At 36.8% G+C, this 72,089-nt stretch overlaps 2 protein-coding genes and 1 long non-coding RNA gene across 19 annotated transcripts; 2 read left to right on the top strand and 1 right to left on the bottom strand.

Annotated features, from left to right (window-relative positions):
- The first annotated feature begins 16,724 nt into the window (after positions 1-16,724).
- Positions 16,725-30,790, top strand: LOC139827805 (uncharacterized). 5 transcript variants are annotated; one of them, XR_011738794.1, is made up of 5 exons: positions 16,725-16,849; positions 17,585-17,667; positions 20,551-20,612; positions 21,588-29,674; positions 30,465-30,790. It is a non-coding gene; the product is annotated as an uncharacterized lncRNA (long non-coding RNA). The 5 variants fall into 5 exon arrangements; XR_011738795.1 differs by lacking the exon at positions 16,725-16,849 and adding an exon at positions 17,150-17,212; XR_011738796.1 differs by lacking the exon at positions 16,725-16,849 and having other exon boundaries at positions 17,430-17,667; positions 21,588-21,673; positions 29,498-29,674.
- A 126-nt stretch (positions 30,791-30,916) lies between these two features.
- On the bottom strand, positions 30,917-48,053 carry FBXO8 (F-box protein 8). 9 transcript variants are annotated; one of them, XM_065836483.2, is made up of 7 exons: positions 47,572-47,644; positions 43,732-43,867; positions 42,642-42,981; positions 40,299-40,425; positions 34,110-34,228; positions 32,296-32,492; positions 30,917-31,553 (listed from the first exon to the last, which is right to left on the bottom strand). In XM_065836483.2, exons 3-7 carry the CDS (start codon positions 42,968-42,970, stop codon positions 31,366-31,368), a joined length of 960 nt encoding a protein of 319 aa, XP_065692555.1. In that variant the 5' UTR covers positions 42,971-42,981; positions 43,732-43,867; positions 47,572-47,644; the 3' UTR covers positions 30,917-31,365. The 9 variants fall into 9 exon arrangements, with proteins under 9 accessions (XP_065692555.1, XP_065692557.1, XP_065692560.1 ...); XM_065836485.2 differs by having other exon boundaries at positions 42,642-42,978; XM_065836488.2 differs by lacking the exons at positions 43,732-43,867; positions 47,572-47,644 and adding an exon at positions 47,821-48,053.
- On the top strand, positions 47,799-63,104 carry CEP44 (centrosomal protein 44). Of its 5 annotated transcripts, none has more exons than XM_071807697.1 (11): positions 47,799-47,933; positions 51,469-51,619; positions 52,232-52,379; positions 53,309-53,455; positions 54,377-54,484; positions 55,881-56,012; positions 56,400-56,609; positions 59,624-59,693; positions 61,665-61,792; positions 62,051-62,088; positions 62,897-63,104. In XM_071807697.1, exons 2-11 carry the CDS (start codon positions 51,531-51,533, stop codon positions 62,952-62,954), a joined length of 1,128 nt encoding a protein of 375 aa, XP_071663798.1. In that variant the 5' UTR covers positions 47,799-47,933; positions 51,469-51,530; the 3' UTR covers positions 62,955-63,104. The 5 variants fall into 5 exon arrangements, with proteins under 5 accessions (XP_071663798.1, XP_065692553.2, XP_065692550.2 ...); XM_065836481.2 differs by having other exon boundaries at positions 47,799-48,226; positions 55,884-56,012; XM_065836478.2 differs by lacking the exon at positions 47,799-47,933 and adding an exon at positions 48,029-48,226.
- The last annotated feature ends 8,985 nt before the right edge of the window (positions 63,105-72,089 follow it).

Genomic DNA, 72,089 nt, shown 5'->3' with positions numbered 1-72,089 from the left:
GGTTCTTCAAATTAATCACAGTATCCCCAGACCTACTTTGACCAAGTTCAGAGACCGGGCACTTGGCTTTGTTTCTCTAAAGATAAAAATATGTCTTTTTTTTTTTTTTCTCTTTTTTTTTTAAAGGGGGTAGGGGCTAAGCAGGATATGCTTCTTCCCTTTTCTTTTGATGTACTCTGAAAGAAAAGAAACGGGGAGAGGGAAGGTTGATAAGATCTGAAGCCAGAGAGCTGGTTCTGTGCTGCACGGCAGGCAGCACTACTGTGTGGCTGTGCTCCAGGCTGGACGAGGCTGTTGTAGCTAAGGTGACTGCCTGTAGGAACTGTGCCTGCCTTGTCATAGACAGTGGAAAGAGATGAGCCCTCATGTCTACTACTGAAATTGTTCAGTGCTGATTTTCAGAATCTATGTATTTAAAAATCCAATTTTTCACAGTACTATATATCTTAAGATGGTGTCTCAAAATTCATGACTGCTCCTGATCTGAATTGTTGGTTTTTCTATGAGGGTAAAAATACCAATAATCTCATGGGTCTTAATAGGAAAGTGGCATGAAAAAAAATCTGCAAAGCACCACATTAAACAGAATGTGAGAGAGAAAGGTGGAAAGGGGTATAAAAACATGAAGTTCACAGCTTTGTATTCCAAGCAGGGCTTGGATAACATGCCTCTGTGCAATACTTAAACATACGATGAATGCCCAAGGCATAAAAAAGAAGTATTATGATTTCATCAACTAAGACAGGAGTCTTGTTGAAAGTCTAACACAGAATCATAGAATTAAAGCTGGATAAAAGTGCATTTGCACAGAGGCAACTGATGTGGGTAGGTTGCATGAATGTAGGTGACATTATTCTGCTATTTTCAAATGTAGTCCATCAGCTTTAATATTTGCTAAATATCCTCTGGGGGATACAAGTTATGCCATGTTTTCCCATTTTGTTTAAAGTGTTGTGAAGAGTTAGATTTTCTTTTAACTATAAAAGTTTGTTTAGATTTAAGAAAGTAAGGGGGCTTTCAGCAGAAGCTGGTATACATGATAAAACCCCCACCATTCCTTCACATCCTTTTTGGTTATAATGAAGCATTTTGAAGTTCTGTCACAGGTTCTCTAACACGTAAGTACACAGAATCTTTGTTGAAGTTGAAATGTGTGATACTATTATTAACACTCATAGAACAAATCTATAGACCTTTGAAATATTTAACTATCCCTGTACTTAGTTGGCCAAAAATTTTGAATACTCTGTTTGAATCACTTAAATCCCAGTTTTGCACAGAGTAGGTTCTGAATCGGAGAGGTTTGATTCTAATAAAGAATAAACAGCAAAGTCTAAATCAGGAAAGCTTCTGAGTTTGTCTGTCTGAGTCAATTCCAACCACATCCTAACTCCATTTGAAAGAGGGATCCTTCCAGTTCCTCCTCTGTCAGTGTCCTTTGTTCCTATGGAGAGAAAACTGATGCACAGAATGCAGATGAGAGCTACATCCTCTTCCTTCCAGTCTTCCTTCTAGGATGAACAGGGCACCTTACTGTCCTCACCCATGCACAAGTCTAGACATAACCAATGTATCTATATCTGGTAGAGCTCTTGCGAAGGCAATTAGGCAAATTGTTTGTTTGTTTCCTGTTCACCAGAACAAATGACTAATATTCAGTGTGGACATGGGAGGTGCATTGCTCTTTATTTCTATTCCTGTAGTGCCTTTAAATTCCCAATATCAGCCATGATCTAAAGGTGTTTCTTGATCTATAGACACAGTTTAAAAAGATACTGTGTAAAACTACAGCACTTGAGCAATAAATATACTATGATCTTGAAAATTATGTCTGTTCTTTGAGGTTGCACATTTGAGGGTGTTGCCAAAGTTCTTTATAGAAAACTTGGCAATTTCTTTCATAATTTTCGGAATACTGTATCTGTATAGAGAAAATGTGCATAAAGTGCTTTTCTGGCTGTGGTTTTGGCATGTGATATGGGAAGTCCGTATAACACTACAGTTCTCTTGATCCTGTGTTCCAGTGAAGTCAATATAACTCTTTTATTGATTCCAGTGCCTCAGGATCTGGATCAGAGTTTTCAAAATTTAGCTTCAGAAAATTAAACATATATCCTTACAAATAAATCTTAGAGGGCTGTAGATAGTAGTATCTGTGTAAGTCCAGACTGTGTTTCACCTCTGTCAGTTTCATTTCCATGCACTGTGTACACAGCATACTCCTTGGTATTTACATAACGGCCTTTTAAATTTGCTGGTATCATTTCACTTTCTCATAAACATGAGTTTCCTTGTGAAAGCAATCAATGAAAGTGAGATTACATTGCAGAATCTTAGCTGGTGAAGAGATAAGAGGAACACTGCAAGACAGACATCTTAATATCATTCTCAACACAGAATGAAAATCTCAACTTCAGCAATGTCAACAAAAACATGTTTCTTTTCAGATTTAATTTCTGTGCGAAACCATTAAATTAAAACCTTCCAGTGCAGTATCCTTCCATTCTTTGCATTTTTACTACCTAGAGATCAAACAGTTTGACACAGCAAAAATTTTAGTGAATTAGGAAGAAATGCTGATTGGTTTGTTGGCTGGTGGCCGGGGGAATGTTATGACCGAGTAATTATGTGTTCTGGACAGATGTATTAACCAGGCTTCAAGCTGGAGCCACTGGATATTATTTTAGTCATAAGGCTAGAGGAACTGAATCATTTTCAAAGGGCTGGCTGGCTGACACTGCTTTAGTGATGCCTGTTCCAATGATTCTTTGGCAACAACTTCCAACGCTGCACTTATGACACAGTAAACAAAAACTACATTAAAGGTTTGTTTTTTAATCATAAAGAAGTTGAACATTTCCACTGAGCTTTTTTTTTGCTATTTATCAAGAAGCACTGAAGGCTATTGTAAAGCTTCCATCCTTGCTCCTCTTACCAAAAAAGGGGACCTGTTTAGCAAAACTCTTTTAGATCTGACGGTAATAAGAATACTTCAGAATGCGTTATTTTTATCAATTCTTTGACTTCTTATCACTAAACCTGCTGTGTTGTATGTGTTTATTCACTCACTTTGTGAGGTAAGAATGGGTTGGGATTTTTTTTTTTTTAAATTGTTATTTATTTTTGAACTGAGAAGTAGAATGAGGGAGGTTTTCATTGCCAGCTCCAAGTTATGAGAGGGTGTGATTTCTCCTGCTCTGGTAAGTAATATTATTTTGCAAGATCCTGGAATATTATATTAGTAGATGTAGAAAGAAGTTGGAAGGGAAAATAAATCTGTATTAAATGCATTCTTCACTGAAAAAAAATTAACTTTTACATGTAAAAGGGCATAATGTGTACATGCATGAATATTTAATATGTTCTAAATGTAATGCTTGAGATATTTCAGTGGGCTTTGTCACCTGATAGCCAGGCATTAAAAAGGTCTTTGAGCTTTGAAGCAAAGCTGTTTTATTCATTTTTAAGCCACTTGATTCTTGCAACTAATTCGCTAAAGCACATTGTCAGGGTTGAGGGCTTTTTGTGTGTTTTTTGGTAGTTCTAATTTGACTTCAGCCCTGGTTCTTTCTGAGGACACAACAGAGAACAAGAGCAGCCCTTCAGAACGAAGTGGGAAAAAGTCTGTTGTTTTGGTTTTCCTCTACAGTGATGGATTATGAATGTAAACTGTTGTGTAAGGTCATTTTGAACATTGCCCTGGAGGCAGTATGTCAAATGAAGCTTAGCAAACAAGTCAAAGTTTCTCTTTCTTGGAACTGACATGGATTTAAATGAAGAAGGCTCTTTTCTGCCTTCACATTCTGAGGACACAGTATGTGACTGGGAAAATATAGATATGTACCTAGAGCCTTGGCAGCTGGTTATAGTAGTCTTGAGAAGAAGTTTTACTTTTAGGTCTCCTACTTGCTCATTTGACTGTGGTAAATGGCAGTCTCTCTGTGCTCCATGTTCACCTTTTGTAAAACACAGGTGATAAAGTGTTGGGGCTGACAACAGCTACCATAGTGTTAAATGTCTTGGGCTTGTGCTTTGTTTGTTTTAGGGATGGTATGAATAAATGAATACTAAAAGCCAATGAGAGAAAGAGCATGCTATGGCAAAATGTGAAAGAGTGAGATCCAAACCCTTTCAGAATTGTGCAGTTCTCCCATTCCCTGGTGATCCACGATGCCTTTTGACCCTTTTGTGCATGCTGGAGTGCCTTATAATTTGGAGACCCTGACCAATTACAAAGGAGCAATTTGGCCTTCATGTTTGTCTTCCAACCTACAACCACTGGCAAAAGAGTGGTTTGTCTGCAAACTTCCTCTCCATATACCTCAGCAGCCAAAACTCCAGAGTCAGCTTGCTAAGACAGTGAACAAGGGAAAAGTGAGACACTGAGTTTGTATTTGTTTTATTTTTGTTTGTTTGTTTTAATCAGAGTAGTCCAGTGTTTCAGAAAAGCATAAAGTTTCTCTGATAGAGGAAAAGAAAGGTAAAGATATCATAATTAGGGTTCTGTAGAAATACTTATTTTATCATTACTTTCTTTTCTTATTAATTTTAATAAACTGTAACTTGTCGCCAATGCAACATCACATATTGCAAAGTTCTATGTATTTCCTGGATTGATGGAAACTTAACAAACAACAGACAAACAAATGCTTCTTTGACAGGGAACCACTGAAGGAAGAATCAAGGAATACCTACATGTTTCTGTTTCATTGACTGTTCAGTAATAAACTGGGTCACTGCTCTAGTTCGGGTATTTCAAGAATCTTTCTTGTTCAGAGAAGAGCTGAAAGAAAGTTGTGGTTTGTTATTGTGTTTGGGATATTTGAGGGGTTGTTTTGTTTGTTTTTACCTTTTCGGAAACTTGTAAAGGAATCAGAAAAGCATACATTTTATTTCCTAAATAAGTCTTCATGCTCTGCGTCTTTGTGTTCATCCATGTATGTACATCTGCATGGGTGTGTGCACAAATGATTCAGATTATAATCTGAGACCCATTCAGTGGAAGATGAACAGACAAAAATTAAAGCCCCAAATGTCACTCCTAAATTTGTTCCAAACTCTCGATGTGTCTAGGAATCTGGCCAAGACATGGTCTGAAAATGTCTTCAAGAGCTGATCACTTCAGTGGGCAAAAGCCAAAGCACCCCAAGTCAATAGGAAACTCTCTTTTTGCATTTGTCTGCATTGGAATGGGCCCAATGGATCCAACAGGTTGATGTGATGAGAAGCTAAGTGATCACATGTGCATAAATGAAATCCTGCTGTCGTACATGTCTGAATTATGCTCATTTAAAGCCCCAGAACACATATGAGTGCTCAACAGCCATTAATTCTTTATCCACCCTAATGAGCTTAAATTGTGAACTGAGGTCCCTGAAAGATTTATGCAAGTTTCTTCTTTTCCTTAATTGGAAAAAGTTGATTTTTTTTTTTTTTTTAAGTACTACTAATAAAAATTAGTCCTTCTGGTTTAGTCATGATTTCTTTTCTTGTACATCCAAGATGTTGACACTAAAGTATGCAGCTCAGACACTGAATTCTCATGAGGCAAATATGTTAATGGTTTATAGATTACAATAGATATTATCCCATTTACTCTGGGAACAAGCTATGAGATGTAAACAATGAATGGTGTAATGGGTAAATCTGCTGTAACCTAGACCAAAAGTTGTTTTCCAAAGATGAAAAGTGGAAGATCATGGGACTTCAGGCTGGCACTTTATTAAAAAAGTGTGCTGACAACTGTGTCAAGCAACCATAATCCTTAGACTACAACTGTACGTTACCCTACAAATTGCTACAAACGGAAATAAACAATCATGCTCAGGGAGACTGGCTTAGGTTAGGGCAAAATAAACCACTGAGAACACAAACGAAGACCATGGTATTTTTTCCTTCTTTATACTTTATACTTTATACTATATACTTTATACTTTAGTTTATACTACTAAATCTGTGAAGTCAAATTTAGAAATATTCTGCTTTAGATATATGGGGGCACATACAGAAATTGGATGTATTGATGCCTTCAAGCATTGGAATGAACAATTCATTATTTTGATGTGATTTTGAATGATAAACCGTCCACTGGTATAATCCTAGGAGCTGGGAACAAACAGCATATTTATAGACCTGTCACCAAGAAGTGACATTTTGTTGCTTTTTTGGTGTTTGGAAATCAGTGGAAGGTAGGAACAACAACTGTGAAATAAAAGAGATCTTGCTCATCTGCAGATTGGTGCCATCTTAATCTTGAAACAAACAAACAAACAAAGCCACATTCAATACTGTCCTTAAAAGCCAGAGCATTTTCATCTTGTGCACAACAAGCAGCTGAAGCCAAGTGCCTCCTCTGCTTGCCAGGCTGTGTGTGCTGGCTGTAACACACAAAGTAGTTTGGCCCTTGGCTGGTAGATTGTTTGTGAGTGGTTAGATTAAGCATGATTTAGGGTTGGATTTGCTTTTCCTTGATATTTTTGTATTGGGAGATTTTCATTCTGGATTTCTCTTTCTTCTTTTTTTTTTTTCTTTCTTTTTTTTTTTTTTTTTAATTAAGAATACCTAGGAGGATTATGCTGCTTTTAAACACATCCTCAACAGCTGCAGAGTCTGATTTACAATTTATGGGAGAGTACACTGAGAATAAATCCATTATCAATATGGTGTTACTTGGGTATTATAGTCATAAGGCCACTGCACAAGCACTTCTGTTTTCTTACAAACTAAATCACTTTTATACTGGCAAGTCTACTGATGCAAATATATTATGGATACAAAGCAGACTATGAATGAAGATATTTTGTTTTGTTTTCAAAATGAAGTAAAAAATACAAATCCCAGGGCTAGTGGGTTAGGGATGAGGATGTTTACAGGATAATTTGAGTGGGGACTAAAACAAAAGGAACATTTTCATCCTTTTTGATTAATAGATATTTGTACAGCACCATGAAGATGAGAGGCATGTTAAGTGTTATTAATATTCTTTCAAGATATTTATCAGATATTGATAATATTTATGTATTTATGACAACAAAAATGTTCCAATATAAAAGTGAATTATCCCAGAAAAAATGCCAAGCTTTTGATCTGCTTATACATCACATCACTGCAAACCTTCTCCTTTCAACCTAGAGTTACATTCAAAAGCAGAAAGATATACAGCTGACGTTTCAAACTGAACGACACTACGATAAACTAGGGTTTCTCTAGAAGATAAAATACATCATAAATCGGTGTAACACTTACCTCATTTTAAATATTACTGTCTCCTTTTATCAGGTAACACTATATAACCTCCCCTTACCTCCTTTCTTCCCATATTTTATTTGGTATATTAATTCTGAACATTGATCACAACCAGAATTTTTTTTAATTAAAATCAAATATATGGCTTTAGAGGCTTAGGTTATCTGATAAAAATATTTTAATTAAAAAGATACCAACTCTTTTGATTCCCTGATGACTTGATAATAATTGAAATGTACAGCGTTAATTTTAATCTGCACTCAGTTGTTTAAAGAAATAATTTTTACCCTTCTTCAAAGTCAAAAATAAATAAATAAAAAGAAGATGAAGAGGAATCTCTGGCCCAATGGTAATTTTTTTTTTATTGCAGGTTGTCACAAAAATCACCCTTTATTAGAAATATATTTACTTATAAAGTTATTTTATTTTTCTAAGAATAAGGAAATACTTGTCTGACTACAGTAGCTGAGTTGTTTCTAGTTTCATGGCACTCTACCTCTCCAAGAACATTATACCCCTTACAGAGTACTTGCTTTACAAAATGCTGGCCCCATCATGATCAACTGAGAAACAGATTTCACTGAAATGAGGATTTCCCCCGGGCCTTGCCCTGAGGAGTGTACATGTAACAAGGACAAATTTCAAACCGAGAAAACTGTTGGTATGTTGGGAACACCATTGAGTAGCAGCTCTGCAGTGCCCTGTTAGAGGAAAGCAGTTTAAGGAGAGGATAGGAAACAACATTCTAATACTTCAAAAACAAATCAAGAGCATACAAAACTAGGAAAGAGAAAGTAAATGCTGATTTGTAATTTCTTAAAAAATTATTTATTAATATTGTAACTCACTAGCAGAACAATTTCTTTTTCAGGTATTTTTGAGAACTTTTGGGCCAAACTTCTCTTTGAAAATTGATTTTAGTACAAACCTTTTAAGATGGATCAGATGTTTACTAGTGGTTAATTATTATTTTATATGGCAACTCAGTGTAACATTAATTTGACAACTGGGACTGACACAAAAGTATAGAACTTGACTGGCAGCTACTATAGAACAGTATCTATGTAATTTAATAAAAGTTGGAAATACCAGATACATATGCAGAGATTGCTGGAAAAGTTTTTTTTTTTTCCCTTTTAGGATTGTTGTACTTAATTAGATATTAATTCCAGGTGGGATGTCACCTGGAATTCTTTCATTTAGAATGATTGATTTTTAAGATCTAATCCATTTTTATAAATCACTGTATGAGCATGACTCAGTACAGATCAGTGATTTAATTCTATTGTGACTATTCTGATCTTAAATATTAAGCGAGCATGGGCTACTCAGTAAAAACTTCTGAACAAAAGCACTTAGATTTCATTCTTTACAGAAATTTGAGATGTCTGTTTTTTCCAAATCTGATTATGATTAAGCAAAATCAACTGACTATAATAAAAATCAACTAAATTAAAATAAACTATCATATGTTTTTCTGGTTGTTTGGGTTTGTGTTTGGTTTGGTTTGTCTTGGTTGGTTGGTTGTGGTGTTTTTTTTTTTTTTTTCCGTAACAATTTAGGTGAATCTACACGTGCACCCTCTCTAAGCCGCTGATAAAATAAAAAATTCAGAAACTGAGAGAAGCTGTGCACACCATTAAACACTATGTAGAGGCAAAAACTGTTACTGTGCTACCACGGGAAAAATAGTACCAACTGTGCAGGGTAGCAGCCCAAGTACACTGCAAGCATCTACGCAGATGTCAGGATATGGAGTGTTATTCCTTCCTTTTAATAAGCTTTCTGCCTAACCAAACACCTTATTTAGGCAGTTTGATGAGTATCACAGTTTTCAGAAGTGCAGGACACTTCCCACAAACATTAGTGGGAATTGTTGGCCAAACCTTATTTGGGGGCTACATAAGATCCTCAGAGTCCAACTGTGGGCATATACCTCTAATGCTTTCCTTCAGCAGCCTTAATCTGTAAAATTTCTTAACATACGCATAGTTGACTAACGTCACACTTTCCTGAGCTTGCAGATATTCTGGGACTCAACTTATTTTTGTGAGGTCTGTAAATTTTGCCTAAATATTTTCTTGTTTTCATTTTGCACACATTGTTATGCCTTGATCCTGTAGCAGGAGAAGGTGTAGGCATACTATTTATTATTTTATACGCTATTTCTGCAAAAGTTTCATAATTTCTACTAAGATTTGTCATTTTTAATGTTTCCTGAGTATGTAAGCATGTTTAGGGTATGAGAGAGGATGAAACTTGTTTTGGTAAATCAAAGAAATTAGGAATCAGAATTTTAGAAACGGGTAGGCAATTAGTTCTAATTCTTTGACACTAGATTTAAAAATGTTACTGTCTGAAGTGGTGTCACTATTTTCTCATCATTTATTATCATAACTGGACACTTTTGCCTTCCTAATATCTGTATAATTGCCATTAGGTAGTCACAATAACAGAATTAAAGAGGCATATAGATGTTTTAAATCACTAATTCTTGGTGAGTAGTAATCTCTCTTTAGGGTGAAATGCATTTGTTATTGACTCGCAAAAACATGTTCAGTTGCTGGTTTTTAGTCTCTTATTTCTGTCTTTCTCAGGTCTGTGGCAGGAAAAAATAAAGGAAGATCAGCCTACAAAGCTCTTTTCCACTAGGTCAACAGTGTGATTTAGAAATAGGTTTGTGGCAACCAGACCTCCAGTAGTTTTTACTTGTCTTTCATCTCATGTCTATACTGTTTGTTCCATAAGATGGCAGGAACAGCCAATATGAAGAAATTTTGGCTGCATAAAAGTTATGTCAGCCTGGGCTTTTCTTAAGTATAGCTTAAAGCAACATATTTTTTATCTCTTCTTTTTTTTTTTTTCCTTTTCTTTTTAATGAATCAATCTTTTATGATCTCCTTTCACAGAAGGGCAACATTTGTTTCTTTATTTTGTATATGATGTTACTACAATAGATAACAGGATATTGCAGTCTTTGTGGTGATTTAGAACTGGGGGGGGGCTCTTTCTTTTTCCTATTTTTTTACGTGCTGTTTCTTTACCTCCTTTGCTTTTGGTTTTGCTCATGTTGGATTGACCTGCACGTGTTGTAGACAGTCAGTCTTCTGGCTTGCATGCACACACGCACATGTGGTGCATATACCAACAGCATCCACCGTGAGAGTCTGCATGCATTCCTGCAAATAAAACCTCTGTCTTTTGAAAATGTGGCTTATTGACATGTCTCAGCAAGGGAAAAAAACAAATAATCACAACCTCAAATTCAGCATACCCTGAGAAAGAAATGCTCAAAAGCAATGCTAATATGTTAATATCTGGGAGAGAGGTCTGTGGTCGTGACTGCTTTTATCTTCCCGTGTCTTTACAGGAGAAAGCTCAGTGCTGTGCGGGGTAGTCTTTCAGCTTTGAAAAATACACACACCCTTTGCAGTGGCTGCACCCTGAATACGTGCTTAGTGCATATTTTGATGATTAATCCATATGTATTGCTAAAAGCATTTTTGGTTTTCTGATGATATAGAAGCAGAAATAACCACACGGATAAAAGAAAAGTAATATTTCTAAAACTAATGTATTCATCAGTTAAAATGTCAGTGGAATTGTCTGCTACATGAGTATGCTAAACTTTATTCTTCATTTTTGTAAATAATTTCATTGTTTTGAAAAAAAAATCCACAACATTTCAGAGAAGAATCACATTAATTACTTCGAGACCACATTTATTATTCCGGTTATATGTAGAGCAAAACTGTAAACTCACAAAGTTATGTATGCTTAAATATTTTGTTCAGAAGTTAGTTGTATTAATAAAGTAGGGTTTTTTTAAGCAGAATAAAAGAAATAATTTTTAAGCATCATGAACTTTGCTGCCAAGTTTTGCATTTTATACAACACTTTAGCATTCCTTAAATAAGTTTATTCACTAATCAGAGAAAAAAAGATTCGACTTCTAACGGTGCTTTACTGCTAAAGGTATGAAAATTTGTTAAAAAGGAAGTATAGGATCAATTTACTGTTAAATGTACTACAGAAGTGAAATGTTAAAACGTTGCAATGGTATGTTGGAAGCATTTAATTTTGATAGGCATGATGTATAGCTAGGGAAGTAAGTGTACTCAAATAATTATGCTGTCTTTGAAAGACTAGGCAATTTAAAAGTAGATTATCCAATGAGACCGAAGTAGCAGTTGTCAAATTTTCAGGAAGTAATTAAACAAGCAGAGGGTCTCTCTTTTTTACTGGCCATTTCTGGGTTACATAGGGATTATGAAGAGAGACAAGAAAAATGACAGAGCAGGCTAAACAGCACATCAAACTCCCCTTGAAGAAAGCTTGGGTTTTTTCTTAGTGGTTTTCTGACTTACAAATTAGCTAGGTAATGCTTTGTGATATTTTTGGTGCAGGTATTTGAGAAAATGTGCTCCTTGGAAAAGGAAGACAGCATAGACATCTAGTTTTTTTGTTGTTTTGAAATACCTCTCAATTAAATCTATGTTGCCTGAAAAGACTATTTCCCTGTTTATGATTCGGGCTTTTTTTCTTATTATTATTTCTTTTCTTTTTTTTTTTCAGGGTTTTTGTTTGGACCTCAGCTCTCCTGGTTGTCTGCCATCTGGCGCTCTGCCTTGTCTTTCCAAGAGTAGGGCTGCGATTGTTTCTCCAGCTGCTGTTGGTGCTGCCTGAGCCTTCGCACAGCTCCCCATTGCTCCCAGGGAGCTCCGTCTCTCCTCTGCTGTACACAGCCCAGCTTTGTAATGCTACGATTTTTTTTTCAATTCGCCTGCTACAGCACATAATAGCTGCCTCCTCTGGTTTGCTCAGCAAGATTATGTCTGGTAATGAGCAGCTATTCACCTATATCTTCGTTCGGCTGAGATATTTTGGTGATGCCTCCCCGAGCAGAGAGAAGGGGTGTGTGGCAGGATCCTACGCTCATGGTCCAGAGCGGGGATGGAGCTGCATTATTAAAAAAAACCCGCTGGCCAGTGGAAATTTGGAGGGCAGGGCTCTGTCTTTAACCCCACCTATTTTCACTTGCCTTGCTTAGGGATGGACAAAATTGCTCCATTTTTTATGATTCATAAACCGAAATACTCCACGGAGAGGCTAGGTAACTCCATGACTACTTCTCCAAATCTTAAAGTTATTTTAAATACAGAAATTGCAGTATGTCCTTTAAAAAAAAAAAAAAAAAAAAAAAAAAAAAAAATTTGAGTCCTTACAGTTTAAAAGGCACTGAGTCTCTATTTTCCATTTCCTCGGTGTCTGACTAGGCTGAGCAACAGTAACACAACCATGTGCTGCTCTTTTTATTTAGAGTAAATACAATTACAGTTGATAAAGAACTTGATCTAGCAATTGCCAGAAGATGTCTTTTGGATAAGAAACGTCAGGGAATTTTTGCAGAGAAATTTATACTTTCTCAGTCCTGGGCTTGCTCAGGGTTAAGTTGTGATCAGGGTCAGAATCAAATTCAAGGTATACAGGCAACTTGAGAATCAAAAAATACACAGTTATGGAATTTAAGTGATACAGACACAAACTGAAAGCAGAATGAAATATCTGAGTCTAGAACTGTGACTCATAAATCCTAAAGCTTTTATTGTACTTAATCCATAGCTGTGGCTTTTAGTCACACAAAATTTAGAGGTTTCGTAAATCCTTGTGTAATCATCCTAGGAACCAGCCCTTGAGCATCTAGGTAGTTAGCATTGTATCAAATCAAGAGGTTTTCTGACTTCAGGAAGATGAGAAAAATGCTATTTTATCTACAGTATGTGTTCTGTAGCATCTCTGATAATACAGTGCACTCTGCTATTTCACTGCAGGAAAAGAAAATTTTGGTAGTTCTTTCTTGTTATCACCTCCATGCCAGGGTACCCTGGTACTTGGGGTAAAATGCCATGGTCAAGCTGTCCCAGGAATAAGAATAGCCAACTTCAGGTTAGCTAAAATGTTTGAATACTTTAAACCATGGCTATTTTGGATTCTGTAACAGGATAGAGCCCTGAACAGTAAACCTAGCTCAAGACAAGGTTTTGGCACACAGACACTTATTTGGAATAGTGTATGCATCTCATAACAGTTGTTTTTAAGTTAACTAAAGCTGGGGCTTTTTAGAATACAGAATCATTTTAATGGTATTTATTAATTTGAAGTATCTAGGTTTTGGCAGTAAGACAGTACTCATGGTGCTTTCTTAAAGAAGAAAAAAAAAAAGACAACAAACACAAAAAGAAACCCAGTTCTTTAAAGAGTTACTCAATTTCAGCTGTGCCCTGTTTTGTCCAAATGTCATCTCACCGCCAAAGACATAAATTTGTATACACTGAGCTGATCTTCAGGGAGGAAAATAAATAAAGCACAGCATAGCATTTTGAAATTTTGTATGTGTTACTCCTTTCCTTTCTTTTCTTGACAGGCACATGGTGACTTTCTAAAATCAGCCTAGCCACAACTTGTAAGATAGCCAAACTAATAAGCATTGCCTGAATAATAAGATGTACTGCTTCCACCACGGGGCTCACAAGCTGTTTGGCAGGGTTGTTGGCACAGGCAGGTGGAGGCGCTGCTCCTGGAAATCTGTGCAGAGTACAGACCAGCTCATATCGCTCTGTGCCACCCTCACAGCTCTTCTTGGTCTGTCACTGTAATGGTTCTACAGGAGCCCTGGCTACTTCTACCCTCATTTTGGTGACAATTCACTATCTGTCTCATGCCAACACCCTCAGACTTATTTCCAAAGTCTGTAAAAGCAGGAATGTAGGAATCTAATAAATGAGTGTCCAGCCACAAAAATGGCTTTCATGCTTATTCTAAAATTTCCATGACTCTTTCTCTGTATATTCCAGTAAAGCAGATGTAGGAGGAGAAATCACAGTGGTCCTGTCCCAGAAGGTGAGGAAGCAGCTCAGGTCACTGCAACAGTTTTCGCTGAGAAATGCCTCAGTAAAAGGTCACAGGTGGTAGAAAACTTTCCTGTCCCTGCATGAGGCCTTTGGGAAACCACCCTCTGTGCCCTGTGCTTAGGTTGGCCATTGCACTGCACAAACCAGTAACCAACACCTGAGACCACTTGGGCGGACTGAAGGTCCATCTGCCCAGACTCTCAGAAAAATAAGAAGGGAACCTGAGTATTTTGAATAGCCAGACTTTCACTATGATTGCCTACACTTGTCATTTTGCTCTTGACTTATTCCTGAAGCACAACAACTCTCCTGTGAGCAAACTGTTGATTTTCAGTTGCCTAAAGAGCCATTTCTTCCCCCAGACCAGCTGGTGCTTCAGCCATTCTCTCACCTGGTGCTAGGACTAGTGTGGAAACCTTCGACATTGACAATAGAGCCAGAAAAGACTCTCTTCACTTTCTTTCTTACCCTCTCATGCAATAAACTAATGCAGGGTTTCTTTCTAAGACATAAGGATTTACAGCTGTTTACCTTACTCATTCCCTTCTTTAAACTGCAGGACATAGACTCCTGATTAATGCTGCTGACTACTGAACAACTGCTGCTGTTCTCCATTAGGAGGGCTGAAAGTCACCAATGGGATCTCTTGGAGCAAAATTGCCTTTTTAAAAGTCTACAGTTCGCTGTGCAGCAAATAATCCAATAATATTTCCACAAGTAAACCTTAGAAGTGAACTTGTAAAAGAAGTGTAAACTTTCATTTTAAAAGTGAGAATTTTAGTAAGAATTTTTTTTATTATTTTGAAGCAATCACCTTGAATGCTTTCACTTCCACATCTCACAAATGTTTACACTTTTTTTAAAAATAAATGAGCTTTACTTTCTTTTTCTGATCAGCTTTTTATTTCTACATGAAAACTGAGTTTTCAAAACACTATTCCTGGTAGTTGGAAAATGAGATGATAGGAAATTATGATAGTAGATGAGGGTGATAACTATTTCTTAGGACTTTCTGCAGTCACCACTGCAATGGCCTACGGTAAGGTGAGATGCCATTGCTCTTCTGTAGTTACGGCATTTGATTAGGAGAGTATGCGTGACACTAGAGAGTGCTGATGACACTAAACAGGCCCTTTTCAACCTCTCCATTCCTGGTAAAACCAGTTGTGCACATGCATATCAAGAATATTATACACCAGTTGTAAAGACACTTCTGACTGCATCTACAATATACAGGAGAGATACCAGACAACATACTGATATTTGTTAGAAATATGTGTATGTGCACATTAATTCATTTTTAGGACAGGTCTGTTAACAGACTGGGTTTTTTTGTTAATTGAGACAGCTGGATGGAACTGGTTGTGCTGTCTTTGGAGTCACCAGCCTGCTGGTTTTAACGGAAATGATGCTGGAATAATTGTCCAGCGAGAGACTGACTTGTGAAGAGACTGAATTCTTGCAAACTAGTTTGAGACTGTTGAGGAAATGTTCTCCTTGATGCCCTGGCAGGGGGTACTTTACTTGGAGGTCACATTTAAGAAAATAAATGTTTTAGAATTGCCCTGTATATGGTAGTAACACTGAAACATGAAAACTGCAAATTATCAGTATATTTTCATGTAAACGCGATAGAATATCTGGAATGGAGAATACTGTATGACATTAAATTGAAGTTATAATTGCAGTTGTTATTAATTATTGGGGATGTAGAAAGGATTCTGTGATTCTGTGATTAGAGGAAGGAATAAGATTTACAGTCTGAAAGCATATGTCCAGGACGTCACTTGGTATTATGTACCCTCTCAAACTGGAAAGCAAGACAGTAATTCTTCAAATGAGTGTAGTGTGAATAACTTGACAGTTCCAGTGAAAGGGTTTGGTTATGTGCATCATCCTCTGCATTTGGGGAATTATTTCATATGACTATAAATGCAGGGAGAAAAACTGGTGGATATATGTGAGAGACATCAAATAGCCTTCTCTTGAGATTCATTTACAGTCCTTTATCATTAGGTCAGAATTAGAAGGCTTTGGATTTTGCCCCAAATAATTAAGACAGAACTGATTTCAGGGACCCCGTTTTATCCTTTAGCTTCTATGCAGCAAAATGTGAGTACAAATACAATTAGTTTAAAAACAAAACCAAAAAAGCCTAACAAAGCAGATCTCATTGGTCTATTTACCCATCTAGAGAGCTGCAATCTTTTTTTAGTTTTGCTGCACTCCTCAAGAAGCACAGGCTATTTGCACATTAAAAATAAAGAAATATTTTTTAAAGTTGTATAAAGTAATATAAAGTTATATTTCCCTTCACCAGCTTTTATTTGCACATTTGCCTATCATACTTCGGAGCAACCCACTCTCACCTCTCCCTACAACCACCATGTCCGCTCCAAATTAATAATCCCCAACTGCCCATTCTCCGCAGCTGGCGAAGCTTCCTTTGCCTCTCATCTTTGCTCCCTTGTTACTGGACTTCTCCTAATACTCTTCCACCGCCACCCCCCCCCCCCATTTTTTTCTTCTTCGGGTGGTGAGCGTCTGGGCTGAAGCTAAAGGTGAAGGTAAATCTCCCGCCGACGGCGCGGCCAAGAGGAGCCCCCGAGGGCCCCGCCGCGCCCCTCGTGCTCTGGTTTTCCTCTCCCTGAAGCGCTGTGTACACAACGGGCTCGCTTCTGCCTTTCAATTAGGTAACCGAGATTTATTTACTTTTGCTCTTTCCACCGTCCCTACAAGTATTTAGTGTTTGTAGCTCCTGTCAGCTTTGAGGTTGGCTTTGGGATTCTTTTTTTTTACTCCTCCTGAAGAAGTTATTTATTTGTATTTCTCCGGAGGCAGTTTTAAATCAAATGTCCGCGTCAGGGAGAAGTCCGTCCAGCCTGACTCCTAAAACAAGCAGGCGGCTCCCCGCCGCTCGCTCCGGCCGCGGCGTGCGGGTGGTGGAGCGAGTTTTAACGAGCTGTCGGGGCAGATGGGGTCTCTGGCCAAGCCCTGGCCATCGGCAGGGCTGGGGCTTCCCGGAGCTCTGGGGGTACCCGAGGAGCCCCAACTGGGTGAGCGGCTGCGTCCCAACACGTCGAGGCGGGGGAAGGCCGACACCAGCCTCAGCACGCACACACACACACACACCACCCCCCCCCCAGGAAAAAAAAAAAAAAGGCAAACACCAAAAAACCCCACCCAAACCACCAGGATATTGCTGGAAGAGGAGGATTTCCCCGTGTTTAAGGAGCTGAGGCAGGATGGGGTGACCTGGAGTGGTGGGGACAATGTTTGGCACTGGCGGATCCTTGGGGGCTTTCCGGAGCCCCGTATATAGCGGAGGGTGGGGGTCCGCCCCGGGCACGGCTGCGAGGCCAAGCCGTGGGAGAACGTGTGCGTGGGGTGAGCTGCTGCCTGTTACACGCCATTGTGTGTCATTCTAGGTGACAGAGGGAGCGGCCACCGGAGGAGACTGGGGGTCTCTGAGGAGAGCGGGGAGTAACGGCATCCCTTCCGGCCGCAACAGGTAAATCGATTTGATTACTACAGGGGAGTTCTGGTGGTGGTGGTATGGGTTTTTTGTTTAGTTTTAAGTGGTTGTTTTTGTTTAGTTTTGGGATTTTTTTTAGGAGGGGCGGGAGTTGGCTTTTTTCTTCTCTTTTTCCCCCTCTCTCGGCGTTTCCTGAAAAGCGGGGACGAGGCGGCTCTGGCACGCCGGGGACTCCAGCTGCCCTGTCCCCCGGCAGCCGTCTGTCCCACGCTGGGAGACGGGCACCGCTGCCTCCGCGTCGACGGGGAAACCAGGGGAGATGTGAAGTACTTCGTCCGGCCGATGCTGCCTCCTCTCCCTGGCGGCCCCTCCGCCTCCCTCCCTCTTTCCGCACAGATTCATCTCCAGTCCTGCGGCCGCGGAGGGAGGGAGAGAGCTATTCGCGTTTCTTCCTTGATATGGAGGGACTAGGGGAAGTGGGAGTAAAGCCGAAGGTCTGCCTATTTTGCATTAAAAAGGGGGAAAATAAAAATTGTGTGAAACGGCCACCTGCTCCGCGCCCTGCTCGGAGGAGAGCCCGACCCCGGGCGGCGTGGCGGGACGTCCCGCGGCCCCCAGAGGGGCATGCGGGAGCTTTTATTGTCCATAAACAGTAAAACAAGAGCGGGCGGTAATAAGATCAGGAAAAGAGGCATTAGACGAAACAGTGCTCAGGCACCGCACGCGTAAACGCGTGCTCTCAAAGGCACTTTTCGGTCGAGCCGCAGTAAAGGTTTTATTGGTAATTGAGAAGGTACTCGCACCCGCAGGTTTGGCATTAATGACCACTCCAGTGGGTAGAAATTACACTGCCGGGCTTGTGGAAGAGACCCACCGGGCAAAGGGGATTGCGCGGTAATAACAAGCATTTACGAAACGAGTTACCGGCAAATGAATGCCGCGATTTAGGCTTCGATTTGCCGGATAAACTTTTCAGTAACTATGAAATCAGGCCAATAACTTTTATACAGGAAAGAAAAATATTTAAAGTCAGTAACTTCTCTAGTAGCTGAAAATTAACTTTTGACAACAAACGGGATTTTTTTTCCTCCTCGAATCAAAGGAGCTTCTATACTTAAATTTCACCCTGAAAGATCTACTATTTTAAAAATAACAACACCCTGCAGGGCAATTTTCCAACTTTAGAGGAACCTTTTAAACTAAACCAAACCGAAGAGGTGCCTGTGGGCAGAAGTGTGCACTCTGAACCGCTGAAAGCAGAGCATCCACATTATTTTTGTTAGGATTTTCGCGTATCCAGGGAGCACAGAGATGTTATTCTCCTCTGCAGATCCCGAAGCTCTTCCTACAAAATTTTCTTTTTGACCTGTTCGTTGTCAAATGAAGTAATTAGTTAGTGGAAGGAATTACCCGCTCCAGTGCTGTGCCTTCAGGTAGCAAAGGCTGTGCATTTCGCATTTTCTGAACGTCCCCGGCCCATCTTCCTCCTCCATCAGCACCGGATCTTTTGGGGGTTTTAAAAATGGAACTTAGTTCGGTATTAGTTGGTTGTGAAGGGTGGGTTATGTCGTCGTCTCTGTCAATTTAAAATTAATAGACTGGTTGCAGTGACTTGGCGCCTCTGGGTAAAGGCAGAGAGAAGGTTTAGTGGAGCAGTAGCCCTGCCTGCTCACCACCTCCCGGCCCGCCCCAGCCGCAGGTCTGGGATTCCGGGAGGGAGGGGACGGGGGTCACTGCTGGGAAAATCAGATGGGGCGTCAATAAGCGCCGCTTCCACTTCGGGAAGCTCCCTTCCGATCTCAGTGAAAATTTGCCAAGCGAATTTCCCCAGGTGGGCTCCTACACATTAATACTCTCTTTAATGCTAACGTTACTTGAAAACAAAACAAAACCAAAACAACCCAACCACCACCATCAACAACAACAAAAAAAACCTCCAAAACTAAGGCAAGGGTGCTTGTGACTAATGGCTAATTATCCTTTGAATTTTACCTTTTCTCGGACATGGTTCTAAACTCTTAAATTTTATCCATGCAGAAGAAAACAGTAAGGACTGAAGTACAGATTCGTGAAGATACATAAATGAACACATAGCTATAGCATGAGTGTCTGCGTATATATAAGCAGTTTTGTCACTTGTTCAGAGCACTTTCCTTGCAAAAGAAAAGAGGCTGAGGAAACGGTTATTCCCTCATCAGATTAAAATCCATCTGTTATTTTTAAATGTCTAAATCCTTTCGTCAGGACTATGGTTTTATTTCAAATGATGAAATATAGGGATTCTGTTTGTTGCAAGAAAAAACTCAGATTCCCAAAACATTTTCTCTGCCTTCCCACCTCCAAACCAACAATAATAACCCAGAGCATTTGAGCATTTTTGGTTTTTATTTTGCTTTCATTATTCAACACTATGATTTAACAAATGATTACAGGTTGGAAAACATTTGAAAATGGTAGAGTCATGTTACGACAAAGGTCTGGCCAGGATTAATCTAGTGTTTGGAAAACAGTTGACAGTCACAAGTATCCCCCCCACTGTTTTTTTTTCTCCTTTAAAAATAAAACCCTTCGAAAAGAAATCACAAATCCTATCTTGGTTACACTAGGTAGAGTTCTTTCTCCCTTTCCGCTTGCAACCAGCACGAAGGGGTAAATGAAAGATCATTTTATTATTCTCATTCTAATCGCTTTAATCCCCCTTATACCAGGAGCAAATGATGATAATGGGATCCACATGGACAAGACCCCCGGGAGGGGGAGGGCTAGGGAAGGTGGATATCCCTGGCCCTGCACCCTGGCAGGTGGAGTCTGGCAGGGTGGGGTTCAGCTGGGGATGGGGGCTTTAAAATACATAAAGCATTGGAATAAGGCTCCCTAGTCTGCGGGGATTTTTAATTAATTATTTTATTTTTGCTCCAGTGACGCAGCTCTAAGGTGACCCAGTTGTCACCCTGTGGTGACAAGGGACCCTCCTGAAACAGGTGAGGAAAAAACAAGACCCTGCTCATTGCACCCCCCGCTCCCTTCCACCATCCCCCATCTCCCCGGAGCCTGAGCAAGGACAAACTGATTAATTTTCTTGGGTCGCCCTTGTAATCCCCATGGGCTGCTTCACTTTGCAGCGATCCGTGGCCACGCACATCCCTCCAGCTGCAGGGGCTCCGCTGAAGCCCAGGGAGGAGAAGGAGGAGGAGGAAGAAGGTCAGCTCATCAGCGGTATTAGTTATAACCACTGGTGTAATAATGCTCCCATCTGAGGCTGCAGGAATAGAGCCAACAGCAAGATCACCATGTACTTGCTTTTGTTCGGGTGTTTGGAAATCTGTACAAATACAGGACCTGCCGGTTTTTATAAACATCTTTCGGGATGCAGTCAATCAATCATACTGGCAAGCAAGCAGACCAGGAGTCTAGGATATATACAAGGCATAAATATATCTACATAAACCCTGTCAACTTTGTGGTATTTACACTTTTTTTTTTTTCCTTTCTATAAGCCTTTCTAAAAGAAACTGTATCTAGAAAGATCCTGACAAAGTCAGGAAATCGCAATGAAAAAGTAGGAGGTATTGTTAGGAAGTTATGATATGTTGTATGTTTTAATACTAGCAAGGGACATGTTAGAAAAGAGGAAGAAAATAAAGTGTCTAAGCAAGTTGAAGACTTAAAAAAAAAATCCTATTATACTTACAGTCAGGGACACAATTTTGAGAATATGTGGTTGAAAAACGTGAAACCTGGCCATTTTAAAATACAATGCAATAAACATATCTGGAAAATATATAGGTCTACCAGATTCTCTAGTCAGCAAAGTATTCTTTATGTTGCAGACATGTCTAGTCTTACTTTAATTTGAAACATATTTGTATCTAGGGATAGGTCCTTTTTTTTTAATGAGCTCTACACAGCCTGGAGTTTGTGCCCTCTCTTTCTGACACAAAGTCTTTTGCTTGCAGGAGGACATATGTGAACAAGGAATCCATAGCATGAAGAGTACAACAGATCCAAAGCATCCCACTATTGCAGAGAGTTACATACCAAGGTAGGAGAAAATCAAGTTTCAGTAGTTAAAAGAGTAGGCAGATTCTGAGCTGGTGTAAATTAGGAGTTTCACTGAAACAGAGAAGTGGCAGGTGCTGCAGAAATGGTGGGTTGTTGCTCTCGTGTTGTCATGATCGGAAACTGTGGCCGCTTCTTCTGGATGGTGAACATCAAGGAAGGCCCTGGGCTGCTTTGGCCTGGTGGGGGAATGATGCTCAGAAAGCAGAGGCTGTGGTATGGCAGAGAGTATCAAGGGGAGCTTTTCCCAACTAGTGAAACCTACCAAACAAGCTTGTAAAATTGAGAAGCAGAGTTTTCGTTTTGCTCAGGACAGATCTTGTGACTGCTTTGCCTCTATAGAGCCATTATCAAGCATATTTTCCTTTTATTGCAATTACTGCATTTGTTGTGCAAGTTTTTCTAGCAAGAATAAACTTGATAATAAACTAATTTTCACTTCATGGTTGTCATCTGTTAAATCATATAAGGGGCCTGAACCAAATACTACTCATGCCAGAAGAGTGGTTTTTGGCGCTGCCCTTCCAAGCTGGCTGAGTCTTACAGACACAGGTAGTATGGAAAGTTGGTTTCATTGGCTTCTCAGAAACTTAAAAGCACATGTTTAAAGATGTGTATCATCAGCAGAAGAAGGATTGTATTATTCATCTGTTTACATCTAAGACACCCCCTGTAAAGATTTGTATTTAAAATTGATTGGATCACGTGCTTGCTTAAAGGCCATTTTCATTTTTATGTAACAGTTTACAGTTATCACAATGTAATTGTCAGCTTCATCAGTCAAAGCTTTATATTTGTGAACCCGATGTATTATTTTCCATAGCAATGTATTATGGAGTCCTTTCACAGAAACTTGTCTGGATCTGTGGTACATAAGACTGACATAATGAGGGATAAAAGTATTGATGGACAATTTCCAGTTAAAATAGTACACGAAATAAATAACAATAATTAAAATAGTAGGTAAAAATTCTGTAAATATTTAATAACTTTGATGTGATATTTTTGTAAGCACTGTAACACCAATTTCATGTTCTGTTCTTCTGGGGTGGTAATCATAAGGTAGTCTTCTGCTCCCAGATATCAGTGGATCAGTTTGGGCTCACATGAAATTCACAATCTTTATTCACAAAAATTTGTGGCAACCACAGGAATGGTATCTTAATGGCATGGAAAAAGTGTGAAAGCCCATACTTTTTTTTTTTTTTTTTTACCTTCAAAGATTCTTTTTTTTCCAAGATAAATGATTGTTAAGAATGATATAAACAAGATTTTATTTTTTTAAATGAAGAAATTGAAAATGGAGGAAAGGGAAAGAAAAATATACAAAGTATACCATACACATACCTGACAGTATTAAAAACACCACTCACCAAACCAACCAACTTGGCTTTCTTCAGCCTTTGAGTGTACCTCTAAACTTTGTGAAATGGCAAGTGACAAATCTCTTCTTGGAAGATCTGACTTCTAAAGCCAATGCTATGGGCTCACCAAAGACTATGAGAAGCGCCAGGCCAGAGCAGACAGATTACCATTCATCAGCCTGTGAACATGCAAATTATGCTCTGCTAGATTATGTGGTACACTTGTACCCTGAGAACTGGCTACAAAAGCAGTCAAACCAAAAGGGCACTTTAACCACCACTTGAGAAAATCAGATTATAGTTTACTAAAACTGAGATACCTTTTCTTTTAGACCAATATTCTGCTATGCCTGTACAGGTGGGACTGTGCTGTTTATTTTACAGATCTCCTATGCCTCATGAGCATTTAATTTTACTGTTTCTTTTTTCTCTGAGGTTAAATGCTTTTTGACTAAAGCACTACTTACAAGTAGTAACACTAAGTAACAGTATTACTTGCACAACTTGTAGTAAGCATAGAGCCTCCAGAGAGACAAACTGCTTTTGTTTATCTTCTGTATTGTGAATAGGTTATCCAAAAAGATTTGAGAATGCTGCTATGTCAGTATTGATAACACAGTGACATTTATCAGCCTAAACAGTGTGCTGAGACCATGGGTTTGTCAGAAGGTGAGGCATTAAAGATACTTCTAAGCTTGTGTATTTCTTTCAAACCATAATGACATCCTGCCTCAGCTCCCATGAGTTACTGATTTGCTTTTGACAGTCATGGGGTCAGAATTTCTCTAGGGTGTATCTCGTTAGGTGTGCTGTAAGGATAATGCAGATAAGCCTCTCCAAGTTTTATCTGATATCTTATGTAAAATTCTGCTTAGTTCAAGTACGTAGTGAATAACTTCTAAAATAGACTAAAGATCATTAATTAGCATTTGTAGAATTAATTTGAGGATTATTTTGGAATAATTAGGAGGTTGAAGTTATTGACATAAAGCTGTATGACTGGCAACATGGGCTTCCTTATCTATTTCTTTTGTATAACAACTTGTTTGTAGAACAACTGTCTGCACCTAAAAAATATTGCCGCTCATTTGTTTTGTTTCTGTTATTTAACTGGTGTTAAGAAATTACAGAGAACACTTTATATTTTAAAAATAACAGATTACACACAGTCCATTTACTAATTTGGGGGGAATAGAAGAGTAGGCTGCAAAGGAAGACTCTGCTCAGCATCACTGTGGACAGGAGTGACCTGTGTGACAGGGCAGGAAGGTTGTTGTGGTACCGCAGGAAAGAGGGAGGATGAGGTATGAATACAGCTGGGACCAGGTATCCCCTTACAGAAACCACTGATCTCACCTCTTCAAAACTTCTGTTTCAATCTGTGTTAAAACTAATAAAATTTTAGTTTTAATGAAACCTTTAATGAAAAGTCTTATCAAAGAAACTGTCTTACCTTGGCTCTCCTCCCCATTTACTAATTGGTGTTTTAGAACCAGACCATAAATATTGATTTACGTTTAACAATTTAACTTAGTATTACTAGATACTACTCATTTAAAAGACTTCTCATACATTTCAGGGTCTTTATGATTTTAAATAAGATCTACTTTATAGAGGAAGTCAGTACGATGTTTATGTACCATTTAAATCTTCAAATCAGGCCTTTAAGTGCAGTGATTTTCAGTGTATGTTATGTAGCACAATGTACATCGTGAACACTTAATACCAGGAAAAGGAAATATTGATATTTATTTTTAAAAAGCTGAAGAATAAAAAAAATCAAAAGCTGATTACTAATCATGTGACTACTGTATTTTATTACATATCTAAATCTTATATATCAGGGAAAAAAGATTCAGGCATTTTAAATAATATTTTTCCTGCGATAGATGAATGTTATTTATCTGCTGTAAATGTTGCTGCTATGCCAGGGAAAAAACAATCAAACAACAAAACTAGCTTTTGCTAGTATAAATCAGAAATGGTACCATCAGGCTTTAGACAGCATGGAACAGTAACAAATATTGATATAAATTCCTGAGTGGAATACAGAAATAAGAAGTTACATCTAATGTGAAAAAATGCAGTGCATTAAAAAGCAAACTGAGATGTACTTCTAAAGCAGTTCTGTGATTTCCTTGCTTGTTTTGTCATGCACGAGGCAAGTAAGCTTAAGAAGTTCTCCAGTTATAAAAATAGATTTCAATTCAATTGCGTTACGTTTAATTATGACAATAAGTTTGAATTCTGGATGTGAAGACAGGGAAATGGCAGCTCTTTTAACATGTAAGAAATAGCTAAGACAGAAGTCATGCAAATAATACCTGTGGCATTGTGCTCGTAAGGAGGATGTTCTGCCTGGTGTAGTAGAGCAGTACTAAGTGTTTTTCACCATCTACATCTCTGTGAAGCCTGCCAGGATTTTTGGCCTCTGAGTTAGTGGATAGAACTGATGTATAAAGGGGTCCAGAAGAGTGAACGAAAGGTCAGTTTGTTGATACAGGGTTATGTGGCTGCAGAAAGGCTTGTGCAGCACAGGCTGCTTTTGAAATGGAAGTATTTTTTCCAGTTTTTGTGTACTTTACGTGTAAGGAGAACACAATGTTCAAGCTGTAGCCCAACAGAATAAATTTCCACAAGGAAAGCAAAAAAGACAAATTGTAAATCACTTTCAATATCTATCTTACATTTCAAAAGAATTGCTCCTTTTCTTATGGTTCCATATGAAAAGTATCACAGACTCGTTAGGTTTTAGCTGTTGGCATACGTGTGCACACAGATGCCTCTGCCTTGAGTCCAGCCAAGAGCTCCTTGCCACTCAGCAGCCTATTTGCATGTGTAGGGCTCTGAGGATGAGATCTTCCTAATGGAATACAGCCAAAAATGAGACAGGTTGCATAGATGGTCTTTCTCCAGAAAAACTTACCTAAACAAGCTTTGATATCTATTTTTTTTTCCTTCATTTTGAAGAATTTATCAGCTGCATGGATTATATGATTTTCCCTAAGGTTAATAGTAAAGGCTTTGCCTGCTCTGAAAACTTACATATATACTGGTATCCACTGTCAAAACCAGACTTGGAATAATGAATGAGGTTCACTTCCTCAGAATGTGTAAATGTCCCAACTTGGAGTTAAACTGTCAACAGCTGAAAGACAATACCATTGACATGTACCTGGCACTAGTTACGCAGGTTTATTTTTTCCTGGAAAGCTGTTTTGGGCGACAGAGTGGCGTCCTGGTTTCCCAGGTTGTTGTGCTGACAAACTGCAGTGGTGGTAAAGGCAGAGAGTCTGACAAAATCTCATTAATCATTTTAAATTAAATCCAACATTCCTCTCCAACACTGCCAAGAAGAAAGCCAACTTTTACAAATGAATACTCTCTCTGAAAAGAACTGGTATCCTGACCACGCTGCTTTCACATAAATTTGCTTGATTTCTGTCATGTACACATAGTAAGTAGTATTTTTAAGCTTAAAAAACCAACGCATTTGTTGGATTGCTAGAAATCTGAAAAGAGCTTTTCGCTTGTTTTTTATATTAGGTGCTGTGAATGAACCACATATCTGAAATCTGGAGGCTCTTCATTCTTTCAATGAATTGTAGTCTCTTGCTTTTTTAAACTATAAAGCAAATACAGAAAGTTCATTTTTAATGAAAGAAAACTTTACATAGGGAATGGAAATATTCTGTGTAAATATTTTCTAATCCATCTCTTCTCTAAGATTGTTTAAATGAATAAGACAGGAAAACTAAAAATTTACTGTCATCGCTAGCAAAAGCACTGAAGTGATGAAGGAGCAATGTGATCTCTTTGAAGCTTTTTACATACACATTCATTTCTGTAACTAATCCTAGCTATTTGGTTATGATTTAATTACACTCATCATATGGTATGTCTTAACTTTTCACATCTGATAAATAATATTAGAAGATCACATAAAATTTTATCTTACTAAAAGCACTATTATGTGTAGTTTGTATATTATTTCTGTTTAAGGCAAAACGAAACCATAATGTGCCTATGGGAGACACAGGAAATCCTTTAAGTCTGTCCTTTGTCCATTTTAATAGTGCTTTTGAGATTAGAGTGGTAGATTTTACAATGGCAGAGAACAAGTCATCAGCCTTAATGTTTATTAGTTTTGATACTTACATGAAATATGTGAAAAGAAAAAAAACCCGATCCAATATAAGTCAAGTAAATCTGACTTTTCTAAATGCGTAATATTTCGACATTTTAACATGATCAAGTAGGTATACCCCAATTTTGCCTAAGTACATAAAATAATACTTGTTTTCTAAAAACAGAACTATAAAAATATCAGATTGCACAATGACCACCTTACACAGAGAACAAAACTATTACCACTTCAAAAAAGAAAAATTCCTGTTGATAAATTTAGGTAAAGAACATTAATGAACTGCAGCATGCTGAAGAGGAAATAGTAACCCTTTCTTTTCTTTTTCCAGTGTAAGGCATGGGAGGGAAAAGTTGACGAGAACAAACTGATTTTTTTTTTTTTCTCCTGAATGCTGATTTCTTGCTCACTTCAAAATTGTCAAACTTGTCTCTAACTTAAAATTGCTTGGGCTTTTATGTGTTGAAGCAGCTTTGATTTATTTTAAAAAGCCAAAGATGTATAAATCTGTTGTTTAGAGTAGGAGTGGAAAGTATTCAAGACAGAAATAGTTTTGAGAAAATGTATAATATCAGACACTGTCTATAACTAAACCACATGAATATGGAATATATGCTGTATTCCTTGAATAAATTCCATGTGAGCCTCAGAATTTAATATAGGCAAAAATGAGCTGTATTGTGTGACATGGCATGTGGGCACAGGTACACTCAATTCCCCTGCACGAACAAAGACAAGTTGTTCTTCTGTCACATTTGTGTGCGCTGAAGTTAGCAAACTTTCAGAAATAGCCATTCAGAACACCACTTCACTGTCTTTCAGGACCAGAATAACCAGCATTTGCAGAGGGATGGGCTGCAGGCTCATGTCTTCCTTTAGTGCTGTATACAGGTAGTGTGAAGGCAACATCACACGGCCAAAGTTCAAAGGCTGTGCAGTGGTGGAATCACAATAGCTCAGGTATCACTTGGCAGTTTTGAGTATGATCTTGCTCATGTAATTAGGGTTAAGATCCTCTAAGTTTCCTGAAGTGCTTGATCAAGTAGCTATTTCCACATAATCTCATTTAGTGACACCTGGATCAATGATGCTATCTATTGCAATTTTCTTTTAAAATGTATGTGGAGACACCCATAGCGCATCGAAGAAGACACTGCCTAAAACTTAGTTTTTAGAGGGCTTTTAGAGGGTGACTAAGAGAATTAAAACTTTATCTTTCTCACTTTGTCAAAGTATTATTACATCTACTTAACATCTACTTAAGATTTTTTTTTTTTTAAGACAGAAAATCATCTAACTTCATGAAAAAATCTAGATTCTTAGAAAGTAAAAAATTACTTCTCTGCCACTCTGGAGAAGGATTCAAACTTCAGAAGAGAAAAAGGACAGAAGGAATGTCTGTTGTCATTTTTTGTTTCTTGGTTACCTCTAAGGGAACTCACACTTGGCATGTTCTGTTTGCTGTTTTTCGTTTCACGCTGAGTTAGTAACAATGTACAGCATGAGCTGGGCACTAATACTGTTCAAAATCCTATTGTGAGGATCAGATGCTGTTATCTGTATGTGATTAGGTGTGGGGTTTTTTTCATATGTGTTGTTTTTTTTTTTCCTTGTCCCCTGGACTTCAGTCTTACAGAAACTTTAGCCATATCATCCTCTTTCTAATGTATCATCATGGCTATTGTTACACTGGCCTTGAAGCTTTCTGAATCCTGTTAATAGACATACTCATCTATTTCAGAAAAAAACATGTTCTGTCTGCTTGGAGGCTTTGCTCTGTGTCTGTTTCAGGATGGGAACTGACAGTAACCGGAAACTAAGAGAAATGCAGATTAACAATTCATACTTTTGTATCAGTGCAAAATCAAAACCAGTATCACAAACGTAAATACCAGTCAGAAAAGAATTAGGCCTCGCTTTGCATTTGGGGTTTGAGACGCAAACATTTCCTGAAAAGTCCAGTTGTAATTTCAAAATTCACTGAATTCTTCTTTTTAAGTCTGTTATTTCTGAAGAGTGTTTTCTAGAGAGCCATATTCTGCAGTCTTCATGTAAGATCACTTCAAGGTACACAGAGATGCTTATCCTTTACTGTCTGTTGGTTTTACAGATTATGTTGTTTTCCCACTTGTATTCTTGGTTGTGGTCAGTTTGTTGTGTTTTTTTGTTGTTGTTTGTTTTGTTTTGTTCTGTTGTTGTTGGTTTTTGTTTTGTCTGTTTGTTTGTTTTACAGGACCAGATACCTGCGCATTAAACAAACCTCCCTAACATACTGCATACTCTTTATTCTGCACTGCAGAATGCATCCTTGAGCTTTCTGAAATACATGAAATGACACAGGATGAAATGAGAAGTTATTTTGAGAGAGGGGAGTGATATTTCAAAACCTATCTGGAAGACAGCTGCAACACTGCTGGCTCCTGCCTTTGGCTGTGTACGCCACACAAATACAAATGTCTCTTGCACTTGATTAAAGGTAACAGAATTTAAAAAAAAAATACAACTGTTTTCTGGGTCCATTTTTGCATGTGGACCAGAGCTATAAACAAAATGTACTAAACACTTGAAACAGCAGCAGCAGCCATTTTTTTTTCTTCCTGTCATTTACGTAGCCCTTATGTGTACTGTCACTGTCATCACTTGTATCTATCTAAGACAAACCGTAACACCCCCAGGTGCCAAACAGAGACCAGCGGTGTGGACAAACTGTGTGCCTGTGAGGAGTATGACCTGCATTCCATTCCTGACTCTGCCATAGGCTTCCTACATAAAAAAAATATTAATCTGTAAAACAGAACTAAGAATATCTTCCTACCTCATGGTGTGGTAGGGAAAAGGGATAAATCTAGTTGTTACCATGATGAATCCAGATGCTCATGATAGCTGAATATTATGTAAACAAACATAATCAGAAACAGATCTGATTTCAAGTACATGTTATGTCAATATAAGGAAAGCACTGCTCTGGAGTTATCTGAACAAAAACCAGGCAAATCCTCATTCACTTCCTGCACATGCATGGCAGTTGCACTGCTAATATTCTGCACACTTCAGAAAATGTAAGAGACAACCTGACCAAAGCAGTTTTTCAAGTATTTTCATAAACCTAGAACTATTGAAGATCTAGCTACATGACTGATATAGACAAAATAATTCACTATCAGAGTCTGAAACTGCTCTCCAACCCCACACAGTCACTGCTCTAATCTTGCACAGTCAGTTTTTAACAGCTTTAGTAATGAGTCATCTGTTATACATTTCCCTAGGCATTTCCATCATTGACACTTCCAGACTGAGGGAAGCAGTTGAAAGGAGCAGCACGTTAACTAACCCACCACTTTCCCTGCTGAGACTTCTCCTTGCTTCCCAGGCTGAAGAGATGACTGTAGTTGTCCTGCGTCTCCAGTAACTGGTGTCTGCAAGACAGGCCAGCTCTCGCTGTGTGAGCTGCACCATTTCCTTGGGCTATCCCTACATGACATCAAGGCTCATCTAAAATAGAGAGGTTGTAATATTCTTTAAAATTGAGCAGCAGATTGACCATATGCTAATTCAAATTAGTCAATGTAGTATTAAACATCAGCTTAGATATTTTACATGTTCTCTGTCATCTCCTAGAATAAATTTTATTGCAGTATTCAGACCGGTATTTCTCTAACTTATATATCTGAGGTAGTCAGCATTGTAAAAAAATGCAAAAGAAAGAAATACAACACTATTAAGAGATAAAAGGAGAAATTTTAGTTAAAATATCTTACAATAAAATAATTATGATTATAAATCTCTTTAGTTAAATATATACACATTACATGGTATTCTAAAAAGAAAGAACTTATTAAAGTTTCAAGCGGATCTAATGCACAAATTCACCACTTCATCAGCTTAGACTGTAATGTCAGTTTAACATTTGTAAATGGCTGTGTCAGACTAAGGGCATTTTGTGCAAAACAAAAAATAAAGAAAAACAAATCTCCAAATCCTTCTGTTCCCATGGTAAACAGAAAAGCTAGTTTACACGTACACACACTTACACACACAAACTTTGATTGTATACAGAGGTTAGAATGACCAGCACTAAAATAACCCCCATCTCTACAAAATAATTAACTTCTTGAATTGATGTAATTTTTGAAAATTACAAATTCTAAGTGCTAGCAAATTGTGCTTTTAGGCAGCCACATGGCCAATAAGGTAGATGTTGTCATAAAGGTGCCCTACAAAATCTTCACTAATATTCTGTGCAGCTCGTCGTGTATTTCGGATGAATTCCCTCTTTGACATTTTGTTCTTCACGTGAGGACTTGTTAGATCAATGGAAAGTAGAATCAAAGAGTAACACAGTACATAAACTGCATCTAGACAAGAGAGAATAAATAAAAAAATTAAAAAGGAAACTATGATCATTAAAAAATATTGTTCCCTGTCCAAGAAACTTACAGTCTACATCATCTGGGCTTACAATTATATATGCATATATATACACATATATAACAACTCAAAATGGTATTCCAGTGAAATAAACTCTAATAGAACAATTTTCAAAGTAATAATGTCAGCACACTGCCAAATGAGCATTTACAAACCTCTTAATATCTCTACATTATCCAAAAGTCACAAAGGGCTTTATGCACATTCATTTAAACAGATTCTTGAAGTTTTTGTAAACTAAGGCCAACATCCTGCTAAAGCTTATCTTTAAATATGTAAGCAGTCCCACTGCCGAAACCAATTAGAAATGCTTGTTAACTTGAGTGAGGCCCAAAATTCCCTCTCATTTCTGTGGGCCTACCCACAGGGCAAAATGTTAAGTGTGTAAGTCTTTGCAAGAGGGAACTTAGAGATACTACAGAGTGTAAGCACAGACAAAAGTGAAGGAAAGATAACGCAAAAATAAAATTTGCTTATCTAGGTCTAAGAAAATATGTTTTTTTTTTCCAACCCAAGTGGGATGATGCCTGTATACTGAACCCGCCCCCAAGCCATGTCTGTACTTTCAGAAATGCCTGTTTAGGTGCTGATTTTAAAACTATGAAAAACAGTAGCACCATCCAGAAATATAAAGAATGATGCACTGAATCAAAGCTCTTTGTTGCTTACCAGGACTAAGGCCAAGTTCTCTCATCAAATCAGGGTTACAAGCACAGAACCTGTGAGAGAACTTTGTTATGAGAGTCTCAAGGTACTCCCCACGCTCCTCGGGAGCATGAATGTGTCTGAAGAACTCTCTCAGTGCATTTGGCAAGAACTGGTTTCTGAAGTTGTGCAGCGTCACAAGGTCATCCAAAACATCTCGCCTAGTAGAAAAAAAATCCCACATAATTAGAGAAGATCATTTTAACGCTTTAAATATGAGAATGTAGATTTTAAAAATGAAAGCTTTAGAACAGTTCATGAGCTTAGTTTTTTGTGGACAGGCACAAAATATTATAAACACATGTTCTTCAGACACTTCCAATAGTAGCCAAATACTACAAAAATATACATTAATCAGAATTCTAAGTTTCTTCATACGCATATTCAATCACAGTCTACATAGCGGCTTTGCTTCCTTTAAACTGTCCGAGCCACTAAAAAAGACAGTAAAGGGAATAGATTAATATGTGTCATACACTTTGGTTCCCAAGTAGAAGTTGTTACATGAGTATCTTGTTAAAACTAGGCTTAAGTTAGATAAAATTTGCTCACAAAACCCTTTTAAATTCTAAGTCCATCAGGGTGCAATGCTGTCAAGCATTTTCCACTGAACACTGAAACATCTAAAGCATTCAGACTCGCCTACATAAATGGATGTGCAGTAGACATCTGAAGGAAATTTGGAAGCAAATTTGAATTGAACCAAATAATATTCTGCTATTTTTATTCTTTCTATTAAACATTTCAGTACTAAGAGGGAAGTTTCAACAATAGAAACCTAGTTTTTATTTTTAGTGCCTGATTACACTCTGTTTACAAAGGGAAGATGAATAGTGGTAGGGGTTGCTAATATTAACTTGCAATCATCCATTAAATGGTTTTACATTTTTTTCTATTGCCAAAAAAAACTGATAATCTGAAGTTTTACAGCACAGGACCGCCAGCAGTGATAACTACAGAATGATTCCTTTTATTCCTTTAGTGATACAGACTGAGGAGGATGAGTAGCAGGAGAGGATTCCTGCTAGAAGCGCTGCTGTCCCTCTGCTCTTCCTTCCTATTTAGGTCCAGTTATTATTCTCCTCCTCTTTCAACTTTGCTTGAACGTGTTGGTGCTCCTCTTTCCTGATACTGCACTACCCCAACCTGAAGGTGTCCTGGAGGGCAAGAGAAAGCATTGTGGAGGTGGGAAAGCATGCTGCAGCGGGAATAGTGTTCCCCACTGCAGCTCATACTGTCTCCAAGATGATGCTCAGTTGCATCTTAGGAGGTGGGTATGACTTCCATTCGAGAAATACCAGACAACCCAACAATGGTTAGATGATCCAACATTAGTTAAAAGGTTACCATCACTTGGAAAACGGATAACGGCATTTTCTGATTAACACTCATACTAGATAGAAAAAAAAAGAAACCTCGAGTCTAAAAGCCAGCAAAATACAAAATCTGAATGTCATACAGCACAAAGATTATCCTATGCAGTTTAAATGCTCACTATAACTTCAAAACAATTTATGCCCAGAATTGCAAAAATGCAGAAAAAGCACAGGATGCGAGATTTACTGGTTATAGGTGGTATTTTCAGGAGTTCTTATAAAGTATTACAGTTGCATAAATACTTAAGCTGAATAAGTGTTCAGGTTTAGCAGCAGCATTACTTAGTTGCATTTTCTTGTCTTTTTATGTCTTTAAAATTACATCAATACAAGCAAAATGTTGTTGGATGGTGCTGTACATTGAAAAAGAATAGGAAAAGTCTCAAGAGAAATTGAAATTACCTTTCATCAAGGTAGATTCTCAGCTTCTTCCAATTTAGTGTTCTTGTGCAAAAGATAAACTTAGCTATTTCTTTCGGTGAATCATCTAGTATGCCCTTGGACATGAAGTAGTTGACTCCCTGAGGTAAAATAGATGCATATATAAATGTTTAATTCTCATGAAGTGTTTAGAAACAAGCACTGTACTTGGAATGTAGGAACATAATCCCATTAACTAATTGTTTTTTTCAGAATGATTTCTCTTCCTCTAAATCACATTTCAACATGCAAAATACACTTCAAAATTATAAATCAAAAGCAAAGAAACAATTTCTTGTTATTGTTGAGATTTCACAGTAAGAAATTTAAAATTATGAACCCCATAATGACCACGATGATTCCTTAATATTTTATTTTCAATGTAGACTAGTATTTCGGTTTTCATACTTTTATAATTTTATTTAAAATGCTGTGGGGACCATAACTTTTAATTTCATAACTTTTGTAAATACGAAAGTCTTAGCCATAAGGTGTTTACTCTTTAATATCTTTCATTAAAACATTAATTTTAACATTCTCACATGTATATATCACATTCAAATAGATGCATTAAATGCATTTGTTTAAATGTGTAATAATGCAAATAAACACAAGCACACTGATTTCAAACCATAGGTAAATATCAACATGTATAAATATGCATACACACAAAAAAGAACACTGTGCCTAACATTGAAAAAAAAAAAAAACACAACCAAAAAAAGCCCAAACAACTTAAAAAGATAGAACAATTGTGTATATTTTATATTTGTGTTAAAATTCCCCAAATTTTCCACACTTTGCCAAGCACATACATTTTTTATACAATACACATGCCAACTCTAATTTAAAAATAATTCAGTGATATTCTGGATTCTTTCTGTTCATTAAAATATCCCAAATCATAAAAATATTTTCCTTATGATCTCAGAAATCAAAACCAACCTAATGCATTTTAAAAATGTTCACACTTTTCAATAACAAAAAACTAAATCTGATAATAACTAACTAATTTCAATTCCCTTTGGCAGGGCCTGTGAGTGGTTCTGTTCATTTGTTACAAAGAAGTTACTTACATACAGTATCTCTTGACTATACCATAATGTTGAAACAGTGTAAAATGTGTAGGACAGTGCATTTCTGTACCACTTTAAAATATTTCTTAAATATTTTTTCATAAATCTTGTCTTATCAGACTTCACAATATTTTGCAAGCCTGTCATTTTAGTTTAAACAGACATAGTGGCAACCTGTCATTCAGTGTAAAAACTGACTTGCCAGTGCTCTTCAGTCTTCCTTAAAGAAATAAAGAACTAAGCGCAGGTTTGGAAAGTTGTTTTATGAAGTGGATTAGTAAAGCAAAGTCTCAGTTATATCAAGCAAAAAAGAAATCAAAATATATGTGTAAGATATTGATAACACCAGTGAAAAGTCAACACATACTCGTAATATCATCTAGCTGGTTTTACCACTCCATAATTTTTGCTTATATGTATCTATAGAAAAAAGCAGTTAATCAGGACACTTGTTTGTTTGTTTTGTTTTGTTTAAAGCATGTTTTATGAAATGAAAAAAAATAATATTTTTTTATACAGGTAAGACAACTGCCAAAACAAAACCCTAGCGATTTTAGGCCCTGATTTTAAGAATCTTTATTTAGGACAGTAATGAAACATGTACTGCACTATAAGCTTGGATTTAAGTCCAAAGTTTGCCCATAATATGGATGGACAATGTAAGGTTAAGTACTTTCTTGAATTAGAGTTAAATAGGAAACTAAAAATGTGAAATCAAAATGAACATCAACTGCATATTAATTCCTCAAGTATTTTTTTTGCAAGTTATACAAGACCAGCAGCAGAACATCACCATTGCATATATTCTGCCTTAATAACACTTATGCATTTGCTTCAGTAATAACTATTTGCTTAATGTAATATAAACTGAAGTCTGGTGAAGAGGTCTCAGTACTATCCCTGCTGCAATTATTTAGCAACCACTTGTGCAACATAGCCAGAAAATACCTGGCATGTCATAGATGAGGCAGGATGAAAATACCACCTTCTTTAAGACAGACAATGGGTTGGTTTCTCTGTGACAGTAAATGTCAGAACTAATCTCTTTCATGAACTAGATTTGAGCTCAAGGTAGGATCTTCAACTGATAGGGCACCAACCAAGTCTTTGTAAAGCATCTTTATTCCCTGTCTCTGGTTCCGTCTCTCACCCACCACACATAATGCTTAACAATATCTTTCTCTGTGAGTGCATTCTCATTTTCCTCATGTTCTTCACAAATAATCAGGGTATAAACAATATATACTTCAGCACATGCCATCACTTTTAACCGCTTTTTATTTCTTCCTAAGCAACCAGAAATACTTTGCAACAACAGAAACCTGATTCCTTTTTAATGTTTTCAAATTTTAGCTCACAGCAAATGAAATTTATTTACATGATTTACAGCATGTCATTTAATCTGCTTTTTGTAACACTGTAAACACTGCCTTCAATTCCTCTCAGAACCCATACTTCAAATCACTTTTGGTAGCTAAAATGATTGCTTGTTGCAGGTATATTAGCTGAAATAAGTAGTTCTACACACTATTAAAATCTATGCTAGAACTATTTATCAGCCTTCTGGAGATTCTCCTAGGAAACCATTCACTGAAGTCAGGTAGGCAGATCTGTGCAACGATCTATCAGGTCTATGTAATGTTTAGGAAACAACACAGGATGAGCACACACAGTATGTTCTTCTAATTCTGATTTAGTGGAAGAGTAGTTAGGTGAACAGTACAACCACCAAGATTTCCAGTAGCTCTGTGCGTGCCTAATTTACATGAGCAGCCTGCTTGTCACTACCACGTTCTTTCCTCACATTAGACAATCTGGAGAGATGCCTTCAGGATACCTTGCCTTTGCAGCAAGAATATTAACACTGAATTTCAAACAGCTCTGGATAAAATCTTAATGTATGAAAGAGTAATGCAGAGTTTTCAGAAGGTTTCAGCTGTCTGGTCCATTCCAACTTTTTAGACAAATCACACAAAATTACTTCTCTCTACAACATACACATACTTTTAATATTCTTAAGGACAGATAAATCAATGCATCTCAAAATTGGCTTGCTTAGTAGATCACTATGAAATAGGATAATTTTCCAAAAAATTTGCATAGAAATATACAGCATAGTAAATGTTCCATCATCTACAGACTATCTATGATCAAAAGTCCAGTAAGGTAGCTTTATGTAAGTGGCTAACAATTCATTTATAATCAAGAAAAGGTCAGGAAACTGACCTCCCTGGCAAAAACTAAGGGCAGTTGGTAATGAATAAGACAATCAGAAAGTGGAAAGCCAGGCTTAGTATAAGCATTGTCTTACTGTATTTTATTGTTATGCTACATAAAGGAAATCCGGACCTCATTAAAGTCTGAGTGTTTCAGTAGAGTCCAGAGTCCAATAGATCAATAAAAATAAAGACTATTGAACAGAATCAGTTAGGATCATTATAATCAAGAATGAAACAAAAAGTAGATTTTCTTTCCTGACCAAAGGGCTCTCTTCTCCATCTTCAGTTCCAATTTTAAATACAAAGCATAACTCCAGGTAATAAACTTGACAAAATATTTTGTAGGGATTTAGAAACAGTATACAAAACAGTGGGAAATAACGTCTGGTTGCTTACAAATTCTGAGTCATAAACATATCAGATATGAAATGAGCACTGCATGAGGAACATTTCACATACAATCCTTAGAATAAAATACAGCAGAGACCATGCAGGCAGATTAAACACCACAATATTAATATTCAAGTGTTAGCGCTAACTCTAAACCACCCCCTCTCCCCAAAGAAACAAAAACCAAGTTCCAAAATCTTGGCTACCATGGTGCTGCCATATGAAAAACAAAACCAAACCAACACACAAAAAAATAATGAGAAACCAAACATGCACTGGAGTATTTTTTTCATATTACATGTAATGTGATTAGACACACCATTTCAGCAGAATGTGAACACCTGCTATGAATTACGCAAGCTCATGCACACAATCAACACATTAAACTACAGCAGATATCACAACACCATGCACACAACAATGGCTAACCAGAGAATCCTACCACAAAGAGTGCAGATGCTCTTCCCTACCCCGTGAGCCACCGCTAGCTCTGGAGCTGTTGCTGTGGAGCCTGGTTACCCATTTTCATGACATGGGCGGTGTCCTTTGGAGAATCTTGCTCCTGTGGCTGTAAGTATTCCTATTTTTATAGTAATTTGATCAGGTCTGTTATCAAATGTAAAGCAGAGTTTGGCAGGAAATTCGGAGGTGCAATTTGTAATAGTGGAATGTCATATAAATTTCAGTCACAGTGTCCTTATAATAATAATTCTGCCAATATCACAGTTGTAAACAATAAAAGTAATAGTATTTGTGAATTCTCCTGAAACTCAGGCCCTGAATGATTCCTACCAGGCTATGGTGCTCCACAGGGAGAGAGGAACAGAAGCCCTTAAGGAGATATCCTGAGGTTCTCATCTCTCACTAGGCCTGAAGCAGACTGTTGGTACTACTATCGTACAATATAACCAAAACGAACCCAGAAGAAGTAACTGTAGCATAATACATTTAATATCTAATTTAGGTATACTATAAGGTAGCTCTACTTTGCAGGTCTTAATTTATTCTAAAAATAATGAATGACTTATTCAGTGCCTTTTGTGAAGGTTCCAAATGCTTCAAACCTACCAAGATTACTTTAAATTAGGTTGGAATATAACAGCATATTATAAACTAAGACAGTACAAAATTATGTTAAAACAAATTGAAAGACAAAGAAAAATTTGGGTGAACAAAGCTATTACCAATTAAAACTTGATATATTATTGAAAACACATTCAAGTTACCTAAATATTGCATTTCATCTGAAAATCTTTACATTTATTACTAAATTCAGTAAAAACCTGCTGGAAAGCAATGCTAATCACTCAAGTGGCAAAGTGCTGATAAGATGTCTCAACACTGTGTATCACAGTTCAAAGCAGAGGCCTACCAGGGTAATTACAAAATTCTGTAATTTGTGACTAATAAAAGTAGTGGGTTTCTTTATCAAGCAGAATATGAGATAAAGCAAGAATTTAAATCAGATCACATTATTGTAATGATTCATACAACTGCTTTATTAATTTCACTCCGTGGTCACAACTTCAGGTTTTCTGTATCATATCAGCAGAGTGAACTGTTGGCTCTTAGAAGCATTTCTTTTCATGTATCTTAATCCTCTTCCTACTTTGGATTTATTAAATTACAACTTCCTTGTGTATATATAAATATATGCAGGAAGTTAATATTACTTTTTGTTCAGGGCTGTGTACCTTCTTTCCCTAGGACACATGAAGCAGCAGTTTGGTTGTGTACACAACAATCTCTTTGTCACTTGGGTGTTAATTGCATATCTCCCAGGCAAAAGCTGTCTACTCTCAAACTTCTTTCTTCTTTGAAAGGTGACAGAGCAAAAGCAGAAACTGACTTTTCCAGTTAGTTACACGAATTAATAAATGGAAACCTTTTATTTTGACATGGGATATTTTTAGAATATATGTTGTTATATACTACAAAGAAAGATTATGCATAACAAACATCCACAGAAATCAAGTCAAACTCATCTTTAGGATATTTCAGCAGTACATCTTTTTCATAATATTTCAAGATTTGCTCCTTGATAGTAGAAATATTTAAAAATCCCTTACAAGAAACCATAATTGTCATGGAAGTAATTGGTGTTAATTTACACCTAATCCTGCCTTAACTGAAGTAGGATCAAACCCATACTCTGCAGAAGCACTTTAATTTATATAAGCATATTATTATCCTTTTTAAATTCACCATTGTCTCCTCAGTTAGGATCTCTGCCTCATTCCTAAGTCAATACGTAGTTATGAATTTCTGGCATTCATAGGTCAGGCTTAAGGGGCAAGCCATGTAAATGATGTGCACAGGTACTATATGCAAACAAAAAAGATCACGATAGGGCTGTAACTTAGTATTAATCACTCCTACAGCAAAACAAGCACTTATTAAAACTTGGCTTTTAGTATGGTTGTAATTATAAAGCAACAATCACAATTATTTTAACGGTTTATTACTGTCAGCAACAGTTCACTTACCTCATCAGGGTTGGCATTAAAGGTGAGACTGCCCTCATCTAGCTGCATGTACAATTTTCTAAAAGAAAATCCTAGAGGTGGATTCTTATTGTATATAGAACAGTGACCCCAAGTGGATTTGCACAACCTATGAAAATAGAATGAGTCTATTATCAAAATTTCTTTTTGTATTTCACGTATTTTACAAAAGCAAAATGTAATGAACACTGCAAAGCCAAACAAACTACAGGAGAAGTTAGAAACAGGTTGCTTGTAACACTTAGTTTTGAAGCCTTTTGCATGTGTGTAGCTAAAGTCTTAATTTATATGATTATTGTTTTCTTCTCACACAGGTTTTGGTGTCTTTGAGTGCAATTTCAAAACATTTCCCAGTAAGTGGCATCATGATGACATTCACATAGCTGAGACCTCTGGCACTCCTAGTATCTGAACACTGGCAAACTGTGACAAGTTGCTCTCCTACAGCAGTATCACAGTTTTAAAAAATGGTGTTTCTTTTCCTGTGTCCCAGTTGTGCAGTGAGTGGGACACATCTGCACAAAATTATGCCATTAACTCACTGTTTTCACCATCTGTCCTTTTCCACTTGACCATCCTTTCTCCATTCTTGCCTATTCTTAATCATGTGATCCAGCCCCATCCTTCTATATCTTCTACCCTCACTCCATATCTGTGTCATTTATTTCTGTCTATGATCTCAGCATACTTGATGACACCATCTGAAATTCCCTTGAAATTTCACACTCTAGGTGTTCTGATTGTTATCTAGATTCCTTACTGAACTGGTAGCTTTGACACATCTCTTTTGCAAATAATTGGGCACAATGCTTAGGACTCAGAAGGCAGCCACTAAGGACATGGGAAAACTTTGTTTTCAGTTCAGGAACCTGGGTCTTATTTGGACTGAGTTTGGAGCTGCAGTCACAGGACTTGCCAAAACCTAAATTCAAACACATCCAGTAGAGGTGGAATATTGAAGACCAAGATGTCTACAGAGATTATGCAATTTGAGATTTTTATTAATTTACTAAACCAGGACACATTTTCACTACCAAAGTGTATGCTTTGAACTGAGTATTATTTGGGAAGATTTCACTAAAGATGATTGAACTATTTCCCAGGATGAACTCTTGAGGAAAATACGTATTTTTCCCCCTGTACATTAAGAATATAGACTGCATACAGTTAAGAAGCTCTAGTATCTTCAAGCTTTGGTCCAGGGAACTTATTTCTATTTAGCTTGGTTTTGATACAAAGAACTGAGAGCAATACAATGCATACTTACTCAACTGTCAAGCTATTTCAAATAAATTTTAGCTTAGCAGGATCTTCACTAGAATTCCTGTTTCCTGCCAAGACAACAGTCCCCAACAGCAGAACAATTGTGACTAAGAAGATATAATTGCATTATCCTAGTGCTGAGTTCATAAAGCATGATAGGAAGGGAAGCTGCTTAATTCAAATGCAGAGGAACAAAGAAATAGGAGGAAGAGATGTAGAACACAAGGAAAGGAAAAGAAACAGGACCTAAACAACATCCCAACTATTACAGTAACACTAAATAATGTCTGTTAATGGGTAAGACTATGTTGTGAAAGAAGATAAAAGTTCTGCTGACTATCTACACTAAATACAGGCATGATTTCATGAGTCCTTCCTAGTGTTGTAAAACATCAAATTTCCAAGAAAATTATTTTAATTAAATGTTGATCTTAAGATATTTTATTTGGTCGAATGTTCCTTTATTTATTTTCTGGACATACAAACTCTGCCTATGTTATATAAATGTGTTTTAGTAGTTAAGACTGCAGAAATTCCACCTGGCACATTTGCAGAACTGACCTTTTCTTTGCCCTTTTCATCACCATCTTCCAAAAAACATACACTTAAGTTGCTCTGAGACAGGTACAGTAGATGACTTCCCATCCCTTAGTACTTGGAGCTTGAGCTGAATAGGTTTGTTTGCTCAAGCTACATACTTGTTTGAAGCTCAGAGAAGTAATTGTACAAACATTTGAGATATGCTTTCAGCTAATACAAAAGTGAAGACAAGTCCTTGTTTTTTTCCCCATGATATATCAAATAACAGGTGTGTAGTAATACACATGTATACTTGTACCAAGCATACTTGTGTAAGCACTAATCTCCACTAATACCTGACAGTAATTAGAAATCCAGAATAACACATTTTTAAACTATATTCATGTTTCCCTTATGTTAAATCTCATTTAACTTAGGAAACCTTTGCTAAGGTTAGAATGACAGAAAGCAAATGTTGAGAAATTTAAAATCTAATAGCTATTTTCACTACGTCCTGGTGATACTTTTTGTTTGTTTGCTTACCCTTGCCAGAGAAGCTCATCATTAGCAAGATCCTGCCAGACACATGAAGCTAGACAGAGATCAGTTGCATTCAGGTATGACAAAATGGTAAAACTAAGCTCTGGTGGCAGCATTTCCAGGTTAATGAATCCTTCTTGTTCTTTAGATTTTCTTGTCTTCAATAGGTGGTAGATATCAATGCCTCCTTGGGCTTGTTTGCGATGGCTTGTATTGGAAACGTTGTTTGTAGCTATCCTCCTACCATGTTCTCTGGTAAGATAACCTTGTCCACTGTATCCTTGGTGTTGCAGTTGCTGGCTCCTAGCAACTCTCCAGAGTCCTTGACCCATCTGCGAGCCTGCTGGACATAAAATCCAAATTAAATGTTGGCAACTCTTTATAAATATTTGTAAGATAGACTCAGCACACACTAGAAAAATGAAATTGTAGGGCTGATCTGAATAAAAAAAAAATGAGTTTTGTCAGAGTTATGCTGATGATGTAATCTGTCTCTAATGGAGCAACTGAATAAACACTGAAAAGAAAAACCATAAAAAAGGTAAGTTTATTTTTTTAAAAAGTTTCTATGCTTGAAGAGTTATGAAATTAACAATAAGCTTCTGCAAACAGCACCAAACATTATCTATGTCCTATGGAACTTAAGCCTTAACCATCAAAACATTTGGAATTATTATCTTCAGACTTCCTTTAGAATTTAATAAAGATACCTTATTTAATGAAGTTCTATAAAATATAAGAATAAATAAAAATGTCCTCAGTAGCGGGTAGCACACAAAACTAGGCTGTGACTGACATTAACACAAAGCTTAACAACGTCAATGATAATCCATTAAGAATTTAGTTTCTTGTTTCTGAACAGCCAAAATATCTTTTCAAGTTTTCTTGCACAGTAGCATAAAACCTTCATGATAAGCCTTTTTTATCTTACTTATCACCCTGTTTGTTATTTTTTGTCAAACTTTGCTACAGATGGTAATAAAAAGAACAGATCCTGAATGATAGTCAGTTATCAAGATTTCTCAATACCACAGCTCAAACTTCAGTAACCACCTGTATTTACCAAGAGGGGGAAAATTAAAGTACGATGTACCATTCAGTACGGGAATGTTGTCTTCATCGCATCACAAGTGGTGTATATTCGGTGATCTATCTTATTTTTCAACCTTTACTATGATGACAGATCATTAAAGTGAATGTATGAGGCATCTGCAGGTTCCTGATGGTGACTTTCAAAAAAAGAAACACTTATAGCGTGGTCTGGTAGGATCTCATAGGTATTTGAAATTATTTATATTTTGTTAGCATAGGGATTAAAAATGGGACTTTGACTGTTAAAGGTTGGACACAAATGCAAACTGTCCTACATAATCAGAAAGAAACAAGCCACAGATGCAGTGAGTGATTATGGGAAGAAAAATTGAGAAACTGGAGAAATTACACAAAAAAAGCATAACCAAGATGAAACAGATAAAAGACAGGTTCAGATAGCTGGTGAAGCAGTCATACATATACACATCCATTGAGGGAATATTTAAGAATTCATTTCTAAGTAAGGTACCAGTTATGAGGAAACTGTAGTCACATTTTTCAATTCAGTAATACATTAGTTTTCACATAAATTAATAATTACTTTTATTCTATCTTGAACTATGATATATTTGGCTTAATTATTTTATCATACAGAGGCAGGTTAAACCATGATCAACTGCTATAAATAATCAGGCAAATTAAAAAAAAAAAAAAGTTTAGTAAGTCACCTCATAAATAGGATATACAATTGGCTGCAAAAAATGTATGCATAATGAAGGTATTCTTATTTTCTTGAGAGTAGCATAAAAGTTTTAAAAGTCCTTAGGGCTATCAGTAAAACAACTTCACAAGAGGAAACTATACCACAATCAGACATTTAAAAGGTGGTAACACAAGGATGAGCGGTCTGATGAAACTGGGCCTTGATAACTCATGCTGGTGTTTGCAACTAATTTATGAAACTTCTAGCTGAAAATAGAACATATTTTTTTCATGTGATAAAGAACTCTGCCTTTACTTTTCATTGCCTAGCTAGATTAAAATAAGAGGTAGCAACTTTTTTTAAAAGAGACATTCCCATATCCACAGTTGCTCAGTGACACTTTTTCCTGATTTTAAGCAATAAATCTCTCCAAGGAGAAGGATGTTACCAACCTTCACGCGAAAGGAGGATCACCACATCCTGTTACAATAAAAATCAAGAGCTATTAAATGAATAAGCGATAGGTGTGTCAGAACTGCCATTCTGGACCACAAGCATAAACCCATCAAGTCGCCTGCTGCTCCTATTACCAGCACTGAGCAGGCAGAACATACGGTGAAGTGCAGTGAAGAATCAAGCTAAAAGCCAGTTTGTGTGGGTAGGCAGGAACAGCCAAGGGCTGGAAGGAAGAGGGGAGGCTTTCCTAAGGGATGGAAAGAGCAGATAAAGAATATTTCTGACCAAATACAACATTTCAGAAACAGCTACTATCACCATGCTAGATGATTCCATTAAGGTAGAGTTCCATTTTGCTAGGCATTGTATATGAGCTTTTAAATTAATTAAGTACAGTATTTTGTAAACAGATATCTCTAAATATCTTGGAAGGCTTCAACCAGTTCTTGACCTTAGCCCTGCGAGTAAATTGAACACTGCCAACAAGGCATTACACTTTCAAATATGCAGATGCCAAATTTAGAGGTTGCATTCACTCTTGGAAGATATTGGATGATCTGAATGACTGAATAATAATTCAATTCAATTATGTAAAAAAAATATGGTTTTGAAAGAGGTAAATGTACACATACACATGCAGATGTAACTCAATTATAATCTGCACACTTTTTCAGTGTAGCTCTTCATGTAAAAACAAAAATAAAATCTGGCTGAAAATATAACATCGATTCCAAACAAAATGATAAAACAGCAAAATACTAGTTTTAGGGACAGAGAGAAACAGGAGTGAGTGCTTGTAGTTGTTCATTATTATTTCAAGTCCTTAATCTGAAGCAATAGAAATCAGCAAGAGAAAATATGACAACATTTAAATATTAAACCTCATATTTTACAAAAGTTTTAATGAAAGAACCTCTTCTAGGTAAACTCTGTATGTCAAGTAGAGAGAAAGGAAAGTTCTGTTAAATGGAGAAATCTATTTGTTAAGATAACTTTTTGTAAGACAAATTAAGGAATTTATTTTGTTAGCATTTTTGCCATCTTTTCTGACATTAGTTTATATCATAACAAAGCCACATTTGTATACACATTTAAGTCCCAACTGTCAAAAAATCTTCTGAAAATATTAATTATTTGGACATAGTTTAAATAAAAGGAAAAAATTAGTAACAGGAAATTGAAGGCTCTGAAGATCCTTAGGAGTCATAGTGACAAGGTTCATAATCATAACACACCAGAAAGATGACAGAGAAAGACCAGCAGTGCCCAGTCAATTATCAAGCTAATTTTATACTATCAGGTAAGTATCTGGCAATTTTGTAATAGTTTTCAAACCTCTTCAAAGTCAGATTATCTTTCTGTCCTATATGCGCTACTTGAAAAGAATTTAGTAGTGATCAGAGAGGACCAAGTGTTCCTATTTAGCCCTAAATCAAATATCCAGATTTTAGTTGCTAGCTTAATATATTTTTGAAATATTCACCTAGAAGTCCCTGTTCACAAAATACATACTGTTAAAGAATACTGAGCTAACAAGAATACCAACAGTTCTTGTTGGTGCTCACAGGGTTTTTCTTCCCACACAAGAGCTAATTGCTGTATGTCACAAACAATGTAATTGCTTCTAATTTACTTAACACTAGAAGTGGCTCCAAGACAGAAAAAAAATACTATGTCGTTCTAGAAACTAGCATCCTTATAATGTCCTCACATACTTAGACAGAAGGTATCATTGCAGAAATAATTTTAAAAGTCTTTTATAATGTAAAAAATTATAAAAAATAGATTTTCTATTTTAAGTACCAACTGAAGAAATTTCCAAGAAAAAACGAAGTGAGACAAAATTCAAACCATTCTAGAACCAGAAATCCACAAGTTTTAATACGTGTGTAGATATCCAGCAGCTTATATGACATTTGTTACATTGGATCTCATTTTCCCCATCATGCAATTACTTTCAGGTTGGTAGTAATTCAGGATGAATGCTTTGAGAGCTTACTCGTAAAACAATATGAGTAAACTCAATGTTATTATGAAGTCCTTTAAGTAATGATGTCCAGAACTATAGTTTTAAGATTCTGAACATACATCTGCAATCTCCAGGTTCAACAGGCCACTCAAATGTGTTTCCAGATTTCCAATTATATAACTTTACCTAATAATTGAAACCTCTTGACAGCTTGGCTGTAATACCTATCACAGTAAAACCAACATCAAGCTTGTTTATAAATTACTGATCTTCTCTGGCGCTGATACCTCTCAGAGTCTGATTTCAATTTTAATCATATCTTCTTCAAGTTACATTGTTACTGCATAATTCTTTTGCAGTGTTGAAGAGCATAATAAAAGCTAAATCTAGATCAATGCTGTATTGATACTGGCTTCTACTTTATTAAATAAAACACAACATACACTCTCGATATAAAACTCCTGCGCTTCATGGTAAACTGGCCCTACAATTGCTGCTTTGCAACCACAATCACCCCAACAAGAAAATGTCCCTTCCTTTGGCGTTATCGAAGCTCCCTTCGTGGCAGTTGCATTCATAACCGAGGCCTGCTGATCCCCCTAACGCGAGAGCGTTTCCAACCTGACTCCGGGCACTGACACTCACTGGCACTCTCTCCCGCCCAAGGCCGCTCCAGCTGACGGGAGCGCCTCGGGGAGCCCCCTCCGCCAAGGGCCGCGGCTGCCCTCCTGCCCCCGCCGCGTCCCCAAGAGCTCCGCAGCCGCCCTACTCACCACCTCCCGGGCGTCTCCCCGAATCACGCTTCTCCCCGCGCAGGGCAGCCGGGACCTGAGCTGGGACCTCGGCCGGGTCAGACCGAGCCACGGCCGCCCGCCGCTCGGCGGACCCTCGCGGGCCTGGCCCCGCGGGCTCCGCCCCCGCGCGCCATTGGGCCGTTCCAACAGCCCCGGCTCTTGATTGGATGCATCGCCCGTCCGTCTGCACCCGCCTTCCCCGCTGAGGGAAGCCCGAGGGGCCCGTACCTGTGCGAGCTCGGGTCCCAACCGCCGCCGCGACGAGCCCGGCCGAAGTCGGTGCGTGAGCCTCGCCGGGCAGGAAAGGGCTGAGCAGCTCCCGGCGGCGGCGGGGAGAGAGGGTAGGAGCCAGGGAGGGCCCTCCAGCACGCAGGGAAACCGACACCTCCCGTCTCTTTGCCAGGCAGGTTTGACGCTTAGTGTTGTTGCTGGAAGTGACGTCACCGCAGACGGACGGGGAGGAAGCGGAAGCGGCCGTTGGGTCTCGCGGCGGCAGATTCAGTCTGTGCCCGCCGCAAGTCGCTGTGTTCCGCGGGCCCCTGAGGGGACACAGCGGGGCACCCGCCGGCCCGGACAGGCGGCCCGGCGGGAGAGGGCCCCTGGTCCTGCAGCGGGGCGGCGGCGGTTCGCGCGGGTAAGCGTCAGAATCCCCGCCTCGGGGAAGGGGTTTGTTCCTTCTCAGGGGCAGGCGGCGCGGGAGGGCTCCGAGTCCAGGGCCTTCCCTCTCCTCAGGGGCGGTGAACGGGGCGGGCTTGGTCTCTGGTCTAGGGGAGAGCGAAGGCGAGTGGGCAGCCGGCAGCTGTCCTCTCTGACGAGTTCGCCTCAGCTCGCTGGCGCGGCCCCGGGAATGCAGCAGGACTTGCTCGTGGCAGGGACGCGTTTTTATTTTCCGCCGGTGTTTCGATGGCGCCCAGAGCAGCCAGCCCGCGACGCACAGTTCCTTGAGCGATTCACTCGTTTGCAGCTATCCTGTGTTCTTGAAGCGTGTCTGTTCCAGCTGGCCCGACAGCGCAGTGCAATATTTGTCCGTAAGGTTTTTGTGTCTCTGCATAATGGTGTGAACCTGCGCCCCTGTAACGGAAGATTCTAAATACAACTTGAAGAAATCGAAATTATTTTTTGTTAGGCACTTTAAAGGCAGTCTTAAGATACTTGGTAACTTGCATTTTTTTTTCATTGTGTGTTGTGTGCTTGTTTGTTTGTTTCACATTCATTAGGTCTTTGAATACCGAATGTAGTTTTAGGAGTTGTTCTTTAAACTACTTACAGTTCTAGGCTATCATATCTTAAAACGTTCTTATACCTGTTTTTTTTCTGGATAGCCAATGCTCCGTAACTGTTCTGTCATGAATTCCTACAGGCAAAATCTATGTGCCAATTTTTATAGTGTTCACCTTCCCCTGATGAACTTAACTCTGTTATTTTTGTGATCTCTTGAGCTATTCAGTTTTTAGTGACAGTAGTTGCCCGTTTTTTGCATCTAGAGGTCTGGTGAAGAAAGGATTGTTGATACTTTGGGGAAACAACCTATATAATCAGATGAATTCCTGTAAGTGTGTCTTCTGTGAGTATTTGCATTTCAGATTAGGGCTTCAGTCTTATGTCAGAATTCTGTTTTGGTATCTGGTTAAATGGCAAAACCATGGGGTGGATCACTTTCTGAGGTAATGCAGGAAGAACAGTTGTCTCAGTTTCTGAATACTTGAGGATAAATTGTCCCTAACCTTTAGCAAGTGTTGTGTACTTATATGTAGCATGACTAATAAACCAGAACCTAATGATTAAAGAGGAAGAGAGTTTTTATCTTCTGGAAAATTTCTGATTTAAACATGATAGAGACACAAGAAGAAAAAAAAAAAAGAAACCAAACAAACAAAAAAACCAAAAAACAAACCCACAACAAAAACCAAAACAAAACCAAACATTGAAACAAATAAACAAAAAAAACCCAAATAAACCAAAACAGACCATTTGTCAGTGCAAGCTTTAACTGTGGTTTTTGTGGGTGGGGTTTTTTTGTGTGTGTTTGTTTTTTTTTTTTTTTCCTTTTTTTGTGGTCTGTCTCCCTCCTTGTTTCCCCTCCCCCCATAAGTGAAGTGTGCGATCAAGAAGTTCCTTTCAAAAAGACTCAGTGTCTTAATGAGTAGGACCAAAGTTGCAAACTGGAGTATCCATGGGAGCTGATTCCTGACAAGGTTAGACGTAATCTCTTTGGAACATTTGGTCTTTTGGTCTGAATCTCATGTGTCAGTATAAGAAATTGTATAAAATTCTGTATCTTGAGAATATCACTTCATGTATAGGTTGTACGGCACTGCGTCTTCACTGCTTGAATTAGTAGGCTTCAAAGTATTTGTTTTCTGGCAATAAAAGGAAGTCAATGAAGAGAGTGGCAGGCAATTCTCTCCCAGGTTCTAGTGGAAAATTCACCGGTAAATTTCTGTTCTAAGTTTTCGTAGCTGAAATCGTTACTGTTACTGAGGCTTTTAGGGCAAGTACTGTAGAGAGTTAAGCCAGTCACAAGCAGATCTCAAGGAAAAGAGGAATGAGAACTGATTTTGAGAGACGCATCAAGCTTCTGTACTTCTAACTTTCTCCTTCCCCCGGCTTGTTTTTAGTCTAAACCATTAAAAAAAAAAATATCACTGAGCTTGGCAGTTTGCTAATACACTTTCGCAAGTTCTGTCAGTCTGTCCAGAGTGTTAAGCTGCAGGCCATTTGTTTTCAGTTGTGACTTAGGAGCTGGGCTATCATCCAGTCTGTGCTTTTAAGGTGTTGTGTTGGAGGAGAACTAATATTGGTTTCTTACAAACAAACACTTGCAAGATACAGAAAATAGTACTGGTAGGCTGTCTCTAAATATAAATGTATTTTGAAGCAATGGAGCGAGGGACAGGGTTCTTTAAATTTAGTATTAATACTGACAGTTGACGGTACTGTTACAGGTGTTTCTTTTTACTACCTGCCAGTTACGGGGGGTTGCCAGTATATTTAGATATCTTATGGCAATTTGTTTGTTTATTTTCTTCCAGTCTCCTCTTCCCCCATTTGAGAATTTACTAATCAGTTCTGTTCAGTAAAACATTTTAAAAGTGTGAGCTGCCTGTATTTATCCCTTTGATCTAAAAAGTGATTTAGATGATGGTGTTTTCATGATTTGCTGATTCTCTTTTGTTGTCTTTTTTTTCTCCTCTATTTCTCCCCCCACCCCCTTTTTTTCTTGTAGTAGTCTTCAGTTTCCTTGCAGGATAATTCTACAGGGAGAAAGGCACCTTTTTGTTGTTTGCACTGAGTCCTTAGATGAGTCTCTTTCTTCTGTGAAGCAAAGCTCACAATAAATTAGAAGTGGGTTCCCAAGTTGTATGTTACAATGTAGAAGTTAAACAGGGGCCTTTTGGTAACAGTCCAAATAAACTTGCACCTATTTTTAAATATCTACATTGTCTGTTACCCCTCCTGCCTCTCCTCCCACCAAACAATTTTGAGTTTATTTAGTGGGTTATTTAAAAAATAAGAAGCATTCTAAACTGAAGAATGCAGGTTTTCACTGCTTGTGGAGTTCCTATGCCTTGGAAACAGCAAAGAAACTTTTCACTGAGTTTTAGTGGATTTAGCCAGACCTAAATTTGTAATATGCTTTCAGATATATTTACCTTTAAAGATCTTTGATAGTTAAGGATTGAGGATTACTACTTGATCCTATTTAGAATGAATGAAGTTGATGGCTGATGTTAGTTGGTATCAAGCTGTAGCTCTGTGCTATATTGTAACAATTTGGTAATAGTAGTGTCTAGAAAAGGGGAGCAAACCCCTTTGAATTCTATGGCATTTTGTAATTTTTGTGTAAATTTTTTTTTTTTTTTTTTTTTTTTTTAGGGCAGAGAATGTACTATATTACATTAATTTCATAATCTGAAAGAAGAAAAGCATTTGGAATAATGGCAACAGGAGACCTAAAAGGAAGTTTAAGAAAAATAGAACAAGGACTTCGCTTGATAAATTATCCAAGAGACGTGGATTATACAGTGTAAGCAGCAGTGTGAATAAGTTTATGCTGATACATGATGACAGCAAGATGTGTAAACAAGATTTGTATAAATATTAGCATTGCACTCAGTGATGAGTAAGCAGAGCATATGTCTGTGAGAAGCTGGGGTTTGATACATGTGAACTGAAAGATAAAAGGATGCAGTTTTGCTGTTCTGAGCAATCCTTAGAATAATCCTGAAGTGTATCACTATCTTGTTCTTTCTTCTGCTGTTTTTCTCTTTTCTTTGACTGATCTCTCCGTTTTCTAATTTCTTTATAAGTGCTAGCAAAACTTTCTTCAGGAAATTTCATCCTTTTAAGATAGAAAGATGTTGTTGATCATTGAGATGGAAACACTGGTGGGCTTTTGACCTGAAAATATAAAAATTATATGAGGGTCACAAAAGTGTTGATTTGACTGTTTTACAGGTAATAGTAAAGACTGCTGAATGAGATACACCTCAAAAAATAAAGCACCTTAAAATGAAAGAGATATTTGGGTATAACATGCTGGCTATATGGACACACCTCTGAAGTTAAATGTTTAAATTTAAGTAGTGAAAGGCTTTTGTTATGTTCTGCTGTGTAAAATACTTTTATTTCTCAATAGGTTAGTAAAAGGAGATCCAGCTGCATTTTTACCTATCATCAGCTATTGCTTTACATCTTTTTCAACTTACATAGCAGAACTTCTGGTGAAGTGCGATGTGGAACTCACAGCAAAGAGTGATCTGCGGTTTATTGAAGCTATTTATAAGGTATCTGTGTTCATGTTCTTTGCAGAAGAGACAAAATTTTGAGTATGGCCTCATAAGAATTAAACATGTATGAGTTTTACTAGAAAGTGAAAATTTTTGGCAGTGAATGTGAATTGTAATTCTGTTAGGATTTAAGATGAGTAGTAAGTCACTGTGTGGCAAGCTTTTATTTAGATTTTCATAAAAATAAGGGTTGAATGTTGTTAGCCAAATCTCAATTTTGAGACGATGGTAGAATCAATAATATTGGTTTTTATGTTAGTTGTGAAGGACACTGAAATATTTATTACATGGTAAGTTTTGTAGAAGTGACCTTAGAAGAGATGGTAACTAGCAAAAAAATCACAATGAGCTTCAATAATTGTAATGAAAACACAATTAATGCACAATTAATATGCAAAGTCCAGTTCTTAACAGTTTATATTTGAATCGAATCAATTTTGAACTGTCCTTAAAAATATCTATAAGCACCTCTTTATAGAAGGTGGCTTGATATGTTAACAAGTACTCACTTATTCAGACTAGTTTTCTAAGTACAGAGACTCCTTTACAAAGAGGCTCTGTGGGAGTCTTACTTAGCCCTCCGACGCATTTGCTGAGATTAATACAGCTTTTTATTGTTCATTCACATTGGAAAGTTTTTGTTGCACTTTTTTAATATTAATGTCAACAATCATTTATTTCATGAATCTTAGGACTATGAGATAAACTTTACAAGAGAGGTGTGAGCGAAATGTTACTGGAAGAGGTATGTTGAAATTCTTGTTAGAAGAAACAACTGAGAATATATAAATAACCAAATGAGAAGAGGTTTAACTGCTGAAGTGCAGAATAAAAAGATTGTAGAAAAATAAGAACCTGAGTGTGCCATTTCTACAACAAATTACACGGTGACTTTGAAATTGAAGTAAACTCTTCTTTTTTTGCAGCTTCTTCGAGATCAATTTCAATATAAACCGATTTTAACAAAACAACAGTTTCTTCAGTTTGGCTTTGCGGAAAGAAAAATGCAAATTGTTTGTGACATTATCAACTGTGTGGTGAAAAAACATAAGGAATTAAGTAACTCGAATAAGGTACAGATTAAGCTGGTAACTTCATTATAAATTTCTTTTGACTTCCTTGATGGTGCAGGTAGAAGCTGAATACCATTTTATTTGAATGTGCAGCATTGCTAATTGTCAAAATAGGTAGAAATTTAGTATGAAGTTTCGTTGTAAGATGCTTGAGTGCTGTTACATGTGCAAAAGACACAAAGCTGCCAAGGCTTTGTAGTATAAACAAAAAAGTATTAGAATGAAGATAAATGTAGAACTTGGTATCTAAGGTAAATGATGTTATTTTCTTCTATGCTTCTCAATATAGTGAACGTGTAACTTGGTGGACTTTGCATGTAAATGTAAAAACAAAGCAAAACCATCTGAAGTTATGGTAACATTTAATCTAAATATGATATTTATATTTGTGTTGCAGTGGTATATATCTCAAATCAGATTATCTTCATGAATCATATGTATTTTACATTGTTAAGGCATTTTTTATCAGTGTATGCTTTAATAACAGGAATTTTCGGTCTTTATATTTTACAGGATTTTGTTTCATTTGAGTTTATAACAGTCTTCAGGACTTCACTGGTCACTATCGGGGGCATAGCTACATATTTTTTCACATTTGTTTGTTGTTCAACTGTGGTACAAGCTATCTTTTCTCTTTATGACCAGCTTTGATGCAGCCTCACATAGGCGTTAATGAGTGTATGAGTATGACATTCACTTCCAAATCTCTTTTCTCTGTAGAGCTGGGTCATACTTAATTTTTATTAGACGTTAGTGTACTGCAGAGGTTTAAATGTGCATGTGTGTGTGCCACGCAATATTCCTGTCTTCCAATGATGGCAGAAAATGGGATGTGTCATCCCATCCCAATGCCTCCCTTCTTCCCCCCTAGAAAATAATCAATTTCTAAAAGCATAATATTTCCTCTTCTTCACTTTGAAGGTTAAATGCCTAATACGGAAAAAACTCAGGTCTTTTAAAAGTGAAGTGTGGTCAAATTGTGATAATGTCCTTGCTCATCCTGGTGGCAATGCTCTGAATTCTGAACAGGTATGAAAAGAGCTTTTATGTTTGCAGCAAGCCAGGCTTGTTCTGGAATATGTGCTTTCATTTAGGTTTTAATGTTTGATCCAGACCATTTTTTTTTTTTCCAAAGTGCGGTTGAATGAAATAATAGCTGAAATACAGGGGATATTGCTTCTCTTATTTGCTAAGTAGTTGATCTCAAAGTCTTGATGGTAATGATCTACTACTGTTGTTTGCCATTTGAATTATAGCAAATGGAGGGACAGCAATGACAGTGAAAATGGAACTGGAAAAAGAGTATATATCCTGTTTGGAGACTGAAATATGTTTGGCCTAATGTTGCAGTGTATTCAGTGTAGCTTTCAAAACACTTTTTTGCTTTTTTGTCTGAATCTGTTTGACAAAGATTTCTTAATGTAACAATCCTCTTGGCTTTGGTTTTACAAGAATAACACTTGATGTTACATGTTATGCTACTCTTGGCCTGTGGAAGAGACAGCTTTCCTAATATTTTTTGCTAAAAGCATGCAAAGTAAAATTGTACAAAACTTTTAGGACTCTGCCCATTAACTATTGGTTATTTCCATTTAGAGGTAAAATAGTGCTTTTAACAGTGCAGAAAACTTCACCAAAAATATTTGGAAATGCTTATCTGGCACTTCTTGTTGTTGAATAGTAGAATTGAATGGGGATATACATGAGTGCGTTAAGCATTCCATAGAAGAGGACAGTTTTGGCTTCAGTAAAACATCTAGGAATCTGTAAGTGTTAAGGTGCTGCACAAAACTAGTAATTCTGGGTTCTTAATTATTAAGCAATTTTGTTTTGTCGCAGGTGTTGATCGTAGGACTTGATCTGTCTGGAAAGGCAGGCAAAATTTGTCTGCTGTTCTCTCGAAGGAAAGCATACAGAGGAAATGAAATGTATAGCTAGTAGGGCTATTTTCCTGATAGTTCTCAAGAGCTAATTCCAATCTTCCTAGTTAAACTTTTTTTCCTGAATGTTTGAGTGGTGGTTTTGGTGTTGGAACTGTCTATACATATGTTAATACATACAGTGAGATGCATACTTCCCAATCCACACTTAGAAATCCAACAACCCTTACAACAAGAGAGGACTTCAATGCCTTCCATACTTTTTATGGAAGGGATTAAGGTACATAGTACATATGCTAAAGTGTGTGCATATTTGTTTTACAGTTCTTTCATGTCTATATGATTTTTTTTTTTTTTTTAATTAAGCTGCTTGCTGTTGCTTTCTGTGTTTTGCAACCAGCTGGGATGAGCTTGTCAAGTTTAAATAAATAAATACTAAAATGATAGGCCTTTTGTGTCAGTTACTTGACTGATGAATGGAAATGTTCTTGTAATGAATAACACCAGTGATTTATTTGTTTGTTTGTTTTTAAAATGCTCGAAAGAAGCCTCAAGTAGAACGGCACTCAGGAAATGAAGTTAGTGGTGACCTTCATCCACTACCCCTTCCAGCACAGGGAGGTAATGAAGAAGAATTGTGCCTGGATGATGATGTTGTGGAAGTTAAATGTGAACAAGTAAGAAGTTTGATTTTAAGTTGCTGTCTGCATGCATTCTTAACTTTTCTTACAGGGCTTTTCTAAAGGGATAAAGGTTTTAACAAGATAGCTGGATGCTGCTTAAGTATAACTAGTAGATATATAATAAAAAAATTGAAAAAGTTGGGAAAAAAAAAGTCAGTTAAATTGTACTGTCCTTTCAAGAGCCAGTTCAGTGAATATTTTTTTTCAAAAGCTGAGTTCCATTAATAGGCATATTATGGCAATTTTGAAAGAAAACTGATTTTATAATGTAGCAGAATGTGGCTACTGAGCTTGAGAAAGATTCCACTTAATTCCTTGATCAAATGATGATTTTTATCGGTTTTGAAATTAGAGAACATCTATTTTTATCCGTATTTTCAGGTCATAGAAGATAATTCTCAGATTGAGTTCCTAAAGAGTCAACTTGCTGATTGTCAGGAAAAGCTTCATAAGATAGATTGGATGGAAGATAAACTCCAAGGTTTAGAAGAGAAACTGAAAGGAAAGGTGATCATAGATGAGAAGGACTGGAATAATTTGTTGAGTCGAATTTTGCTTCTTGAAACAGAACTGTTGTTGCATTCCAAAAAGGTATGTTAATTTCTCTTTTTCTTCTATAACAAAAATTGCCCAGGCACTATGTTATCAACCTGTTTCTGCTCTTCCTGTCTCCTGATGCGTGCTTTTTAACTATTTTTAAAGGCATGATCTGAATGCACGTGCTGTTTATGGAGTTGGTGTTTGTTTTTTTTTCTTAACTGTTAAGATCTGTTGTTTTCTAATGCTGTGTGAAGCAAAGCTCTCCATTGGAAATTGTTTCCTTGCAAGAAAAACATGTGTAGCTAAAAACTGTTTTCATTAGTAATTGGTGTGTGTGTGTGTTTATATTTCCTAGCGAACTTGTAGAAGGAAGCTTTTGAATAGTCCTTAATTATGCTGTCTTTGAAAGCTTAATATTTCTGTAGTTGAGAGTTTCATCATGCTGGTGACACATTTAAGGGTTTTCTTATTCTGGTCTGCATTACTCTGAATTACTTATGCTGACCTGTAAATGTTGCTGTTGATACAGTTAAATATCTGATTTTTTTTTTTTTTTTTTGTCTCTGAACCTAATCAGATACAGATATTCTCTTTAGAAGATTAAGTCTTCATTCTATATAACTAATATTGACAAAAAAAGATGGCATGCTCAATGGAAAATGCAAGGTTAACGGAAAAGTTAATTCTTATTTTAGTCACATTCTTAGTATGCGATTCTTTTACATTTCTAACCTAATTGATGGTCTTTCTCCTTTTGCACTCCCCTACTTTCTATATCTTGTCCATGACGTTGATTGCATTTTTTAGGTGTGTGAAAGTGCTAGTTGTGATGTGCACTACATTTGGCATGTTTATCAGAGCAAATCAAGCTTTTTTTTGCATTAAGACTGTTATTTTTCATGCTATTGAAAGGTCCTTGTATGCACATTATATAATTTCATATATGTACACACGTAAAATTTTGAGGCGCAGTGAATCATAACATCAACTTTGTGATCACGTGCTTAATTTCAAAGCGTATTTGCGTATGTGGCTCAAGTGTATCCTTCAGATACTGTCAGATGCTTTCCAGAAGCTGAAAACACTTGTGGAATATAGTTGAGTGTTGCATTTTTCACTGTAGTTTTAAAAAATGTTGAATTTATTTGTAACCAGGAGCTCTGAGTGTGCTGCTGGTCCTGCAAACTGGAAAATGTCACTAATACTTGTATACAAGGCCCCTGTTTTTTTTCCTGTGTGACTTGAAAATGTGCTAGTTATGCAGAGTCCTGAAATGAAGAAGTGTTCAGGCTGATCATTAGGTTATTTTTAAAGGCTGTAGCTCAAAGGATAAAGATCAGCATTCTCAATCACTTTTTTTTTTTTTAAACAGTTTCAGGTCAGTAATGGCTCAAGTGATTTACCGTTTGAAATCAGTTTCTTATGGATGTTGTAATTCAAGGACATATGTCCAAATTACACCACCAGTGATAATGTTTCATTCTGCTAGCAGTCTCCAAGAGGCCTCCAGCTGAACAGCCATAGATGGTTTTGCTCCTGTTTCAAGCGTATTCTCTTCAAGAGACAGTTGCTGCATTTATGACATTAGCAGCATGGGAAAGCTTATATTTCAGACTAGGCTTGTTCTTTTATTTCTGTAAATTTGGTTTATTATTACTTCAGTAATGTGTTTATTGCAGTTGCTCAAAGATTTGGAATAGTATGTGGAAAATATTTGGAAAATATTAATATCACTCAAATTTCCAGTAAGATAATTGTATTTCCATACTGCATATAATTGAAAGAAGTCATCTGCAGAAGCAAATATGAATTTAGTTTGTGTGTGGTATTGTTGCTTGCCTTTTTTCAAAGCAAAAGAAGCTATTTTTTTTATACTTAAAAGTCTAAAAAACTGTAACTTTTGCAATAGGCATTTGAAAACTGCCAAGTAATAATCCTTCGGGCCAGAGAATTGCTGTTTCTTTCTTTCATGATATTCCCTTTAACTTGTGCTTCACAGAGATAGAAGCAATTTAGAATTACGCCTTTTTTCTTCTTCTTGCATTTTTCATGGAACTTCTGACATCTAGCTAACATAACAGGGACAGTGTAAGAACTGTCTTGCAGTGCTGCCAAAGTAGCAGCAGCTGTATATTTAACTCTGGGAAAGTCTGAAAGCTACCAAATCCATTTCAATGAAAGGAATTGAGCAGAAGTAGTCAGTGCAGATTTTTTTTTTTTTTAATTTGGTGTTTTGTTATGTTTTTGGTTTTTTTCCAGCTTCTTCACACACAATACCTACTATTTCTCTGCTGTTAGCTTATTCAGATATAATGTTTGCCTGTTAACCAATATAGTTACTCCAGCACACAAAGGCTGGGATTTCAAACCGTAACTCATTGGTAAAAGAAGTCTAGATGTTGTTTGAGTGTTGTATTTTTTTATTTTGAAAATAGAAAATTGCACTCAAACCCATTTATTGTTAGTACAGCATTAAATTTGTTTCATTGTTTATGAACAGCCTTTTTGAAGCTAGGTCGAATTAAACTGACACCCATCCTTAACAGGGCGCTCTCTCACTTAGGAGCCTGGGAAACTAGCTCAAATGGACTTTTGAGTTCTAACCATTTATGTGGAATGAATTTCAGTTCATCTTTATGCTAATTTTTTAGGGCTGAGGAGCTGCATTTCTTAATATGAACTGGAAGTAAAAGGTACACTTACTTTGTTAAGGTAACGGCAGCCAATGTCAAGATGTCATTGTTAGCACAGGCCGAGAACACTCTGATTGTTTATTCTGCTCATACCTAAGTTATATATGCACTACATTCACACCTGGTTTTGACCTGTTTATGAACAGCAATATCAATATTAAAAAAACTTCCGTGAAATGGACTAGTTTTTAATGCAATATGTGTATGGAAATCTTGGATTTTTTTAGTCCTATAAAGACATCTGTGCAATGCCAATATGTGTGGATGCTACAGCAAATCCATACATAACTAGTACTTAAATATACTTTTGTTCAGTCAAAAGATGGTTTGGACAGGACATATAGCTGTAAATGCAGTAAATTTGTGTTTCAGGGAGACTTATCTACAGTGTTCAGCAATACAAGTCAAGAATGTACAGCTAGTAAGATTCCAGTTTTTCCTGGTAAGTATTGATTTACTTCTTTTTAATCAACATTCTAAGCAAAACACTTATTTCTGACCATGTATAAAATAGTGTTTTTAAAATAGGCAATGGCAATTTAGTGACCTCTGAATTTAAATGCATGCTGCAAATTAGAAATTAGTCTGCTAGTCGTTTCATGTTTGTAGTTAATTCTTTTAAAACTATTTCAGTAAATCAATCTTCTAAAGTATTAATGAAAATGTATAGCATAGTACTTAATACATACAAATAACTCTACTAAAAATCTTGAAGATGCAAATTTAATTAAGGTGCTGTAGCTAAGGCTGTGAAGAACAATAATGCTGGCTGCACTTCAAAGCACTTATCGTAATGTTTTTAAAAAAAGCTATTTGTGAGCAGTGAATAAATTTATATTTGCTGCCGTGGGTTTGTTATAATTAAAACAATGTCACATTTTTTGTTTTTTTGCTTTTAGAATGGAGCTCATAACAAATTGGAGCTTTTTCATTCATAATCAGTGTTATTTTTCAAATCACTGGTGTGCATTCTCTATGGTTTTAACCCTTTTGAAGCAGTTAGCAGATACCCAACAATCATTTTTGCTAAGCTTTCTTATTTTGAAGGGCAAGACAAAATATTTTCCTTTCCAATTTAATGTTGATAATGCACAAGAAGTAAATGAATCAGCCTTAAGTTGGAAAGAAATTAAAAACATTCTCCTTGCTATAAGTAATTCTTCTGTTTCTTCAGTAGTAGCTCTGTAGCCCTTACCTTGCATCATTCTCTCTATTAATTTGGCCTGTTTCCCCTATGGCAGCTGTTATTCTTACCACTGGTAGTAAGGAGGATATTCTGTTTCTCATTCCCACTTATGAGGTGTTTCTGTCCAGGGTTGGGCTGTCGCATTGAAATTAACAGGGAATCTCAGTAATCCTGTTTCCATGGAAATTAGGAAGACAGTTTCTTGGTTATGTCGAAGTTTGAAATCTCAGAACTGGGACCTTTGTTTTACAGGCCTTGGAAAGATTGCAACATGTTTACTTCCTTTAATAAGTTTAGAGGTATGTTAGTCAGCAAACAGGCTGATGGTCTGTAAAAGAGAATTTTTGTGTTTTCAGACTTCTAGAATTCTTCTGATTTTATTGTTCCTGTTTTTCTAAAATGTGATTTGGGGAATTTTAGGTATACAAGTTATGCAGCCAGTCTTAACTCTTCTGTCTGAGATGTTCAGCACTTGGAATGCTTTGATGCTCTTTCTGGTTGTAGTGTTCTTCATGAATCACAGCTGTACAGAAGAAACATTTTTTAAAATTTTAGTTGATTAAAATAATTCAGTATGTTTTAAAATATAGAATAGTGTAGCTAAACATGTTCTAAAAGTATGATACATAGATGGTGACTTTACTGAAAATAAGGATATGGGAACACCATTTTCCTAGATGATAAATTCTCTTCCCTGGCAGTAGTATTCTAAAATTGTAAAGAATATCAAAGCCTTCCCAATATAAAAGTCTGTTTCTGCTGAATGGTTAACCTATTCCAACAGGAGGAGAGCTAGGGAAAGAGCAAGAGTTTCATACAAATTTTAAGCTAAAGAAAAAGGTGATGAATTAGCACAAATTAAAGACATGTTTGAACAGGCAGTTTACCCTAAAAATAATGTGAACTATTTGAAATTACTATTAAATGTTTGACCAAATAATTAGACTTTAAGTATTGATTTCACTGTAATCAGGATGAGGGTAGCATTCCTAATAATCTTTTTGGAGTTTGTCTTGTGTATGTTATACATAGTATATTGCACTTACTTGTTTTAATAAAATGGTAAACTTATTTTGGTTTCTCACCAGTAGCTTTTATTTTTCCCTCTCTAAACAATGTATTCTCTTCCGTTATTACATACTGTAAATCAAGCTATTTGATAGCTGACCTTGCAATAAAAGAGCAAAAAAAGACAAAGGTGACACAAAAATGAGTATTTCTCCATAGATACAGAGAGGAAGGAGGAGATGCCAGAGAATCTTCATCAGTCGTCTGGATGCAGTTCACCATTATCCATAGACCCATCTACCAAAGCCATGACCATTAATTCTCATGGTCTGACAGACATTTCAAAAGTAAGTAAAACTGGCGAATACTTAGTTGATTTCATTTCTGAGGTCAAGAGAGCAAGTAAGCATTAGTTTTAGTTGTATATACTACTAGTGAAAAACAAGGAAACTGCAAAACTACTTCTAAGTCTCTCTCATAAAAATCCTTTTGATATGTAAACAATGCTTAAAGTCGCATTTTCTCTATGAATTTTTCAAGTTGAAAGTTGTCTGAAGAATGTTAGCTTTGAAGAGTTCACTAACATTTTTGCTTTTAAATTGCAGGAGACAACAAGACAAAGAATGGAAAGGATAAGTAAAATGTAAGTAATAGGAAAGGGCATCAGGAATTAATTTCCCAAGAGGGAGTTGTACTTGACTAAGGCATATAGAGAACATACATATGTGTTCCAAAACACAAAGGTCTCTACATCAGGTGTGGCATTTCCTTATGACTCCACTGGATAATAAATCCACTTACAGTTCTGTATTTGTGGGATGAATCACTGTTTTGGTTTCTAGAAAGCAATAGAAAGTATTCTTAATAGTATTAACCAGAGATTAAAGAGTATTTAGAATCTGGTTGACAAGGAATAGGAATATTATTTATCTCCTGATAGGAATGCCCTTGTACTTGCAGCTTTTCCAGAAAAATGACTACAATATCTTAAATCTGGTGTTTATTATTTACGGGGAAAGTAAAACCAATTTCAGACTAAGCATTGTGATAACTGTACTAAGGTGTATTGGATACTAGTCCTGAGATCTGTAATAAAAATTTTTTTAAGAAATAGTTTTATTATACTTGAAGAGAAATGTATTGCTGTATAATGCTTCTTTAGCAAGAGGTTTCTATTCTGTAAATGCCTGGCCTGAAAAAAAGCTGTAGCCTTTTTTGTGATTTAATTTCATTGCGTGGGTTACTTCTTTCTTTGTATATACTTAAGGTTTATTGATAAGTGATAAGCATTTAAAATGCAAATCAATTGCAGAGGAAAAGGGGAATGAGAGGAAATTTAAGACTTCATGCTGCTTGTTAGTATTTTGGATTCATTAGAAAGTTAAAGGCAAGTCAACTGTTTCTTACCGCATTTTAATAAGTGTCTATGTGTAAACAAAATTTATTTTCAGAATTGAAGAAACCTCAGAATTGTTAAAAACCTCAAGTAACACCTCTGAGAAGACCTGAAGGCACAAGTCGTCAGACCTGGTCTCTGTAGACTTATGGATATCAGAACTAGTAATAATATGTATGTTTGTACAGCATTAAATTTTAATATATTAAATTTGTAATGACCATTAGTGCTTTTATTCCTTTGAATAAATACTTTCTAATGCATCTGTGTATTGATTTCTCTCCCCCCAGCCCTGATTTTTGGTTTTAAAAACTGTTCAAATAGCTTCCCCCACTCTTTTGTAAAGTGAAGTCATTACAGCAGTGTATTTTTTCTGTTGACATTTGTTAGTAGTGTGCTAAGTAATATGTTTTTTAAAGTGCAAGCTTGAGGACCATGGTTTACATCCTGTTGAAAACATTCCAGCTGGGACTTAGATATTGCACCCAAGAGGCTTTCTTACATACCATCTTACCATCTGTACTGCTGAATAAGTCTTAATGAAAACTTAAACACACAATTTTAAATACGTATCTTTTTTGCTGTTTTTTATTTAAATATACATTTTCAAGCTGAACTGGAAAACACCAACACATTATGGCTTCCATTAACACTGACAAAGCGAGGGTCAGTTTGATCCTGAATACTAAAACGTGCAAGTAAGTCCACAGACTTTGGCTGCAAGAGATGTGTTGAGTGTTTTAATGCTCTTACCCAGCACATTTTAAGACCAGCAGCACAGATGGAGACCATCCAGTACACAAAGTTACACAAGATTTTTATGATTTAAAGCTGTATTAAAATTTCTCTTTAGAGACAAGTAGATGTAAAACTTCCATAAACATATAATGAAACCGAAGATGTGTGAGGTTTGATAAGATTTATTTATTTAATACTCTTTGTAAATTGGTAGTGTATCATATCAAGGTTTCTTTGTGCTATAATACTTCACTTGAAAATATTTTTGGAACTTAGTGTCACAAAACCAGTGGATGTTTTTGGCAGAATTTGCAAATGAAGGCAAAACCAGCCGTTTGACATTGTGTTGTAAAGTGTGATTTATATGTTTTAACAATAATTATTATGTAGTGGCATTCATATGGAATATAATTTACTTTATTTTACATACAAACAGAAGAACATACAGTGATTCCTTATCTTATATAAACTTTAGTTGAGGGGTTTGGACTTTCGCATTAGAACTTTTTTCTATTTGTTTAAAAAAAAAAAAAAAAAAGTTAGATGATGTGGACATGTTTTCCTCCATAATTGAAAATGGGCCTTGCAACTTACTGTTCATTATCCTAACAGTGAAGTGCAATGGAATGAGGTTCTCTTCTAAATGTTAGACCAATTCAACAGAAAATAGGTGATATTTTCTAGAGCAGGACTACAGCACCATCTTGTGGAAATCTTTATACAAAGTAATTGCTAAAGTAGGAAAAAAGTGTATTCCTATACAGTTATTGCTTTAAACCAGTAATGATCAAGTATTTTGAAATGTTACCTCTCTTTAAATTTTCCTCTTTGCCTTGAATTCAAAGAAGCTTTTATTTAAGCAAGATAATTATTCTGTATGATATTTGATAATGTTTGTGACAGGAACTTGAACAATGAACCTGATGTTTAATGTTATGGCAAAGATGAGAAGTGTTAGATCCCTGTAACTTGAATAATTTATATTGACCATCATTGAGTGCACCTGATTGATGCAGCAAGTGGTAGAAAAAACTCCTCCTGTAAAGTGTGCATTTTAATATCATCTCCACTTAGTACTGTAAAACTGAAAATTTAAGCTTATAGAAGCTTAAATGCAATACTTTCCTGTGCACAATGGGATTCAGCTTTTTTAATTAAAAGCTTTGTTTCTCCTGTTTTCAGAACCAAGTAAGGACTTGCTCTGATCGAACTGAAGCCAAGGGTCTTTAACTGCTAGGGCAGTGGAGCTGGTTTGCTAAAGGTCTTTCTTGCACATTTGCTTCATTTTTAAAAATGAAATTCATTTTTGGAAGATAGTACCATTTTCTGAGAAAGAAATACTCATAGTGCATTCAAGCTCTCCATGTTTGAGTTATAATTATTATTATTTTTTATTATTATTAATCAGTGTTAACATTGGAAGCAGTTGGTACAGTATATGCCACTGTAAAACTTCACCAAAGCAGGTCAGTTCTGGGAAATACATGTCATAACTGCAAATAGCAATGTTTTCTGAATAATGACTGGTGCAATGGTACTTTGAGCATTGTCACAACAGTCAAAGAGTTGACATTCTCCATGTACAAACAGTTGCATGGATGGATCTTGCCGAGTGACAGGAAATGTTAGATACCTTCGGAAACACAAATTGAATAAATCCAGAGAATATTCCCCACTATAGTTTCTATCATGCCTAGCTCTCTCCAATGACTGGGAAGAAATTCCTGTTGTTCAAGATATATGTTCTGTGGTTATAAATCATGACTTGAACTACTGATGTTTCTTAAAGATACTGAATTTATTTAGTTAAATATATATATTAGTAATTTTGTAGCTAAAAATTGTTTTAACAACTCTATTTCCTTAAACATCAACAGTAATTCCACCTTATATAACTGAAAGTATTTATACAGTATGTGGGATAATGAAATTAAGTGTAGTGGCATTCAAGTAGGATGCTGAAACTGAAGCTTCTACAAAAATATATGTTTTAACTGGATTTTTTTACCAGGAGTCTAAATCTATTAAAATGTACAGGATTCCCATGAAGATTTTTTTTTTTTTTTTTTAAACTGTGCCTTACCTGACATCAATATGCACTTTTAATTTGTTGACTGAAATTAAAAGAAGATACAGAAAACATAATGAGAATACTCTCGCCCTTTGGAAAACAGTCTGATAGCCTCTCTTAATTATATTGAGTTTGTGTATGTACTGCTACATGTTGTAGAATTCCAGTGCTCTGAGTCATAAATACTAAGAAAATTATTGTAGTTGACACTAGAGTACATTCTTTGTGATGTTACTTTTGATGTTTAATATGTGATACTTAAATTCTATTGCAGATCATTCAAGTTTTGTTGTACCTAGGTGTGAGACAGACCAAGTTCAGCTACATGCTTTTTTTTTTTTCCCAACTTGAAATTGTTTTGCGTCATCATAAGTGAATTCAAAGCTCAAAGCCATAATTACTGTGTCCTGTTTCCTTATATAAAATTTCCTTATGATTATTCTTGGGAGTTCTTTTATGTGTTTATGGCCTGCGTTAGTCTTGTATCCCATGTCAGGATCAATTCAGTTTCTAGTCCAACTGCAAATATGGTGCAGAAGAAACCTGGACTGAAAAAAATATTACTTTCTTTTAAATTTGCCTGAGCCAGAATACTTCTTGTCTTGAAATCACTTCCACTAAGGAGAAAAATCTCTTTTGGAACTTGCAGAATTGAAATCTAGACTCTGTGGGAAGGGGGTTACTTGTAAGTCTAGCTGTGATTAGTAGAGACACCTTGTTTGAATTGCAACACAAAAATAATTTTGTTGCTCTTTTTCTGGTGACATGGTATATTTATTATAGAGTTTTGAAGAAATATTCCAATGTGAAAAGCATGCCTAGTATACTGTCCTTGTTTTTGCTGGGATAGAGTTAATTTTTTTCCTAATGGCTGGAGTAGTTCTGTGTTTTGGGATTAGGATGACAATAATGTTGATAACACACTGATGTTTTAGTTGTTACTGAGCAGTGCTTGCACTATGTCAAGGACTTCTCAGCTTCTTGTGTCTTCCCAATGAGCAGACTGGGGGTGCATTACAAACTGGGAGGGGGCAGAGCCAGGACAGCTGAACAAAACTGGCCAGAGGGATATTCTGCACCATATGATGTCATGCTCAGTGTATACACTTGGGGAAATAGGCTGGGGAGTGGTGCGTGCTGTCTGGGCACTCGTGGGGCACTGGCTGTTGAGAAATTGTTTTTCATTTGCATCACTGTCTGGGTTTTATTTCTCTCTATTTTCGTTACAATTAATTGTTATTATTTTATTTCATTTCAGTTATCAAACTCTCCTTATCTCAGCCCGTGAATTTTCTCACTTTTATTCATCTTATTCTCTCCCCCATTGCACCAGGGGCAGGTAGTGAGCAAGCAGCTGTTTGTTGCTTTGTTGCTGGCTGAGGTTAAACCATGACAACATTTAATTTCATATTTACATAAAATTTTACATATATTCTTAGCAGAAGCTGATGGTAGCATGCAGTGCTGTAATTTCAATTTAGCTATACCCAATGAGAGTGGGAGTTTTCTTCTCTGCCTGTGGAAGATCAAATCTGTGATAGCTCTTTCAAATGAGCTATTATTTTTAATTTCTTAAACACGATTATTTGTTGAGTTGTTGGGACAGATGTCTGGTGCCCATATGGCTTCACAACAAATTGTATGTGTTGCTGAATTTACTCTTACAGCCTGCAGTACAACCAGCCTATAAGCCTATTGCTCATACTAAACACCAATTTTTTCCAATGGCTATTTTGTTCCCTTCCCCCCGCTGACCCTTGCCCATTGTTTGGGTTTTTTTGTTTGTTTGTTTGATCTATTGCATCTATTTTTACCTTATTGTAGTTGTTAAAAGTTAAAATCAAGGATATGGACACACAGAAATTTGAGAAGTGCACTCTTGTGTTGTAAGGATTAGTTTTCCTGGAGAAAGAAAAAAATAAGACCATCAAAATATATGAAAAGCCACTAATATTTGTGGAATTTAATTTTTATTAGAGAAGCTGAAAATTCTTTACTAATCATAAGTGAACAGAGGTTAAAATAGCCATTTGTTTTGACATTGGAAATTAGCCATAATTTCAAACATTTTCAGTTGTAATATATTCCACCTTAAAATTATTCATTTGGCATTACAATTTTATTTTGAAACACTTTATGCCACCTGAAGTCCCTATTCAGTTTCTTTCTAGGGTCCCTTTTTTATCTCTATGTGGTGAAACTCTGAGTGGTTCATTTATGATCCTCAGACAGTAAAATATGCCTCTTCCGGAAAGGTATTAAATCTGCAAAAATTTTTTGAAGATAGTATGTTGCTTCTGTGGTACCTAGGCAGATTTCTGTGTGACAATCATCTGTGTTGTGTTCTTGGCAGGATGCTTGGGATGATGCAGCCTGCCAGCTCTGTCAGATGAGCAATCAATATGAGGGTGCTAGTTAAAACACTTGTGATTTTGGTGTTTCAAATGGCGAAAATAAGTCATACTAAAACTGTCTGATGTTCCTTTGCTTGAGCATCCCAGAGTTTATTTCATAAGGTGTAGTAAATTTAGTAGCTCTGTTTGTGCGATTTGACCTTATCTAAGACAGAAAGATGCTATACCTCTGGCTACAAAACTCATCCTCTTTGGGCTGTGTCCAGAGTACATGCTTGATTTGGAAGTGGTGAGGCTTTGTACTGTCTGGCAGAAAACTGCTCTAATTATAGGTTAACAACAGTAAGCAACTGTGTGGAGCAATGATGTTCTAATACAGCAATGTGTGTTGATTTTCTCTTTACCTTTCCAGTTATTATAAAGGGAGCTTCATATGCCATTAAGGAAAATAACTCTTGATAGGGTCTGAAATCAGCAGAAATATAGTTTTGCCAATGTTAGGTTTATAATTATTAATTTTTAGCATAAGTGATATCAAAGAATATACCTCAGGGTATTTTAATCAGACATAATTATATTTCTAAAAAAATACTGCAACATCTTTGTAAACTTTTACACTTGTGTGTCTGTTCTCATCTTACCTGGTATTGCTGCACTTTGTTGAGTGCATGTTGAAATATGAACTGGGATTAAGAGAACTGCAGCTAGAGAGCCTTGAATACTTTCTATGAATGCTGAGAATAGTTTCACAAAGCTAAAGTTTTTGGCAGTTTAAGGGATTTCCTCCCACTGCTGCTCATTCCCATATGACTATGCTATGAACTGCATTCGTAACTGGTGTGACTTAAGTACACTCTTCTGAAAATACATTGTGAGGGCTATTGCTTGTGGTAATTTTTTTCTTCCACGTCAGCTCTGTGATCCAGCTTATGTCATTGCATACAAACATTTGTGTCTGAACTCTTAGTTGGAACAGCACACTGTGATGACAACTGGACAGCAGGAGAGAAAATGGGTCAAGTTAGTGTTTTACTGCTGAGGGATTTTTTTTTTTCTCTGAGCCCCTAGTGAGCTAGAAGTTCCTATGCAAAGTCCCGACATATGTATTCATGACAACATGTTTATTGTGTGTTTGTTTAATTTATGTTTGAATCGACTGAATGAAAGGGAACCTATGTGTCTGGAAAAACACGAAAAATAGGATTAAAGGCAATCTACATTTGGGAATTGGGTCTGTTTTCAAGCATTAAAATATCTCTATTTAATTACATGTGCTTCTGATTTCCTCCCCCCACCCCCTGGACAATTTTTGTGGATTTAGAGGCATATTTTCTATTGTGTTAATTTTAAAAAAAAAATCCCCCCCGTTGCTATGTAAAATGACCATAAAATATACAGACACATGCAAAACCAATCCTTATGGAATATGTTTGGAAACCTTTCATATTGTGTTATAAACATGTATGCACATAAAAGGCCTTTAAAATAATATTTCATATACGTGATCACACTGTATGATAAAAATAAGAAACAAATCCTCTCAACCTTAGATTAACTACAAAGTGATAAGCTAGGCAATAGAATTAATGTAGTTCAAAGCATTTAATTACTCTCAATATAAGTGAGTTTTAATATACATGAAGACTCTCCAGTTACTTTTAGCAGTGCATGTTCAATTTTTTTCATAGGTGATCAAGTTGAATGTGCTGTGCCTTTCCTATCATACTGACTTATGATCTGGCATTACATAGAGTCTATGTCCTGATGTTGTTGCATAAGTCATTTATAGTAACTTCTTTGTCTGCTTTCTCCAACTGTAAAATTAAGTGATTCCCCTTGTTTTCCTCGAGAGAGCATTATGCAGTTTGGTTCATTGTTTATGCCCACTTAGGAAAAAAGCTAATGGAAAAAAATGTAGTCTGGTTTTAAGAGTTTTCTTAATTGAAACCATTCCATTGGAACCCGTGGAAGGAACAAAAGGGTGAGTTCATGAACTTACTTGAGCTTGTGTATTAGTAGTAACTTAAGCTCCAGCTTCTTGTAGTTATAAAAGTAGTTGACAGCTGTGGTAATTTCAGATAAAGTAGTTGTGCTTTTGTGTCAACTACAGAAAAATAGGTGCTGATATGGTGGGAGATTGTTAGCCAGAATACTTTATCAGGTTGCTTTTTAAGCTGTGATATAACAATTTAAGACCAGTGACTCAAGTTTACTGTAGTTTTTTGATACGTCGCTCTTGGAACATTTCTATATTCTCTAAATTACCTGTAGCCTTTTTCATGAAGATGTACCAGCAAGCAATTTATTGCTTTTAAGTACTTTGTGATTGAATGATTGATATTAAAACCTGTTAAAACTTTTCATTTGAAGCTGACTTTGACTTGCATAATACTGTGGTGATGCACTGATCATAAATTGTCTTCAGTATAAAATATCCTCATACGTCTACGGAGGGGAAAGATACAATTGTTACATTATTTTAGCATGAGAAAAGGCAATTGTTCTAGTGATTGGGAGGGCACTGAAAGAGATCAATGTCTTTAGTTATTTCATAGTCGATTTCATGACCATGACCTTGAGTGAAAGTATTTTTGTGCCAGGCATGGCTTTGATATACTTTTGGATTTTGATTCAGCAAGCTTTATGATGATCTTGGCCCCAACTTCAAAGATTCACTTAAATATGTACTAACTATTAACTGATCTAGAGCTACAAGAAGCTGCAATGTTCTGTCAGTGTTCTGGATATATTTGTGAGCTTTGCTGTACAGGTATAGTTTCATCTTAGCAACAAGTTACATTAATCATCGTAATTGATCACTTCTTGCTTAAGGAGAGAAGCTGTTTTCAGTAAAGAGCAAACTGAAGTCCTAGTAGGGGCCTTAAAAACTGTATGCCCACAATGTGGAGGTCTGGTTGCTGGAGATTCTTCTGGATGCGATAAAAATGAAACTACAGGGAAGCAGGAAAAAGGCTCTGAATGAACCAAAACCAGGTATCAGCAGGACATATTTTATTCAAATGATGCTTAAAAAGTTGGGTTCACAATGTAATGTGTCTGACAATCAAGCAACGTGAAATATAAAGGAGGTGCATTTAATTAAAAGCATACTAGTATTGAGAACCACTTCAAATTAAAACAGCTCAAATGAGTAGGGAAAATACACTACAGTGTGATGGTCATAGTGATAATAGGATGGAGTATTTCTTGCAATGAACAAGACAAAATGATTGTTACAACTTCATCTTCAAAGATGTTGTGTGGAAAGAGAGGAGGTGGTTCAGACTCCTGGACTCCTCAGACATTCAGCAAACTTGTCCACACAGGAACCTCTCTAAAATTGGAAGAGTGTTGAGCAGTAGTGTAAAAATGAAAATGTTTGACATAATTCTGTTTTGTACTTGAGGAAAAAAAAAAAAGAGAGAGATTTATCCCTTTGGAAGGAAGTGATTTGACTTGGAATCTGAATTGGTGTTTCTGTCCAAAGCCTTTTTTTTTTTTTTTTTTTTTTTAGTTGTTCCACTTCCAGAATTTAGGTAATCACCTCTGTGTTCTCCATGTTTTCATCTGAACAATTTTGTCTCTGTTAAAACAAAAATATAAAAATATAATGCTTCAGAACCTAGTCAGCAAGGTTAAGGAGGAATTTGTGTCCAGTGCATGCAGATATATTGAGGACTTTTGGGGATGGAATGGGACTTTTGTTTGTCTAAAAAAAGTCTCGTGTTCATTGACAATGTTAATTTATGGTAACATTTTGATACAAATTTAATGCAAATTTTCATATACATTCTTTATCGGTATGCTTTTCCTCCTTTGCTGACAGCCATATGTACAGCTGTTCAGGGTCAGGGTCCCCTCTGACTCACAGATGGAGTGTCAAAGATCTCAGGTATTTTACTTTCTCTGCTGCATGAAGTCAATTTTTGCTTACTAACCTTGTTTGGGCATCTCAGGTAATCAACCACCATTGCAGAAACTTCTTGGAGGCACGTAATTAATAAGCCAAAACCAGCAGCTCTCTTCTTTCCCATGAGGTTTTGTCCTGACCCTGTGTCAATCCCTCTTAATGAATTGGTTTATCT

Source organism: Patagioenas fasciata, chromosome 4 (assembly GCF_037038585.1).
Source record: "Patagioenas fasciata isolate bPatFas1 chromosome 4, bPatFas1.hap1, whole genome shotgun sequence".
Classification (NCBI taxonomy): domain Eukaryota; kingdom Metazoa; phylum Chordata; class Aves; order Columbiformes; family Columbidae; genus Patagioenas; species Patagioenas fasciata.
Note: the sequence above shows the minus strand (reverse complement) of the source record. Positions and strands in the feature narration are given on the sequence as shown.

Bases quoted from the DNA above. Each gene is read 5' to 3' on its own strand.
- CEP44 (XM_071807697.1), top strand. From the start codon at position 51,531: ATGGCAACAGGAGACCTAAAAGGAAGTTTAAGAAAAATAGAACAAGGA. The intron at 52,380-53,308 runs GTATCTGTGTTC...CTTTTTTTGCAG, and splicing joins TTATTGAAGCTATTTATAAG to CTTCTTCGAGATCAATTTCA. The intron at 61,793-62,050 runs GTAAGTAAAACT...TTTAAATTGCAG, and splicing joins GTCTGACAGACATTTCAAAA to GAGACAACAAGACAAAGAAT.
- FBXO8 (XM_065836488.2), bottom strand. From the start codon at position 42,970: ATGGGTCAAGGACTCTGGAGAGTTGCTAGGAGCCAGCAACTGCAACAC. The intron at 40,426-42,641 runs GTAAGCAAACAA...CTATTTTCATAG, and splicing joins GATGAGCTTCTCTGGCAAGG to GTTGTGCAAATCCACTTGGG. The intron at 32,493-34,109 runs GTAATTTCAATT...TTTTTCTACTAG, and splicing joins AGAATCTACCTTGATGAAAG to GCGAGATGTTTTGGATGACC.